This window comes from Haemorhous mexicanus, chromosome 18 (genome assembly GCF_027477595.1).
Source record: "Haemorhous mexicanus isolate bHaeMex1 chromosome 18, bHaeMex1.pri, whole genome shotgun sequence".
Taxonomy (NCBI): domain Eukaryota; kingdom Metazoa; phylum Chordata; class Aves; order Passeriformes; family Fringillidae; genus Haemorhous; species Haemorhous mexicanus.
The window spans coordinates 9737511-9806351 of NC_082358.1; the positions used below are offsets into that span (position 1 = coordinate 9737511).

General features: G+C 48.9%; 4 protein-coding genes across 5 annotated transcripts in view; 3 read left to right on the plus strand and 1 right to left on the minus strand.

The window, feature by feature from the left end:
* PCMTD2 (protein-L-isoaspartate (D-aspartate) O-methyltransferase domain containing 2) overlaps positions 1-3629 on the plus strand; it is a 12168-nt gene extending 8539 nt beyond the window's left edge. Inside the window, exon 6 of the mRNA XM_059863030.1 lies at positions 105-3629. Coding sequence (XP_059719013.1) covers positions 105-490 — 386 coding nt within the window. The 3' untranslated portion in view covers positions 491-3629. The remainder of the gene's footprint in view (positions 1-104) is intronic.
* Positions 3630-6831: 3202 nt separating this feature from the next.
* LOC132335861 (peroxidasin homolog) lies at positions 6832-49228 on the plus strand. Its single transcript, XM_059862791.1, has 23 exons — positions 6832-7166; positions 15530-15601; positions 22973-23044; positions 23288-23359; positions 25701-25772; positions 27265-27336; positions 28914-29083; positions 31164-31281; positions 32795-32964; positions 33411-33683; positions 33849-33965; positions 36083-36241; positions 36635-36747; positions 38036-38192; positions 39744-39852; positions 40607-40764; positions 42036-43539; positions 44004-44138; positions 44689-44897; positions 45669-45783; positions 46093-46198; positions 46441-46553; positions 47850-49228. The coding sequence occupies exons 1-22, from the start codon at positions 7003-7005 to the stop codon at positions 46534-46536; spliced, it is 4233 nt and encodes a 1410-aa protein (XP_059718774.1). The 5' UTR covers positions 6832-7002; the 3' UTR covers positions 46537-46553; positions 47850-49228.
* A 2190-nt stretch (positions 49229-51418) lies between these two features.
* LOC132335775 (tyrosine-protein kinase Srms-like) lies at positions 51419-59553 on the plus strand. Of its 2 annotated transcripts, XM_059862643.1 has the most exons (9): positions 51440-51662; positions 51761-51926; positions 54514-54635; positions 55492-55658; positions 56570-56708; positions 57075-57233; positions 58116-58297; positions 58445-58601; positions 58959-59553. In XM_059862643.1, the coding sequence occupies exons 2-9, from the start codon at positions 51865-51867 to the stop codon at positions 59150-59152; spliced, it is 1182 nt and encodes a 393-aa protein (XP_059718626.1). In that variant the 5' UTR covers positions 51440-51662; positions 51761-51864; the 3' UTR covers positions 59153-59553. The 2 variants fall into 2 exon arrangements, with proteins under 2 accessions (XP_059718625.1, XP_059718626.1); XM_059862642.1 differs by having other exon boundaries at positions 51419-51926.
* A 5025-nt stretch (positions 59554-64578) lies between these two features.
* On the minus strand, positions 64579-67236 carry PPDPF (pancreatic progenitor cell differentiation and proliferation factor). The gene is made up of 5 exons (XM_059862650.1): positions 67079-67236; positions 66194-66282; positions 65340-65414; positions 65128-65224; positions 64579-64935 (listed from the first exon to the last, which is right to left on the minus strand). The coding sequence occupies exons 2-5, from the start codon at positions 66246-66248 to the stop codon at positions 64824-64826; spliced, it is 339 nt and encodes a 112-aa protein (XP_059718633.1). The 5' UTR covers positions 66249-66282; positions 67079-67236; the 3' UTR covers positions 64579-64823.
* Between the last annotated feature and the right edge of the window lie 1605 nt (positions 67237-68841).

Here is a 68841-nt window from a genome sequence, read left to right on the forward strand (position 1 = left end):
GGAATTCAAATGGCCTGGTTTAATCTGAGCAAACAGAACTTTTCCTAGGAGTACCTCTGGGGGAAGTTTCTCCCTCTGCGCTCACAGGTTTTGTTCGCTTGCAGCTCCTGTGGCCGTTCGCAGCCTGCAGGACCTGGCTCGCATCGCCATCCGAGGCACCATCAAGAAGATCATCCACCAGGAGGCCCTGGGCAGGGCTGGGGACGGCCTCAAGAGCCCACCCAGGTTCAAGAGGAGGCGGCTGCGGCGCCGGCGCATGGAGACCATCGTGTTCCTGGACAAGGAGGTGTTCGCCAGCCGCATCTCCAGCCCCTCCGACGACAACAACAACTGCGAGGACATGGAGGAGGAGAGGCTGGAGGAGGAGGAGGAATCCAAACCCTCTGAACTAAAGCCAGACCCTCCTGTAAACTTTTTGAGAGAAAAGGTCTTGAGCCTGCCGTTGCCCGATCCCTTGAAGTATTACTTGCTTTATTACAGGGAAAAGTAGTTTTTCTTCTTTTAGGAAGTGGGAAGTAGGCAGAGAATAAAGTATTCCTTAGGGCTTGATAAACATGTCCCACTTGCTTGCCTGCCATTGTGACACCCGAGGCAGTAGGCTGGCTGGGGAATGTGGCTGCTGTAAACTTTGACATTATAGCTTTTTTGAGTTCTTTCTTTCTTCTCAGTTGTGTGCTATAGTTTTATTCTACAGCAGGGATTCCTTAGGAAGCAAGTTGGTGAAATGCTCAGCTGCTTATTTAAAGGAGGATTTAATTCCCTCAAAACTAACTGACGGAGATATTCCTAAAAATCTCATGGCTGCTGTACCGAATATCAGTTGGGAAAAACTCCTGAGCAGCTCCCCAAAGACCTTTCCTGTCTGTGCTCTCTCCCACTAAACCTGCCATGTATTTGCCATGGTGTGTGTTTAATGGAGGATGAAGATTATTAGTTAAAACCTGACCTGGCAGATCATGTTTCTTCCAGTAATCTGAAAAGCACAACCTTTACAGAAAGGAAAGAATTTTTGGCATTACCCTTGTGGCATCCAGGTTTTGAATGAGAAGGAAGGTATCAGCTCCCCTTTGGTTGGTCTGCTTTGCTTATAAATGATATATAATTTTTCAGTAAAAAGTGTTTTACAAAATACTGTTTTTTAAATGGAAAACCCCTGTTCTAGAGAACAAGTTGTTAGGTTTTTGTGGTTCTTTCAAAGCGACGGAGGCAAGTGAGGAATTGCAAAGCTTTTTAACTTTGACAGGATGCAAGGTAGGGTTGGGACTGCTGTCTCTGAAAATGTTTACAGAGTAATTCTGAGTGGGGAAAAGGGTAGAGAAGAGCTGCAGAGCAGTGAGTTTGTGCAAGCTGAAAGCAGTATCTGTGGGTTTTGCTGTCATGTGAAATAGATCATCTGGGCTGAGCAGAGTGAGGTGCAGAGCACCAGTCTGAGCAATAAATCAGCCAGAGTTTTGTGGAGGGTCTGCAGAACCTGAGAGCAGCCTAGAGAGCCAAACTGATGCAGTTCTCAGGTGTTCTGTGTGTGTGCCCCTGCTGTGGCAAGGTGGCCAGAATGCAACTTGTTCACAAGTGTTCCACAGTGGAGTGGAGCTGCTCATCTGGGTAGGTGATTTTATTCCTGCAGCAATGAAGTAGAAATTTTAACAGGTTCATATGGAAAGACTCATCACTCTGCAGTTCTGTAGATGTGAGCTGTAATTTTTATTCCCAAAACTCTCTGTCATGGTGATGGAAGGGATGCCATGGAATCATAGGATCACAGAATGGTTTGGGTTGGAAGGGACCTTAAAGATAGTCTTATTCCAGCCCCTGCCATATCCAGGGACACCTTCCTCTAGGCCAGGTTGCTCCCAGCCCCATCCAGCCTGGCCTTGGGCAGTTCCAGGAATGGGGAGTCCACAATGTCTGTGGATGATAAAATGGATGATAAAATACTGTGTTTAGAAGAGGTTTACTTGGTTCAGCCTGTTTGGGAAATGTACCTGAACTGGTAAAGGCTGGAAAGAAAGCCTGGAGTCTGTGTTGGTGTGAAATAGTCCTAAAGCTGGGGGGCATGAAAAGCTCTCTCTCAGCAGGTAATGAAGCTGTGTTAAGGCATTGCCCCATCGGAAGCACTTAAGTTGGTATCACTTTGATATCTTTTGGTTTTTTTATGTCTGCTGTCTCCTCATTTTCTGAGGAGGAATGAGTGAAGACTGTATTGCCAAATGGTCCTGAGTTGCACAACTTGCTTAATGAAAAATAGTTTCAAAGTTCTGTGTGGCTTTGAAAATAAATGAGTAACATATATGTGTAAGCCTGAAGTGGAGAACTTTCCTTCCTTAAGAGGATTTTTGTGTCTCTTTGGGAATATTGTCTGATAATCCTGTATCATGTGGCTGCTGGCATGTAACACAGTCATAGGCTGGGTTTTGTCTCTGGTTTCCTGTCTCCACTTCTGATCTCAATGGTACCCCAAGTTATCTTGCTCCTCTGGATTTTGATTTCTTTATTTGCAGTGGGGCAGTTCTGTGGTCACTGAGCTGATGTTTCCTGTAAAGGTGCACGTCCCCATCATTGAATTCTGGCAACTCCCATGAATTTCTTTCTACAGATGCAAATCCTGAATGTGGTGGTAAATAGAGGGTTAATAGAATCTGTGTGTAATTATTCTCAGTGCTTCCCTACAGGCTGTGGCCTCTTATTTGTTGGAAAAGTCTGTTTCATGGGTGTCATGGCAGGTATGTGCCTTTCTGGATTGTGGCACAATTTCCACACCCCTCCATAGTGCCAGGTCCCTCCTGCTTTTGGCTACCAGGTCATCCTTCAGTTTAATCATAACACTTTTAAAGAAGTCCCTTTAAAATTGACATTAAACTTCAGGTTCCTGTTAGTAAGCCTTGAAGAGCTTCTGTTAAAGCTGACCAGTTGAGGGAGGATCATCTTTCGTTTATCCCTAGTTTGGTTTTTATCCCCATCCCAGCCCCAGTTGTAAAAGGTATTTTATCAGATTTTTTCACCAGATTTGCCTTTTTTATTACATTTGCTAGATTTTTGTAGCTTTCTATAAGATGCATAAATACTGCTATTTTTTCCTGGATAAGGTTGAATAAATAAATATATATATATATATATATACAGGAAATGTATGTTCTAGGTTGTCAAATTGTCCTCTTGTCCAAAAAATCCCCACAGATCTAAACAGATAGTAGAAATTCTATGTATTATATAACTGTGAAATAGTTTTGCTTATAGCCTGTAAATAAAGGGGAATTGTAAATACATTTTCCCTGTGCACAAGCACTTGCACTGTAGTTTTGTAGGCATTTCTAGCAGAGGGATGGAGGCAGAGCTGGGTTTGTGTGGATCTGTGACCTGTCCAGGAATTGTACCTGCTTTGTTTCCTTTTGTGTTCTCAGTAGTTGTCACTTTTCTTTTGTATGTCATTCCTTTTAGGTTTTAATCCTGCAGCAATTTTGCAAAGAGAACTGAACTTCAAGCTGCTTTAGTCATGAGTGTGTAAGCTGAAAATCTGTATAGAAACTAGAGTTCAGTTGGCCTGAGGCATGCAGAAGTGTTATGCAATTTAAACTTTATTATTAAGTGTTTCTGTATCAATAAATTCAGTAAAAACGTTTTAGCCTTCTTAACATGGCTTTGCATTATGTTGTGATTAGAATACTTTGTAGGTGAGTGCTTATTTCTGTGTTGGAGGTCAAGACACAAAAACAGCAGAAAAAATGCTTAACAATATGGTGCAGGTGCATAGTTTTAGATGAACTCCTCAAAATGTGTTCTCTCAAACCTGACCAGATGAAGAATTCCAAACCTTGAGGTAATGCAGCTGTGCAGGATGAATTTTGGGATCAGCACACACAGCACTGATGTAGATTTAATGTGTCAGAGTGGTTAAAAAGTGGACTTAGTTCCCTGGCTGTTTGACCTGCAAGCAACAGATATCAAAAGGTGATTTCATCCATTTCTGTACTTCAAGGAGTTGCCTAAGCCAAAGGAGTCAGGAGTTTGTTCTGTGCATTCTGAACTGCAGCTCCCCTCTTGTCCCCTGGGCTCTGAGTGTTTAATTAACGTCAATTTTTAAGAGTGGGTGTTCAAGGCTTTCATTTCTCCAGTATTGAGAACAATATTTTGGTTTCAGCTGTGCTAGGAATCTGATCATAATAGCAAATACAGCTGCTGCTAATTAAATGAATCTGTTAACCTTTATTCCATAGGATAATTGCCTGTCTGTGTGTTTCTTCCTGTCATCTGTGTGTATGATAAATGTCCTTTTCCCAGCTATAACAGGAGATTAGTCCAACGTTAATGTTTTCCTTCACGTGATGCGTGCTGAAAGAAAATCCTTTTCTGCTTTTCAAAGCCATGGATGTGTCATACAAGTGGTATTGAGGAAATTAAATTTGTCAGATGATGTTTATGTTCACTTCATTGTAAAACATAGAACATCACAGTTCCCTGGGGTGTAGAGAGGGGACAGGTCCCCTGAGGGAAATCTTTCTGCTGAAGAAATAGAGACAGAAGGGAGAGTTAAAAATAAAAATTACAAAGGATGAAGGGGAAAAAAGCCCACCTGAGGGAACACCCCCAACTTTCTTGATTTCTACAGGTGTGAAAAGCCTGTGTAGCAGAAGCTGGAAATGCTGGAGCATGGGACACAAGGGTTGATATCATTCCTGCTGTTCAGGAGACAAGTTTTGGTTCTTGCTCAGAGATGCTCACTCCTTTTTGAGGAATTTGTCGCATTGATGGAAAATAAGACAAATTAATTTGTGATTAAGGGGCCTGGGATTGCTGGTGTTCCTTAACCCTCACCAACATCCCATTTATCACGAGGGAAGATGAGCAAGGCAGGAGAGAAGTAAAGATCTGCAGCTCAGAAAATGTGTGGGTTGCACAACTTGCCTTGCACTGAAACGATTCCCCATGTTCTGTTAACTCTGCTGGCTTGGCTCAAGATCCCATTCCTACAAAGCAGTGGGCAAATGCCCCTCAATCCATCCCAAAGCTGCTCTCCCACAGCACAGGCAGTCTTTGAAATGCAATTCCACAGACAGGACTCATCCTACAGAAATGGGACTGAGCCCTGGCCCAGCTCTCCTCTTTGCAATACAAATCAAAAGAGATTTTTTTGTTGTTGTTGTTGCAGAGGGTTAGTTTAGAACTCAGAGTTTATGCACCACAGAGGCAGAAAGCAAAAGCCTTGTATTTGCAAAGGGGCCAGATGTGCAAGGGGAAAGGATGGCTCCAAAGTAACTGACATGAGGTTTGGAGAGAGCGTTTTTGTTCATCCTCCCAGCTTTGCAGAACAGCTCCTACCAGCTGTGCTACCCTGTCCTAGCAGAGTCCAGTGGGCTTTGGAAGGAGTTGATGTGGGGAGCAGTGAGGCTGGAAGGACAGAGACCTTCAGTCAGGAGGATTTTCACATAACACGTGGTGCCTGATGCTCATGGAGGATGTGCTTTTAAAGCACTCAATGCCTCCGGAATTAAAAGCTGTTCCATTCACCAGAGCAGTTTTTTTTCAGCTGCCAGTTGTTGTATGAAGGCTGAAGATAATTTGGTTTTTTATCACCTGGGGGTTTTTCGTGAGCAGGGTTGGCCTGGGTTGGGTTGGGTGGCCGCTAGAGGACACTCTGCCCAAAACCATGAGTTCAGTGAACTCGGTTAGATTTCCAAGTGATGGCAGGACAAACAAACAGCCCGAGGGCTAAGTGCAGAATGCCTGCAGGATAATTCTCTTTTATAGCTGGACAAACCAATACATGTTTTACCTTCCATGGCATGAAATTTTAGGTGAAACCCCAAACCCAATGCCCTCCCCAAATGCTCAACTGACAGAGAATCTTAACCAGGAAGGTTTAAATGTCACTCTTGTTTTCTTTGCCACATTAATTATTTTGTAGTGTACAATACAAAGCAGATGGGAAGCTTTCATTTGACCTGCCAGGTTATGTGGGATGGTGCTGTGTTGGAAATTCCTCAATAAAAATCCTAATGTATGTTAATGCCTCCCTTGTGCTCAACCCATATATTTAGGATATTGTGTAGTAATAGCTTGAAACCTAAAGATTAGCTGTTTTTACTGTAGCTTCTTCATAAAGGTGATTAATTTAACTGGAAACAACTCCTGCCTTTTGCATCTCAATTTTATCTTCCAGTGGGGAGAAACACATGGAAGACTGCATTCCCTACAGTTCAAACTCAGCTGATTTCATATATTTTATCCCTCTTCACCCCTCAGTTGCCTTGAATTTCTCAAAAACATCTTTTCAAATGGCATCCTTTTTGAAAGAAATTTTACTTGGTCAAAGACATTTGAAATGAATCAGCTTTTACTCTGCCTGAGAATCTTTACAGATTCCAGGATGGGCTTTTGTCTTTATTTGCAGGTTATTTATCTCTGTTAGTGATCTCCCTTTTAAAATGCCTTATCTGTTACATCCCATGCCCACACAATGGTTGGAGGCGTATTTTTGCTGTATCTTGTAACTACATGTAACAGGAGACAGCCTCTATCCTGAAAGTCTTACAGCACCATACATTTGACAGGCTGTTAGATAAGACTCTCGTTTGCAGACTGTGCTAGGGGGAAAAAAAAAAACATTGACATAAAAACTTTGGCCCTGGATCTTTTGCATCCCAGCTCAGCCCTGGACCACGAGGTTATTTTTTGGTTGCTGTCCATGGAGGTGCACTGTGCTTTCAGACAGATGCCTGAGGAGAAGGTGAGGAGTTAACTTGCTGTTTAAAAGAAGCAACAAGGCGAAAATAGATCCAAAGGAAGAGTTTGTATTTCAGCGCCACAATCAGAGAGGGGTGGGGACAGTGCGATCTCCGGTGATGTGCAGAATGGCAGAGAGGGTGGGCGGTTGGACTGTCTAACTGCCTTAATTTAATTGCAAACACATGCTGATGAGTCCCCTCCTCCTGGACCTCAGGGCTGGGAAACTTTTTTTGTCAGCTCCCTGCAGCTCAGAATTGAGGCAAATACGCTCCAGCAAACACCATGCTGATCAAACCTTCAGTTCTTGGAGGCTTTTTGTATTTTCTCCTCCTGCCTGGTTTCTCCTGCTCCTGCCCCAGCCGCTGCCTATGCTTCAGGACTACAGTGAGATGCATGCATCTGATGTTGGAAACCATCCCCGAGATCCCTCCCCAGACAAACATTCTGTGAGTAACCACTTCATTTTCCTGCCTTTCTTACCTGCATGGTCTTTAAAGAAAAAAAAAAAAAAAAAGGCAAGGCCAAAGGCATACTTTTTGTCTTCTTCTCCCCCCTGCAGAATTATCAGCCTTAAGAACTGTTTTGTCCTTTTAAAACACAAAACAGAAACTGCTGCTTCTGGCATCAGTTAATTGCTCATGGGACAATCAAGGGAATTGAAAAATTTAATGAGAGTAATTCCAAGCAAGCGCTGGAAGACAGTTTTGGAGAATCAAAGGTCAAAAATGTTAAACTGAGCTTATGGAAAGGAACACAGTTTGCATGTTAGAAGGCTTTGTGTATGGGTGTAGGGGAGAGAGGAAATAGAGCAGCTCAGGCTTTTGTCTCCAGTGACATGAACACTTCCCTTATATATACAACACCATTTCAGTACTGAATTTCTAAGTACTGGTTTTCCACTTTCTACTTGAACTGTTCAAATCAAAGCTGAGGCTTATTTGGAAAGTAAAAGCTGTGGTAACTCACAGATTACTTGAGAAATAATATGAGGGAGCTGGTGGCTGAATCCATTCAAACGGGGAAGGTGGAGGAAAAGGACACTGAATTCTTGGAGGCTCCTAAAGAGCTCTTACTGATAGGTGCAGAAGAGCACTTCCCTGCGATTCTAAACTAATCCTAAATTTAAAAGTGGCTTTAAGATGCAGTGACACGTGACAAAATCCTTCCCTTCGTGCTACTCTTATCTGATCCCTTGTCTTGGATGACCTTTTTTTTGTAAGTAGTTGGAAAGACTTGTCAAAAATGAATCTTCATGCTCATCCTCCTTAAACTGCTGCCTGCTGCAATACTTTTCCAGCATGAGTTTGAGCAGCTTTTCCCTTTGCTTATAACAAGCTCACTTTTATCTCAGCTGGCACATCCATACCAGCATTTCTCCCATGAACATCTCACTGATATTGCTAATGCACTTTCTCTGCTGGCAGCCAGAGGAGCCTGCTGTGGGCAGGATGCTGGCATTGGACAGCTGCCATCCAGGTCTGCCGTGCTGGGTGGAGACCACAGAGGTTCTTGCATTGGTGGCCCACAGGATGAGCTCCACGTTTGCTACAGCTGCCAAAGCTTTCTCACTGCCTGGGCTGGTGCTGGAAAGATTATTTACAGTGTGACCCTGCTCAGTACTTGCTCACTGGGCAGTGCTTATGTGCTCTTACAGTGACTTGCAGCATCTGACTCTTCACACTCTTACCAGCCTTTTTCTCCCCCTTATTCCCCTGCATCTTGAAATATTAAAATATTTAAAGTACCCCGACACTGATTTTATCAAAGTAACTTGTTCCTCCTAGTTTAAACCTAGATTTTATTGAGGGAAAGGTTTGTTCCATTGGCTGAACTGAGGTATTTCTGAGATCACTGAAGCTTAATTCCTGTTCTCTCTTTGCAATGAGGCAACGTTTGCTGTCACACTGGAGCCTGAGTTTCTGCTAGAGATCCTTGGAGAGCAGAGGGAAGGAAGTTTATTGTGTCACCAACTCTTTCCTAGTTCTGGAACGGTGTGCTCCCTCTGGCATCAGCACACTTCATTGTCTGCACCACCTTGAATGGGAAACTGGCTTTTAAAACATTAAAGAAATAGTATGGGTGTGAGATATAAAAAATGCAGTATTGCAAATGAAGATGACTCTTAATGAACCAGTATTTTTTAAGGTGATTTATCCATTTTATCCTCTTTTACTACTCTCTGCATAATTATAAGCAAACAACATATTGGTGATCAGAGATCCTCATAGACATAAAGAGAGATGAGCCTGGTGAGTGCTCTCTGTTGGCAGATCATGGGCCTTTGAGTGGCAAGAAAAAATCCTGACTGTCTGGCTATCTTGAAGATCTAATGCATGCAAATGCATTTCCCAGCCAGCATCCCATTTGTATCTGTTATAAATAGCATTTGAGTAATTAAAGGTTTTTAAATTGTGGAAGATTAAGGAATGCTTCTTAACCAAGCCCTGACTCCTCCAGCTTTTTGGTACGTTAGTGTTTCTCCTGGGAGAACCCTTGTGTCAGACTGAACATTTGGAATTATAGCAAGAATAGTCTTGATCACGGAATTATTCTGAGCAGAAAATGTGGGATTGGGATATTTTCCACAGTTAATCTTTGGTGTGAACAGGGCTGAGTCTGTGACTGCAGCTCCAAACACCCATCCCAGGCTCCAGCTCGGTTCCCTCGAAGAACAGCTGCAGTTTCCAGATGGAGTTTGCTTTGAAGTTGGGAGTTTGGGACTTTCTGACCTCCGTGACTCTGTGCCACCCTCTCTAAGAATCCTGGAAGAGTGGGGAAGTCTCCTAGCTGGCACAGGCTGTGCTTCACCATTGGCAGATGGCCCCTGGGGCTGCAGCCAGCTGGCGGCACTCGGCGCCGCCCATCGCCTTCCCTGAGCGGTGCTGGGGTTGGCATGGAACCAGCTCCAGGATTGATGAGCTGTTACTGGCTCCTCTTGGGTCGCCATTTCCCTCCTCCCTTCCCAATCCCAGCTGGGTACAGCTGAGGATCTGGCCCAAAGTCTGGTTTTAGCAGTAGACTATTTATCTTTGGTGATGGAGACTGCTCGCTTTATCCCGAGCAGAGAATGGGTGGCAGGAACAACTACACGTGTACAGATAAGCCATAAAAATTCATGGTGAAGAACTGCAAACGTATTTTGGCTGGTGTCTGTTCAATTGGAACACGATTATCCAGATGTGATCTGCTGGTTACTGCTGGGATTCAGGCAATTCTTCTAGCCAGCAGCCCAAGGAAGAGAACAGCTGCGGAACATACACTCTGAAAATTTCAATAGGTCTTTAACCTTAGCAGCCATTTGTTCTGCAGTGTGACATTTAAAACAATAAACTTTGAAATGTGTGGACATGAGTAGAAGAAATCCATGGAAAGAAGTTCCCCTCTGGCTGGCAGCTAATGGATTGCAATCCAATTATCCATGGGTTATTCTTCTTTCTGCATTATGCAGGGCACATAATGAATGAGTACTGCTGGAGAAACATAGCTGAGGGCACAGGGCAGGATCTGGGATCTGAACACATGGCTGGCATGAACTGGAGGTGACCCAGTTGTTCACAGACCTGCTTGCTAATTGGGCAGTGTAAGCATGGCCAGCTGGACAAGTTTTCTTTCCCTTCCTCATTGTGCTGCTTTTGGTGCCTGCTCGGCTCCTCTCTTCCTCCTGCAGGAGGAAGGCTGGAGTAGGACAGGGTGTAGCTCTCTTAGTCTATTAATAAGCACATTTTGAGAAGGAATTTTATACATTTGTTGGGGAAAGTTTTACTGAGCAAATGGGTTCTTGGAAATGCTGCTCAGTTTGTGGTCTCTGTCGTGTGTTTTGGGTTGAAGAAGGGATTACTCATTTCCTCTGTGTGTGATAATATATACAGCCATTAAATGCACACCCACACATTCTGCATGTGCCAGGTAGAACCTCTTTCTGACTTCTTTCACTGTAGTATTTAGTCCTTGTTAAACCTTCTAGAGGTGACCAATAACTTTATGTTCTATTTTCAGAAGTCTCTTCATTGGCAGGAAAATGGGAAGGGGAGGTATTTCAAATATATTTTCCTTCTAGAAACGTTCCAGCATCTTTTGATGGAAGCATCCTAAGTCTTGTGATTGTAGCTACCTTAAGTGTTTAAAATTCAGATTTACTGAACTTCCCAATGCTTCAGCATCTGGTTCCCACTTGAGTATTTGTATTTTTGTTGCACTCACCACATCCCTCTCCCTGTAGGGATACCAGGACTCTTTCCTGTTCTCTTTAAGAAGAAGTCAGTATTTTTTTGGTGAAAGAATGTGTATTCTGGGTAAGAACTTTAATGATCATGCTCATAAAAAAGTGGAAGACTGACACTTAAGCTACATGAGACTCAATATTAAAGTGTTTCTTTTACTTCCTTTGAATCAGGGTCAGAACACACTTCAGGAGGAGGAAAGTTTTCTTCCTTTGATGTATCTTGGATAAATGGTGCAAAGGAATTATGCGCTAGGTGAAGAGAGTCATGCTGCCATGAATGCCCAAGAATAGACTCAGCTGCTTTGGGTGGGATCAGACCCTACTCTTCATCCCACTGCTAATAAATAATAGCTCAAATTATCTAACATTGATGAATTCAGCATCTTTTTACGTAATATGCTACTTGAACACATGTTCAGGACCAAAACTATGTTTTGGAGGTAATCCTTGGCCCTACCCTTCCTGGAAAGAGCTAAAGGGATGCCAGGTGGTATTTGAAATGATCCCACCAGGAATGAGGCACCAGCAACAGATCTCTCCAGTCCCAGATCCTGGGACTGCCTTTCAGGCATGGCATTCCCAGCAGCTTACATGGACAGAAAAAGTGAGATCAAACCAGCTTGGTACACTGGCTGCTGGATTATGGTCAAGTTCCTGCCCCAGCTGACACAGAGGGAGCCCTTTACAAAACCTGACTGCTGTTTGTGGGAGCTGAAATCTTAAAAAGCTGGGTTCAGGAATGCCTGTGGTAATTTTCTTAATCAAAACCTAGTGTTTCTGAATCTTCAAAATAAGTGGTGTGGCAGTGCAGCAGGGAACCACAGCCTGTTCTGCAGAGTGAGGCTCCCTGCAGCTGCTCACTCTCCACTGTTTCAGCCATGATCCCATCATTTCATTTCCTTGTATCTCCATGCTCAACATATTTTCCTTCCTCTTCACTCTTTGAACAGCCAGATCCTGATGTCTTAAGCTGGTAAGGCCCAAAATAGCCAGGACTTGGAAAATCCCCAGCCCTGAGCCTCCCCATGGTCTCCTCATCTGCTTCTCAGGGCTGGCAGGGCTCAGCTGTCCATGTAAGGGGTTCTGGGATGAAGGCTGTCATTTATTAAAGCCATTTGGGGACTCGTGTGGGACAGGGACATTCCTGAGTTGGGGAGCTGATGACAGTGAGTCTGGAAGACTTCATTTCCATCTCAGCAAGGCAGTTTTCCCTTCCTGCCAGGACTGGAGTGGTTTGGCAGGACCTGGGAACCTGCAGAGCTGACTCTGATGTTGTGCAGATAAATGTGAGGAACGAGCATCTTTCTGGTAAATGTCCTGGCTCTTCCTGTATGGTGGAAACTTGTCTTATAGGATATTTTTATAAGATGTCTTTCACACCCTCCCTTCCTCTGGAAACACTGGGAGGAACATCAACATCTAATCTCTGTAAAAGCACCTTTACTCTCTGTGTCATTGTTGGTGGTGATTGTGTGGCTGCCACTTTCCAACCAGTTCTGGGCAGAGCTGTCAGCATCACTGCCGTGCACAGCATCGGGAGCACAAAGGATTCCTCAATGACACACACCCAGTAATTTCCACAGAACTGCAGTAAAACGCCTCTTGTAGCTAATTATCTGCTTAGTTAACATAGTAATGCATGAGTCTGTGAAAGCCTAAATAGATTAAACAGAAGTGGAAGTTTCTTGTAAAAGCCATTGATTGCTTTATGTGCTAATCACTGATAATTATTTAACAGAAGGCTTGCAGGGATGATTGTTCTGATAGCAGCTGAGAGGCTCAGACTATGTAATTCTGTAAAGATCCATTTCCCCATCCATGTGAAAATCCTGGCATTCTTTGTAGTCTCTGTCAATAATTCCCAAATTCAGAAAAGGTGAGTGATTTCTACAGCAGATCCTGGGTTATCCACATATTCCAGGTCACTTTCCTGTCAGAGCATGAGGGCTCGGTGGGATTTTAAGCTGAGCCAGTCAAACTGGTGTTGTCCAGAGGGATCTGTGCTGGGTGTTGCTGCTGTCCCAGCCTCCTCTCTGTGTGAAGGCAGAAGAGGATCCAGAATCCTTTAGCAGCAGCTGTTCCTTGTGGGAAGGTAATTTGTAATCCCAGACTGCCATCCTTGAAATCATGAGGGAGAGTTAAATCATGAGGGATTATTTTTCGCCCCCATTTTTCAAATTCCCAGGTGGAAAGGAGTGGGCAGGAGGGAGGGAGCCCAGCTGCTGTGGCGTGGGGCAGCTGGGAGCAGCTGCCCTGGGAGAGGCTCCTTGGTGAGTCTCTGCAAAAAGCACATTTGTTCCTGAGCAGAAACGTGAATTTCCAGAGTGAGTGCCCTGGGAATAGAGAGGAACAAGTGTTTCTGCGGGAGAGGAGACAAACTCTGTGGGCAATGCTCTCAATCAAACACAGGCAAGCCAGGGATTCCCAGTGCAGCCCTTCACTGCCGGCGAGGCTTTAGGCTGAGGCAAGGTCTGGAGTGAAAACACCAAGGATGAGCCAAAATACTGGGGTTTTTACATGGTAAAGAGGAATATGCAGGTTCCTCTGCATGCCCAGGGACATTCTTTGCTGTGCAGGGACATCAGCACTGGTATCTTTTAATGCTGTCTGGGGTACAGGGGGCAGAATAGCCTGGTCTATGCTCCAGGGCAGGATCCACTTGCCTAAACCATGTGTGGCTAATGCCTGTCTCACCTGGAGTGCACTGGGTGTTTTATGAGCCTTGCTAATCGAGATACTTAAAAAAAAACCCTGAATCTGCAGTTTCTGTCAGTGACTATTTGCCCTGTCTATTTGTAGCAATTTCCTGTTATAGTTATTTTATCTATGGTTAAATAAGGAATTTCAGTTCTTTTCATTGTCATGTTTTCTAGACTTCATATCATTCCCATTGCTTTATTTTGGGTTCTCTCCAGTTATTTCACATCATTCCTTGAAATGAAGTGCTCAGAGAAGGGATGCAGTGTTTCTATTCCATTTTTGTCTGTGGGGAAAGCTGTTCCCCTTGTGATGGAGAGCAAACCAAAAAGAACTTTCCAAAGGACTGAAAGATAGCTGAGGTACAGAGAATCATCTAAAGGCCTCACCTGGAACAGAAAAACAGAAGAAAAATTAAAATATTTCATTAAAACAATGAGCTAAGCTTTATTACATGCTCCTTGGGGGTAGTGTAGTTTAAAAAGAACTCTAGTTCTGCGTGGTTTAAAGGACTGCAGTTGTCTCCATTCATTAAAACACTCAGAGCTTTTTGTCCCCACCTGCAGCCTGTGACCCGAAGTTGGATTTTCCATTTCACTGCTTGCTGCCCTCTCTGACCCCTGTGTGCTCCTCCCATGTATTTGCAATGATCCCTATTACCTGCAGCCAGCTGCCTGCACTAATTACAGGGCCCTTTACACCCCCCAGGGCAGCAGGGTTGGTGTTTGTGCATTGCAGGCTGCAAATCAAGTTTGCATTTCTTCACCTTTTCTCCTGGTCTGGTCTTTCCTCGTTTCCTTTTAACGAGGCCATGGAGAAGAGGCAGCACACTGTGCTGTCACTGCTGCCAGGGTTTAATTGTGTTTGGCTTCGTGGTGGCAGCCATTGCCTGGAAAAATCCATAAAGATACCCTCAAATTCACATTGTCAGGGAAGGAAGATATAGAACTCCCTCTTAGAAAATGCACATTTGAAGCAATGCAAGTTAAGCCCAACATTTTCTGCTAAAAAGTAAGAAAATTTATTAATAATTTTTTAGCATAGAATGACTACATTTTGCAAACTGCTTTTTTCCTCTTAAAGAAAATGCCCTTAAAAGGCTGCCTTAACATGAAAAAATAGCTGTGTATTCCCTAATTGTGATAGATCAAGCAGTGCAGGAGGAAAAAAATCCACTTCAGTGTGTGCTTTGGACAGAAACTTGCAGCAATCCCCATTTGTCAGCTTTTGTGATTTGTTATAATACACTGGGCCCTGCAAGGTGCCAAATCTATGCACCACATTCCCTATAGATGTGTTTATCCTTGGTTAACCAGGTTAAACCACTTAGCTCTTATTTCATTATCCCATTAGCTCTCCAAACCCCATGGTTTTGGGTTCCAAGCTGATGCAGTTCCATGGGCAGCCCTTGAAATTTGCCAGAATCCCCTGGACTCCAGTAATTCTAATTGCAGTTGGCAGAGATCTGAAATGCAGGCAGAGATAAGCTGTTGTAAGTCTTGGAGCATTGCAGAGCAAAATGGGAAATTCTTATTATATGAGGTTATTTGAGCAGATTTAACCATTGTAGGGCAAAGATAGTTTTAGCAGGGAGCTAAATTATGGATCCATGTGATGATGCGTGTTCCTCTACAAATCAGGGGGAGATGCAAGAGTAATTGCATGTGAACTCAGGGTGTTTTGCTGCAGACTCTTTTCTGGTGCTCATGGGAATGATCCCTTGAGTCCTTTCAGTGTCTGGTTTTCTGTGGAATTAAAGAATTTTATCACTATAGGCTTGTCCCAGCTTTTGCCTGACATTGCAGACAAGAGCAGACCCCAACCACTGTCCCCACTCCTTCTCCACTCCCTTCCCTGGTCCAATGACTTGTTCATATCCTCTGCTTTTAGAGATTTACGCTTCAACCACATCAAGGAGATACAGCCTGGAGCCTTCAGAAGACTGAAGAACCTCAACACACTGTGAGTTGCACTCCAAGGAGATCCATTTATTACTTATGTTAGCACTGTTCCCTAAAATGGCTTAAAAGTGGCCTTGGGCTTTTATTTATTTCAGTCAAATTGTGCATATTCATACAAAGTTTTAAAATTCCATCTGTTCCACTCTGTGCCATGTTACTTTTTTTGAAAAATGTGGTGTTTAATAACTTTCATTTTTCACAATTAACCTCTCTGCTTAAAAATAACATATGATGTGCTCTAGCACTGACTGAAGATGTTTGAGCAGGTATGGCCTTAGAGTAGCCCATAAAGGAAGTTCTCATCTGGGATCAAGACAGTGGAGGGGTGGAGGGGTGGATTAAAATCATCTTCCTTTCCATGGTCTCCTCTAACTCGTGAACCGCATCAGTTGCTCTGTGTGAGTTCCACTGAGCATCCTTCAAATGCCATCTTTCCCTTGGCCCTAGGAGAGGTGCCTACATCTACCCTACTCCAGGTAGGAATGGGGGTGGAAAGCTGCCCCTCCAGCCTTGTATCACACTCTCACATCTCTGCACACATTGCTGCACTAACCAGCTGCTCACTCTTCCCAAAGGAAATCCTGGGATTCTCTGCTCCTTCTGGCTGCTGCAGGGCTGAGGGCTTGGAGATAGATCTGAGTGCATCTGCACCCTGTAGCCAAGGAGCTGCAAGCACACCAGCTCCCAAATCAGAACCAGCAGCTGTGTCAGCACAGCACTGTGCTGGATGCAGTTGGGATGTTGGGACTCAGATCTAATTACTCGAGCTCTGACATGGTGCTAACAGCCATAGGATTTCCAGGTCCAAGCTGAAATTCCTCAGTGAGGCAGAGCAGCTCCTTTGGGAACCTGACAGATGTTTGTACATCCATGATCCCAAATGGTAACAGAAATTCAGGTTGCTTTTTCTCTCTGGCCTCGAGCGATCTGAAGTCCCTGATCCTGTGAAGGTGGCAGAGCTGAAGGAAGGCAAACCTGGGAAATAAGGAATTCAGTCAACACTAAGTAGCTATAGGAAAAGTGGGATTACAGCTGGACTTTACTACTGAGACCTGCTGAAGTGTTATCTTTGAAAAATCAGCCTTTGCCAAAGATCCTTGCACTGTGTGTGTGGGCTGAGTGGCCAAGCCATGAGTGCAGGATGCTCAGGGTACCCTGGCTCTGGCCAGGACAGGTGCTCATCAAGTGGGCTGATCAAAAACTTCACTGCCACTGGTGCTGTTCATCCAGAACAGCCCAGGCTGGTCTCTCAAACAGCACTGTGTGGTACTTAGTTGCCAAAAATAATAGGGAACAAAGGATGCTTTGGATGGATTTCTGTAATTTGAGATAGTGAAAAATGAGAGAACACTATCTAGAGAGATAATAGAGTCCAAATCTGTAGGGTTTTGTCTTATCACCAAGCTCTGCTGAGGCCTCTTGATCTCCAGCCGTGCTCTTCCTTCCCTGGAGCTCTCCTGAGTGAGGGAACAAAGGGTTCCAGATGATGTCATCTCAGGGTGCTGCAGGCAGATGTTTGGCTGCAGCTCCCAGGACCACCGGCGAGTTTCACAGAGCCCTGGGGAAAAGGAGGATGCTGGCAGGGCTTCACTGGGACAGAGGCTCCACCCAACCTGCTGAGCTTTGTAAGGGTCCCATTTCCTGCCCTGCCAGCTCCTTGGGCTGGGCAGGTCTCTGAGCCCTGCAGGATTTTGCTTCTGTCTTCTGACTCCTCCACTCTGTGCAGATAGATACAGATAGAGCCTGGCTGAGGGGAAGGACCTGTCTCTCTCTAGCACCTGTTTGTGCTCCACGAATGTCTCCAGTTCTTTTTCCTTTCTGTCTCCACACCTTCCTGGACAGAGACCTCCAGGACAGCAAGTCCATGAACAGATGCTAGAGGGAATAGGCAGGAATGCCCCCCTGGCATCCCTGAGCTCATGATTTGGGGTGCCAGGGCAGAAAGAGCAGTGTATTTTCACAGATGGTGGGCAGACACTCCTGTTTTCCCTAAACAGTGTCCTGTGGCCATTGTCAGAGCTGGAATACTGGACCAGGTGAAACACTGCTCTAAAAAAATACTGCTTTTTAATATTTGGATTCTGAAAATCAACCTGATTTGCCAAGGCAACCTTTCCATTTAGAGAGTACTTCTTATGCTTAGTTGTATTTCCTGGTCTGGCCAGCAGACTGGAACACTCAGTCATTCTCACACTTGTAGTAAACTCCCACAGCTGAAGAGTTTGATAACTGACTGAGAGAACATTGGACCTCACACTCCTGAAGGAAATTTCTCTCCAGGAACTTTGGTTTGTCCAATTCCCACATCAAAACTGACAAGAGCTGAAGAATTTGCTGGTGTTTCTTAGATGGTAAATTTTGCCTGAGGACTTAGATAGCTCTTCAAGTGATAAAGAGAATAAATCCTTTAAAATCCCCAAGAGACTTCCTGGGAAAATTTGTCCAGAAAATTTGAAGTGAGAGGTTTGGAGGATAAAATAGCTCAGGTTCCACTTGCAGAGCTCTGAGCTTGCAGCTTTCTGCCATTGAATTTACATAAATCTTCCATAAGCAAATAAATGTTTTTAAAAGAGCTTTTCCCACTAATGGCAGAGGAAGAGCAACAGATTCTGGTGAAGCTTCTGTTCTCCATCTCCTTTAGGGCAGGGTGGCTGTTCTGTGTCCAAGTTTGACAGTTTATAAACCACCCTGAAAAGGAAACCTTTGTGCCTGTGTTGGATGCAGGAAAATGGGCTGAGAGCCTCACAGGAGAGGAGCCTGTGGATGTCCAGTGGGGCTGTTCAACAGTTCAGACCCTCCCCTCTGCTTTCCTCTGGTGTGGGAGATTTGATCAATCACAGAGCACTACTTTAGCACTAAAAACAGGAGCTTTGTTTGTGGAAGAGTCACAGTCACTGTTTGCTTCCAGCTGGGCACTCCTGGTGCAGCACCACAGGTAATGAGCAGGTATCCCAAATCCTGCACCACGGGGAGCTTCCTGTGTGCAGGTGGAGAAGTTCTCTTGGGCTGAACATCTCAGAGAGTTGTAAGATTTCCTTGTCCCCTCCTTCTGGCTCTGCCCTGTTCCCATCTGTGCAGATGGTGCTGGGTATTTTTAAACTTTTAACATTTCCCCTTGGTACAAAAAAATGATGAAGTAGCAGGGAGAGTGAGGCAAACCCCCTCTTGTATGCCATCCCCAGCTGCAGTTTGCCATCACTTGCTGCATGGCTGAAGCCAACATTAGCTCAGAGCAGGTGCTGGGCTGTGGGAGAGAGAGGAAACGCTGTGAGCCCATGGTGAGGCACAGCCTCTCCTGCTTTCCAGTTTTTCTCCTTTAGGTCATTTCTGGGTGGGGATGGATGATGACACCCCTGTGATTCCCACAGGAGTCACTGCCCTGTCAACCCCTTTGGTTCACTGCTGTATTTTCAAACCACAGCCAAAGGGCTGCTGCTCCCTGGGTCTCTCCAGCACCACCCACAGAAATGTCCAAGCCAGGGACCAAAGTTTCTTTACATCCCCAGTGTGCATTTTGGCGTTCCTGAGGCAAGAGCACCCTGGAGAACAGGGACTCTGTGGAGACCACATTGCTTGTGCCTCTGCCTGGCCCTCTGCCCTGTCACTGCTCACATCATGTTCCTCTTTCTGCTCAGGTGGGAGCAAAACCCTTCTGGTGAGTCCTGCAGCTCTGCTTTAGGTGCTGCTGGTGAAGGGCCTCAGAGTGAACAGAGCAGCAATGTGGAGTTTCTGCCTTTTACTCTCTAGTAACTCCTGAGAGAATGTGTTCCTGCCAGCAAGGAGGGGATGTCAGAGCCTGCTTGGATCTCAGAATAAAAGTTTCTCCCTTAAATGTGGGAAATAACTTTTCCAGATCATTCTGTCAAGAAGGGGGAATGTGTGGTTGAACATAAAACTCAATTTTTCTCCCCCTCTAAATACACTGTGTGATTTCTATAAATGGTGTGAGGGAAAAAAATAGCTGTTTTGTCACAATGACTGCAGCATGTGGATTGTCAAATGAAAGGAGGAAAGAGAACATGGTTTGAGTCTGAATTCTGTCCTGTCACATCATTTAATACATTCTTCAAAACAGAAAACCACTCATTTCATGGAACTTAAGCCTGTGCCTGGAAACCTAGAGAGAGGGTGGGGAAGGAGAAAGGAGAGGCAGTCAGCACATAAAACCTAGAGGAAAGAGAATATAAAATGTTCTCTTGGTGAATCTGTGCCAAATCTCATGGTGCTTGTATATCTCAAACATCCCAGAAGAGTTTGGCAAGAATAAAACCTGTGTGATTGAGTTCTCCTACTTATGTGGAGTCCAGTTCCTGGGGCATGAAGGGGAATGCCCCATCCTATTGACAGGAAACGTGCTTCTGAAACTTTTAATTTAGCCTGTTTTGCTACAGGGCGTGGTTAAGATAATGAGAGAGATAATGATCTTCCCAGCCTCTGTCTGCCAGAGCATTTATTCCCAGCAGATCTGGGTCCCAGCTTTCAGCCCTCTAAGGGTAGCAGGGATTTGGGCATTTTTGCTATGGATGGCAGCTGGGACCAGCAGCCAGGCCATGCCAGGATCTGGCACACTTCTCTGCCTGGGTGAATTGCACAGGAGTCAGGGAGCAGGCAGCTGTGCAGGAGCCATCCAGACTCTTTCCAGGAGCCAGCTGTGCTGCCCTGTCCGTGGTTTTCTCTGAAAGCAGCATTTTGGAACAAGTGGGCTATTATGGACTTCAGCATTATCTCACTTTCCAGTGTTTTCCAGGACTTATCCTTCCATTACAATGGGGAATCCTGAGACAGGAAGCAGAGATGGCTTCTTCCATGCACTTTTTATTCTTAAATCAGGCAATGAACAAATTTTTAAGTATCAGACGATGAGATAAGAGCCCTGTGTGCTGCTTGCCATCTGAACTTCCAGGATTCATCTTATTTGGCTGGGTCAGTGATTACACTCCCTTGGACTGTACAAAATAGCCAAGACAACAAAACAGACTGGGATAATGCTTTTAAATAGCCCCAAAACACAGCCAGACAACAGAATGGAATTTGAAATCCCAGTGGAGATCAGTCCTGGTCTGAACTCAGAGCATTAAAGATAGCAATCAGAAAAGAGCTCCAGACTGTGCTGCTGCATGGGGCTGCTCAGGCTCTTGGTGTGACCCTGCTCACCTGGTCACTGCCACCTGTCCCCTGGGAGGCAAATGGCCAATGCCAGGTGTGTGCCAGGTGCTCACATCCATGGAATGAGGCTCAGAAGTGGGGCCAAGGCTCAGATATCAGAGCAGGAGCTGCCTTGTCCTGCTCTGGCCAGAGATGAAAGCTGATGGGGCAAGGAGGGAAGCAGGGCTGGTGCCTGGGTTGTCTTTGTCCTGTGGGCAAATAGACAAAAGCCCTCTCCCACACTGCCCTCGGGCAGTCATTTCCAGCCCTTGGGTGTTCAATCATCAAATAAGCTTTTGGGTTGATGCTCAGGGACTGTATTTCCACTCAGCATAGCTGGCTGTCAAAGTGGGATCATGTCTTCCAAGGACTTGACATCATTTTTGCATCCTTAAGAGTGAGCCCGGGCTGTTTGACCTCAGCTGTGTGTGTGGAGCCATTGCTTGCAGCTGTGCAGGAGCTTTCCAGCCTTCTCTGCCTTCACCTCTTCAGGCTGCCTGTGCCCAGCCCTGGGGTGTGCAGCCTGCCATTGGCACCCTCACCTGGGGTGTCAGGGCAGCCAGTCCAGGGAGGATGGGCAAATCCAGGGTAATGAGGTTTTTAACAACCCCTCATTGCCTGACTTACAAAGTTGTTTGCTCTTGAGTTTCTCACACGCTTTTTCTGACCCTCAGTGTCATTCTCCACCTGAGAAAAAGCTGGTGGAAAGCTGGTGTGGCTCAGCTGCCTGGAGAGAGCTTGTGAAGCTGCCATCACATGTGTGTGTGCTTCTGACATCTTCTATCTCTTCTGTCATCCTGGAGGTGTTTGATTTCACCTTCATCTTCTTTTCCCACAAGTTTTTTACCCCTTCTCCCCATCTCTTTTTCTTTTCTCTCCATCCTTTACCTGCACAAACTGTTTTTGGCCAGGAAAACCTTGGCTTGTAATGACAGAGGCTTGGCTGCTCTTTTTTGTCCAGAAAAGTGGGGCAAAGATTGGGTTTTGCTGCAGGGAAAGTGCTGAACTGCCTTCTCACCTGCTGCCTGGTGGCAGATTGTTCCTGAGGAGCAGAGCTATGGCAAAAATCAACTTGTAAAATGTACATCCAGTACATGTATTTAATGTGACCCAACATAGTAGGGTCTGGCTGCTTGCACAGAAATTGCTATTTTTCCTACAGCACCTGAAAAAGAAATCTTTGCAGTACAGAGTCACAGATTCCTTCTCTGCCCACAGCTCCATTTAGGAATTTTAAAAATGAGTGGTGCCTGGTGAAATCCTTGCTCTGGGCTATTCAGCTCCACCAGCTCTGATCTTTGCCAGACCTGAACCTCAGTGGGAGCCACAGCGAGAGCCCCTGGGAGTGTGGCTGGGCAGCCACGAGGAGCAGCTCAACTCTGTGTGTTAGGGAGCTATTTATAAGTGATTTATTGTGCTTTCTCCGTGTTGGGCTTGGCAGGGGCTGCAGCAGAGCTCTGCAGGGCTCAGCTCTGTGGTTACACTGCTGCACAGCGTGGCTCCTGCAGAGCTGGGCTGTTTGTGGCCACTGGCACCAGCCATGAGTTGCACACACAGCCATGGCAACTGCACACACCAGTGTCACACACTCTCCAGTGCCACGTGGCCCAGAGGCTTTGGATTAAAATCTGGCACAAAGCTCCTGAGATCAAAAGAGGTTGTCTCTGAGCAGCCTCAGGAGTCAGAGTTGAATTTATTTCTTTCTCATTTGTGGGTATCAGTTACAAAGTGATTAGAGCAAAGCTATTAGCATTTTGTGGCTCTTAAAACTCCACTGGGAACTGGTGTTTCAAACTCCATTTGTACTTCTGCACTCCACTGCTCACTTGTTGAACATGACCTGGCACCTCCAAAACCCATCGTGGTTGGACAAGAGGGGCAGCAATGATTTAATATCTTACTCCCCACTGCTTCTTTCTGCCTGCCTCCCATCCCCTCATCCCTTTCCTGGATGAAATTGTCAGTTTGGGATGAAAACTGTGGAAAAAGGTAAGGAAAATACTTTGAACACTGCAATATTGGAAGTACTTGGCCCCTCTGGGTGAGAAACCTTCTCACTGCCTTGGATGGTCTGAGGACCCAAACTTTGACTTGCTAACCCCATTAAATCCTAAATTCTGAGACACCTGGCCTCAGAATTTTTCAGTGGACATCCAAGAACAGAAATGCCACAAATCTCACACCTGCTGACTTCACCAGCTGTGTTTTTCTTTCTTGATTTCAACAGGCTGCTGAACAATAATCAGATAAAACAAATTGTGAGAAGATCCTTTGAAGATCTGGAGAACCTGAAATACCTGTGAGTTGGTAGCTCAGTAATTTCTTGACCTCTTCAAAATCTAACAGCCCACTTTTAATATTTGCCAGTCAAGGATGTACTGTGTGTGTTTGGAGTTGAGTGTCAGGGGTATGAAACACTGCCCTTGAACCCAGGCAGCAAGTTCTGCTTTGGGTTGAGGGTCATTGCTGTTTCCTGTGACTTTTTAGAACACAACTGCTGATCAGTTCCCCTAATGCTGTTTCCTTTCTCTCCTTTTGAAAGCTACCTTTATAAAAATGAAATCCAGAGCATCCAGCAACATGCCTTCCACGGGCTCCATTCCCTGGAGCAGCTGTAAGTACAGATGAGCCTTGTTTGCATGCTGTGCTCCCAGCCTTGGGGAGCAGCAGGCACTTAGCAAGGGGTAGGATGAAGCTTCTGCTCTTTTCTCATCCAGATTTGCCAGACTACACTGGGTTCATTTCAGAACAGCTGTTCTGAGTATTGGTTTTGGTTAGTCAGTGCTGAGGTCTCTTCCTGCTGGTGTTCCATATGTTTCCTCCTGCCCCCAAACCTCTGGAGCATAGGAAGAACCCAGCTGTGCTCCTGATGGCCTTTATTTCCAAGGACCTTATGAGGGAGGAGAGAGGGGTCTGCAGGAGGGCTGGGAGCAGAAGGCTCTGCTGGGTTTGTGTCTGGGGATTCCTCTTTCCTTAAACTGAGGGTGCTGGTTGATTTTCTGTCTCATCCAAAGCTCTGCTGGAAATGAATGGATGCAGTACAAGCTGAGAGTTGGGGCAGCCAAGTATTCCTGGGAGCTACCAGGGTGGTGGTGCTCCCATGCTGCAAAGCATCTGGAAATTGCAGTGGGGGAAGATGATGGATCCAAACAAACACAGTCATGACCTTCCCTCGAGCTGCGTGGCACTCTGAGCTGCATCTGGGCTGGAGGGAGCCTCGTGTGCTTTCCTGGCAGCTGGAGTCCATCACTCCAATAGTCCCCATTTGCTCCCCTTCTGTGTGGGGCAAAACTCTGCTGTTTATTCAAAGAATGCTTGGGTTTTGACTCTTAGTGCACCACTCTCGAGGTGAGATGGGCAGACTGAGGTCTGACTCTTCTGAAGTGCCTTCCTAAACCGGGACTGCATTTTTCTTCCTTGGGACTGGTAGAGAGAGTGTGAGTTTGGATATTTGAATCACAGATACGTTGAATGGTTTGGCTTGGAAGGGATCTCAGAGCTCATTTCATTCCAAAGCCCTGCCATGGGCAGGGACACCTTCCCCCATCCCAGGTTGCTCCCAGCCCCATCCAACCCCTTGGACACTTCCAGGGATGGAGCAGCCACAGCTTTTCTGGGCACCCTGGGCCAGGACCCCTCCACCCTCACAGGGAACAATTCCTTCCTATGGATTTATTCTTCCTAAATAATTTAAATATAGGAATTGTATCATTGGAGAGCAGGGACCAAAGGTGAAACTGGTCTAATTCCTGAATTATTCCCAGCTGCAGCATTTATAGGGCTGGAATGTGACCAAGGACTTTGCTGTAAAAGGAATAGGATCCAGCTTGTTCTCCAGGTTGACAACACAAGAGGACAGAGCATAACTGGAAGTTTCAGGCAATCCCAACAATAGGTGTGCCACCAAGCCTGTGTACAATGTGGTTTTTCATCAGCCAACTCAGCAAGGATGCCTGGGAGAAAATTTAGGAAGCTGGAACTGGCTCTAAGCTGAGCTTAGAGAGCTGATGCTGCCCACAGGGATATTTCAGCAGTGAGTGTTCCAGACTTGATGTAATGAATAAAAGAAAAAAACCAAAACCAACAAACCCTCAAAACCAACAAACAACCCGCTGAAAGTCCCATCTGTTTTCAATCCCAGGCAGGCTTAACTCCAGAAGAAATAGCTTTGCTCAAATCCTACCCCGTTTTCCTGTCCCCACAAGCCAGCTTTTCAAGAAAAAGAATAACCCAAGTGATGGACAGGATCAGATGCTTTCCTCAAGGTCCAAAGCAATCTCAGCAGGCATCTGAGAGTGATTGGAGCATGTCCCTGTCTTCCCCACTGTGACCCTCCAGTGCAGAATCTGAGTCACCCTCTCTGATACTGGACCATTTATCATGAATCCTTCCATTACAAATCAAGCAGCCATGTGGAGGCTTAGGCAATTATTTCTCAGTGCAGTCAGCTACAATAGCAGAATGAGTATTTGTAGATCTGTGATTAATCTGAGTCTGCTGTGAAATTTATGCCTGTGTAAAATAAAGTGGAATCGTTTAGGCAATTTGGGGACTGTAAAAAATCCATCTAAAGATCAGGACTGTGTCAGCTGTGCTGGTGAATGTCATAGCTCATGGCAACAGGGAGGCTCAGGTATTGTGGTGAGCTGCTCTGCAGGCACCACATTTCTTTTCTTGATGGCAAGAGGTGACCTGGGGCAGGCTGGAGGTCCCCTTGGCCTCTGGAGTGGCAGGTCACACTTTGGATTTTAGTGGAACTAAAAATATTAGTCTGTTTTAGCAGAAAAGCCAAGTTGGCTACTGTGTTTGCCTGTGGAAACTGGGGACACTAACATGGATTCTGGCTTCTTCACAGCTGCCTTGAGATGAGTGGTGACACCAGGGGGGCACTGGTGGGTTGATCTGGAAAGATCTTCTGTCTCTTAAATTCAATCTGTGTGTGATTTCTGTCACAGGTACCTGCACTTCAACAACCTGGAAAGTCTGGAGCTGGAGACTTTTAGTGACCTGCCTAAACTTGAAAGGCTGTGAGTAAAAATAGGATATTTCTTAGGACTAAGAGGGTGAGGAGAAGGGGGAAAACCCCTTTATTTAGTGTAGCAGTTTTGCTAGCATGGACTGTGATACCCAAAATGCAAAAAGAAACTTCTTTAAAGGAAGAGATTTTACATAATTGCCGAGGGGGAGGGTGACTGAGGATGTGAAGGGAATTTCCCATTTTATGTTCAGGTTTCCATCTAAATGGGAATAAATCTGCAAAAAGTCCTACAGCTGGTCAAGCCAAGTGAAATTTTACTCTGAGCATAAGGTCAGCAACGTTAGTCACTGTTGGGCAGAGTGAGCTAAAAAAGGGGGGTGGAAAAGGGATAAAGTCAGAATAAAGTCTAACAAGAAAAAAACACATCTTCTTGAAAGCAGTAAGGAAATGGAGTCTCCTGCTCCCCAGGATTGCTTCTAGCAGTAATGGAGCCCCCAGCACAACAGTCCATGTGTGGTTCCCACTCCATGGAGAAACCAGCAGACTTTTCAGGGCTCAGTGGAAATGTGCCTTATATCCATACATGCCAAAGAAATAAAACTGTGGGATCCCACACCCTTAGGAAAATTCAGACCTGGATCAGTACATGGCTGATCTCAGTCACTGTACTAGATCCAACAAAAATTCTGGATTTAAATTTTAAAGGAAGATTTTTCAGCCTCCGGGCTGGGCAACCAGGCTGGACTCTGGTGCACACGTGTGTGCACTCGAGCTGTGCTGCTTTTGTGTTCTCTCCTGTTCCACCACCTTCTAAAATTGCTTCATCTCTTTTATCAATGGTCTCTTATGAGTTTTAGATGTAACCAACACAAGTAAATTCCCCCACCATTATGGGAATGGGGAGTTAATGATCCCCTCTTGGTCCCCACTAATATTGTGCATTTTAGCACAATCAGGGTTTCTCCCGAAGAGCTGGAGAGTTTTGTGTGTGTGTTAAGACTCTGGAAGTGAGAATTTGCCTCAGTTTTGCTCAGAGATGAGCCCAGTTTAGGTGGCTGTTGTCTGAATTAGATTTGCTCATGGATTTGGGTTAATAACTACATGGAGTCTAAGGCAGGAGTTGTCTAACACCAATGGCAGCCCTTGTGGAATTGTCACGTCATCTGCACAGGGGGAAGAAAAGATCCCTTCTAAACTGGAGCTGACCCAGACCCAAAAAACAGAGGGTGGGTCCAGTCTGAAGGGATTTTGTGCCCTTTCTCCTCCCTGTGCAGAGAAACTGGAAGGGTCCAGTTCAAACCTGTTCCATCCCATCCTGAGTCACCGTTTCCAGCCCACACCTGCTCTCGCCTTTGGCATGTTACCTCACACCCACCAAGGGATGAAATCCCTCCAGCTCAGGGAAGCAAGCATGGAATTTAAACACTGAGCTCCATTTTGATGAGTGCCCTTTGCATTTAAACTGAGTTGTGACCTGGGGTGTTATCATCCTCACAGTGCAAATACTGAATAATGTTTTGGCATGGCTTCTCCCACTGCAGCTTCTTGCACAACAACAAGATTTCCAGGATTCATCCAGGGACATTCTCTCAACTGGAATCCCTCAAACGGCTGTAAGTAAAAAATATTGCCTGCAAAGAGGACTTGTTTATCTTCAATCAGATGGGCAGGGCCTGAGGAAGAATGTGCCTAGTTGGCAAAGCTTTTAGTTGTTGCACTTCTAAGGCCACTGCTAAGTTTATAAAACAGTTTTGATTGGACCTGAAAGCTTATTTAAGCAGTTAGAAGTTTCTTTATGCTAGTGTCTAATTATAATCAGCTTACAGCTTAATAATGCCTCAGGAATGAACGTTCCTGGAAAGTCTTCACAAGGGTTTGAACCCATAAAACATCCTTGAAAAATGTAGAAAGTCCAGGTCACGGATATGACCTTGAACATGTCTGTAGATCAGTATCTAACGTGGTTAGAAAAATCATAGTCATAAAAGAAAGGGCTTGTTTTCTAGATTGAAATTAGTCAGAGGAGTGCCAGGGGGCATGATTCCCTTTCCATGCAGGAATTCCCCAAGGTGCCATTCCCACATAACCTGTCTGTCTCTTCAGCTTACTTCTTTCCTGCTTTGGTTTTATGATCTCTGGAAATAAGTTCTATGATGTGTTTGGGAGGAAAAAAAATGCAAAAGGTAAAGAATTTTGGTGTTCTGCCATGATTTTCAAGTACAATAAAGTAATGTATTTCTCGCTGCTGCCCTCGGTGATTTCTGCAAGCAGGTAAAATGCTTCATTTCTCTTTAAGAAGGAATATCTTGTGAAATGCTGTCTGTAGGTGCCAGAGAAAAAGATGGGTTGTCTATAAAGTACTCCATCATGGCCCTGTGTGAAATCTCACATTCTCAAATATGTGACCCTGAAAGTGTTAGATTTTTCTTCCTTTTTTGCTTGTTTGTTTGTTTGTTTGTCTGTTTAGGTTTTTGTTTTTTTGTTTTTTGGATGGCAGTGCTGGTTTTGAAAACCATGACAATGGCCCAGGCCCATCGACTGTAAAACTGTCAGTGGGAAAGGAGGCACAAACTAATCCCCCTGCAGTCCTCATTTATCCTCATGGATAGCACTGCTTGTAGGAATGAGGTCAGTGCAGGGAAGAGGCTGGGGGCACTGAGAGGTCACTGGAGCTCCATTTGCTCTGGTTCAGGCTTGTGCTGCAGTAATAAAAGTTCTTCCAGTTGTGCAGAAATACTGCAACCCCTCACAGCTGGTTACAGGAAGGGTCTGATCCCATCCACAAATAAATAAAGGGGAAGGTTTTTTTGGAGCCAAAAGCGAAAAGCTGTAACAGAGGCAGTTCTTACAGAATTCAGTAAAGGTGGAAATCTCCATCCCAGGGTAAAAACCAACATTTCAGTGTCTCAAGTAGCCCAAAACTGCATAATCCAGTTTCACTGAATCATTTCTATTTGAAACTGGAACAGTTTATGGTCGTTTTTCAATTAAATCTTTCTAATTGGTCAGGCATCCTAGCTAACCATCGTGGCAATGAAATATCTCAGATTTTCACCTGGGATATAATCAAATGCAGGGCAAAGCACCCAGGTGACCCTTCCCTCTGGAGGGCTGTGCTCCCTGCAGAAGGAGGCAGCCCAGCAGCTGGAGCCTGGGCACTCAGCTAGCTGCCTTTTGCTGGCTGTTGCAGGCGGCTGGACTCCAACTCCCTGGTGTGTGACTGTGACCTGCTGTGGCTGGCAGAGCTGCTGAAGCAGCACTCAGAGCAGGGCAGCATCCAGAGCGCCGCCACCTGCGAGGCTCCGCGGGACCTGCACGGCCGCTCCATCGCCACCCTGACCGCCCAGGAGTTCAACTGTGGTGAGCCAGCCCCTCCATCGGCCCCCTCAGCCCCTGCAGCTGGGCTGTGGGCTGGGGATTGATCCCTCCAGCCCTTTTCCTCCCTCTTCCCTCTGCTGGCATCCTGGTTTCTCCCTCCTTCACTGCTGAAATGGGAAAATCCCAGTGGGGCTGCAGGAGGAAGCTGATATCCCCAGGGGTGTTGGAGGCAGCTCTGTTTTGGCTGGTGGGTGTTGTCTTGGCTTTTTGCACAGAGGTACAGCAGATCCTTTACCATCAGTAAAGGATCTGCTGCACCAGTGGCTAAACCAGGAACCAGAGGAAATATCCCACATGAGGCTGAACAGAAGGGGAACACTGGGAGAGCTGCAGTGGCAGGAAACACAACTGGAAACCTGAGGGAGAGCATTGTAGATATGGAGCTGAATGCTGTGTTTGACTGTGGTGTAACTGATGGATTTTTTTAGGCTGTTATTCTTTAAACTTAGAGTTTTAAATTGGGTTTTGTTCTGAAAAGATCTTAAAATTAGTTATTTCATATAGAAAAAGACAAATCTCCGACTTTTAAGTGGAGGTAAGAGAGATCTCTGATTTTTAAATGGAGGTTGGCACAAACATTGGCTGCAGTTTCATGGTGCTTTGCTGCTGGTAGAGTCAGTTTGGGAAATTCCCACCCACGTGGGCTGGCTGTTAGCATCCCCCCTGCATATGCCAGTCCAGCTGTGCATGGCCCTCCTGTGAGCCAAATGTGTGAGCTCAGCTGGATTTTGGAGAGCTTTTCTCTTTTTGAATTCAGCTTTTCTCCTATGATTTCATTATTTAAAAAAAAAAAAATGACCATTTCACAGATTAATTTAGGGCACAGCCATGCAAAGAGTTGAGTTGGCACAAACAGGTCTGTTACCTCAAGGGAGGGGGGATAGGAAGGGCCTAGGGAAAGCAGCTGGGGACACATGGAGTGGCTGTGCCACACAGCAAGCTGTCCCCAACACACTCCCAGTGCCACAGTACAGCTGTTCGTGCAAATTTGTTCTGGTTCAGGCATGGAAACACAGTGGGGTGTCTTGTCAAATTACCAGAGCACCTGGTGGGAAGATTTTGCTGGCATTTGGCTTTCACCCTGGTGGTGTGCCAGCTGGGAAGACAAATGATAGAGAGTTCAGCACAGAGCTCTACCCGTGCAGGTGGCTGATATTTGAGTCAGTCTGAAAGCTGCTGGTACCATTAACCCATGGCTTTGAGCAGCTGTGAGCCACAGGGGCAAATCTGCCCTGGGTCAGTGTTTTGTACTGAGGGGCTGTGCTGGGTTTGGGCTGTGCTGGGTTTGCCTTTGGGGATTTTTTATGAGCCATTAATTTGTGGTCTGAGGAGTGAAGACTCTGACCTTCCATTGGAAGAGGTGACAGGTTCTTAATTTTAGGAATAATCCAGCTGGTTTTACTGGATCACTGGTGAGCATGGAGATTGTGAAATGGGTAATCTTTTTGAATCAAGATCAAGCACTCCAAGCTTGTCTATAAATTCCTCCCTGTTTTAGCACATCCTTTCAATGTTTAACTTGCTTGGTGCTTGAGTACATTCAAAGTGAAGAACACAGTGAAAGGCTTGGCTGGATAGGGACAGGATGATGAATTAGGGCCATAATGAATGAAATCCTGTTGGGAAGGAAGTGGTGTGGTTTGCAGGGAGCTGGCTCTGTGTTCAGGTGGAGCAGAAAGCTGCAGGCTGCCAAGGGCAGAGAAACAACCCAAGTGAGGATGCTACTGACTTCTTTGCTTCTTTGGGGGGAGACAGGGACCAGCTCTTTAATGAACCCCTGTACAGTCAGGTCTGTGGGAACTGATCCACTGCCCAGCTACTGGGAAGAGGAACAGCAGCAATCCCCCAGGGCCTTTTCAGGTGAATGATGCTATTCCTTCAGGATATTTGCAGGTGTCAGTGAGTTTTGGGGTGGCTCTGAGCGGATGCTGCTGTGCCTGGGGCTGTGCCTGTTCCTTGGGGCATTGCAGGATGGGTGTTGTGTGCCCCACCATACCCCAGCTGGGCTGCAGGGGGTTTTGTGCTGCTTTGGACTGGGTTGTGTTCAAATGGTGTTTTGCAGAGAGGCCTCGAATAACCTCAGAGCCCCAGGACGTCGATGTGCTCCTGGGAAACACAGTTTATTTCACCTGCAGGGCAGAAGGCAACCCAAAGCCTGCCATCATTTGGCTGCACAACAAGTAAGTCACAGGCAAGGAGCCCTGGGGTGGCAAAGGTTTTCAAGCACCGAGCTCTTCAGTGCCTGCCTGTAATTACAAAAGTTGTTTCACACAACGTTAAAAAAAAAAAAAAAAGAAGAATAAAGAATTGGTTATTTCATGGGTTATATTTACCTTCCTTTTAACAGCATTCTCTGGTGACCATGTAATCCAAGTGGTGTTTTCATCTGAATTTGAAATATTTCATCTGTGTTTGTAATGAATTCCAAGAGCTTATAACTTTCCTATAAACATACTCTGCAGGCTGAAAGCAGTTGTCTTTTGATCAGGAAAAAAATAAAATTAGAGTTTCATGTTGCTCTCAGCCACCATGCTTGCCATTTGTTAACTGCTGAGACACTTCTCACTAAAGGCTGATCATGGTAGGTATAAGGTTTCTTTCCAAGGGGAAAAATTGCTGTGCTCCACTGAAGGACAGAATTTGCAAATTCTTGTGTAGGTTATGTACTAGATGCCAGAGTGTTCTGGGAAATGCTGCACCATAAAATATTCTGTGCCCACTGTGGAAGTGAAGCTGCCTTGCTGCTTTATGAGCTTCTTGTCTGGTGAAGCCTGAGCAGGGCTTGGTTATTAATAAAAATGATCAATGTGTGCTTCTTCAGCAAACCCCCCTCCAGGCAGAGTTTCAGCCCAGAGCAAAAGTTTATGGCTGAGTTAAGTCCCTTTGGAAGGAAGGTTTTGTTAGGGAAATGCTGGCAGGCTCCCAAAGACAGCATTGTAAGAAGGATAACGATAATAAATGCTCAGCAAACGAGATATGGCTGGAGAGAGGAGACACCAGGGGAGTTAAATTAGTGCCCAGCAAGCAGATTAGATTGCATAGTGGGTTCAGCCTTTGTCCTAGGGGGAGAGAGGTCCCTTCTTCCCTTTCCATCATCTGCAGCCATCCAAGATTCCTTCGTGCTGGGACAAATGGGATGCAGCACTGGGACCTTCTGCCACGGGCTGGGATCCAGGAGTCACAGGTCACTGCAGAGAAAAGGAAGATGTTTCACAGCTCTAGGGCTGGGTTGGAGTCCAAGCTGTGTTGGGGTCCCATGGTGACTTCTCAGAGCTTTTTGCTCCTCTCAGGCCTTTGAGTCTGGAGTTTGAATAGCAATGGCTGCACACAAGAACATTATGAATTCATTGTTAAATTTGCACTTAGTGAGTAAGAGGAACAGGCTTTCTGGGCCAGGAGGCCCTGACAATGGCAGCGATGCTGTGACACGGGAACAGAGTGCTCTCCTGATGGGCTGTAAATGTCCTCTGTAATCAGTGGGGAGAGAAAAAGCAGCTCACCCAGGGAGCAAATCAGAGCTGGAGCTGCACTTCAGTGCTGTGAGTCAGAACTCTTGCTGCAAATTTCATGAAGTCTCAGAATAGCTCCAGGAAACACCAACTTACTGCAACGCTAAAGCCCCCACATTCCCCCGGGGGGGACCACCAGTCCTTATTCCTTTCAGATTTTTCCTGTTTGTGGCTGTTTTTTCAGTAATAAGATTGACATGAAAGATGACAACCGCCTGAACCTCTTGCAAGATGGTACCTTGATGATCCAGAACACCAAGGAGTCGGATAAAGGCGTCTACCAGTGCATGGCCAAGAACATTGCTGGGGAGGTCAAGACACAGGAGGTCGTGCTGCGCTATTTTGGCACCCCATGTAATTGGCTTTGCACCCCTTTGCAAGTTGGGGGTGGGAATGGAGCTAAATCAGAGTCAGTCCCAGCTTTGTATGTGCCAAGGTGTTCTTGGTGTGCTGGGGGGGAGAGTGGAGGCAGGCAAGCAAGGCCTGAGCTTCAGGGGTTCCCACTGGAGTGGGAAAAGGGGTACTTAGGGGTTGAAGGTAATTTGGGAGGGAGTTTGAAGTCTGGGATGAATTCTGAATTCTTCCCCAGGGTGAAGGGACATGGGTGTGGGGATGCTCCAGCGCTGGGCAGTGGCTGTGAGGAGGTGGTAGGAAGATGCTGAGGGCATTGCTCACAGCGAGGGTTTGGATGTCAGGGAAGAACCAGGGTGGGTTGCTGGGTTGCAGAGGAGTCCAAACAGCTTCTGCCCATCAGTGAGCAGGCAGCAGAGCTGGCTCCTAAAGCTCTCCTTTCCTTCCAGCCAAGCCCACTTTTGTGATCCAGCCACAGAACACTGAAGTACTGGTTGGGGAAAGTGTCACCCTGGAGTGTGGGGTCTCTGGGCACCCCCACCCTCGCATCAGCTGGACCCTTGGCACGGGCTCTCCTCTGCCACAGGATTCCCGTTTCACCATCACCAGCTCTGGAGGACTCTTCATCCAGAACGTCACCTTCTCAGAGCAGGGGCAGTACAACTGCAATGCCAGCAACTCTGAGGGATCCATCCAGGCCACAGCAAGGATCATAGTGCAAGGTCAGGGCTCCCAGGCTGATCCTGGGAGGGTTCTGGGACATTTCTGGGACACAGTGCTTGGTCAGTGGGGTGTATTTGGGTCTTGTGGCTGGTTCTGCTCCCATGAACTCCCTGGATTTGCTGCCCGAGTGTTTCCTGCTGCTCAGCCATTGCTTTCCCTTCCAGATTCTCCCAGGTTTCTCATCATTCCCACGGATCAGACAGTAACTGAGGGACAAAGTGTGGATTTCCCCTGCTCTGCTGAGGGTCACCCTCCCCCAGTGATTACCTGGACTAGGGCAGGTACTGCCTTACTTCATTTGTGGCTTCTGTCTCCCATGCCATCATCCACGGGGTGTGGGTGGGAGCACCTGAGCTGCTGGGCCAAGGTGGTGGCCCAGGACAAATTGTGACCAGCACAGACCCAGTCCCATGAGGAGGTGTGTTGTAGATCACCAAGGGTGGTGTTAAGCACTGAGGAAGGAGCATCTTGGGTCTCTGTCACAAGGAAGGAGTGTGATGGTTTTCATCAGCATGAAACCCATGGAAAGCAGTGCCTTCCCACCTCCTCTGAAAAGGCAAGCCCTGGACACTCCAAATCAATGGATGTCAATCAGAGAATTGTTTGATTGGGAAAAGACCTCTAAGATCATGAATTCCAGCCTAAACCCAGCACTGCCATGTTCACCACTAACCCGTGTTCCTAAATGCCAAATCTACACTTTTTTTTTAACACTCTGGGGATGATTCCCCCACTTGTTTTGCAGTACCACCATGGGCCAGCTCTGTGTCATTGTCCTTGATTTGCTGCCCTTGTGGAGCACATTGCAGAAGGGTGCCTTTCACTGGCACACCTCAGAGTTTTCTCATAGCTTAGGAAAAAAGATTTTGGGACAACAGGTGGTGGTGAACTTTTAAAGTCTCAAATAATTGTTAGTGCTGGCTCCACTGAAGTGATCTCATCCAACACTTTCTGGGACAGAAGCCAATAATGCTTGGCCCAGAGGTCCTCCAACTTTTCCTTATGCTTCACAAGCCATAATTAATGGTTTAGGGCTGTGGAGATTTTGTGGGTATTGTGTTCCAGCTTCCACAGCAATGGCCCTGACGCCGAGTTAAGAAGGGCCAGCTGAAATTCTGCTCTGCCAGCATGTTCTCCATCTCCTTTAACCTGTTTTCCTCCACTTCCCAGAGAATATATCTTATGCACATGGAAAGGAGAACAAGTGACAAGAAGTGAGGCTCATAACTGCTTTGTAACCAGGTTTGCACTCAGCACTCCATAAATAAAAAACCAATAAAAGTTTACAGTGCTTTCACATACTGAAAGCAAGACAAGAGGAGGGGAGCATTGAGATGAGCATTGCTCATCTCAAAGCCACTTTCGAGAGCATAGGGGGTTTTGGTATTTGGTATGAATAAATCGAGGATGAATAAATGGAGGAAAATGGAGTACATAAAAAAAAAGTTGCTAGCCTGACAAATTTTGATAATTTTATTTGGGTTTGTTAAATTGTTTTAGCTTTCAGCTTTTTTCCTGAAATAGAGAAAATATTGAAACAACTGTTTCCAAACCAAAAAGTCAGACCAGGAAATTTAGAAAGACAATGCCAAATGTTCCCATTTATTTGATGAAACAGAAAGTTTGGATAATTGAAGAGTGATTTGCTATCCATCAAGGGTCAAAAAAATCTGCAGGTTGCACAAAGAAAATACTTAGGAGGAAAGAAAAAGGGTTCCAGCTCTTCCCAGCTGATCAGACAAGACAACTCAGTGTGTAAAGGTGGTACTTCAGGGCAATTGATGCTGGGAAGGAAATGAAATGTGTGGCTATCACACAAACTCCTCCAGTGATGGTTATGCCTTCAAAATTTAGAAACTACACAAAACACTTTTGTGACAATATTAATATAGGAAGTAATATAAAAGCAGGTCTTTACCTGGGGGTGTCCAGGTGCAAATAGGGCAAATTGCATGCTGAAAATGTTCTGAAAATGCACACGTGTCAAAGCACATGTGACATAGGGCAAGTACAGTTTTATAAGTTCAGCAAATTCTCATAATTGACAAGAATCCCCAGTTAGAAACACAGGTAATGAATGGTAATGAACAGGTAATGAAGTCATTCCCCCTCTTGGTTCAACCCCTTCTGAAATCTCCTTCCTTGCTAGTTGTTCATGTCTAATACACGAGGAAGTGTCTTGGGAAGGTGTCTTGTCCTTGATTCCCACAAGAAGCAAGATCAGAACCGGCCCTCGGGAATTTGTTCGTCTGACAGGAAAAGCGCCAGCGTCAGGAAACTTTATAACAATCCAACAACAGCCTCCAGAGCCAGGATAGACACAAACAACACACCAAAGCAAAAAAATCATCCTGGCCTGGATGGGATGAGGGAACTAACGAGCTGCTTGATCCCCCAGGTGGGCCCCTGCCGAGCGACCGGCGGCACAGCGTGCTGGCCACGGGCACGCTGCGCGTGGGGCGGGTGGCCCTGCACGACCACGGGCAGTACGAGTGCCACGCCGTCAGCGCCATCGGCGGCGCCAGCGTCCCCGTGCAGCTCTCCGTCACCCCCCGAGGTGAGCCCGGCCGGCAGAGCCGGGGCGCTAGTTCTGTGGTAAATGGTTGGAAACCTGGATGCTGAGAATTTGAAACTGTGTCAGCAGGAGCATCTTTTCTAAAAAAGCTTTGAATTAGGGATTTTAAATGGTGCAGCACATTTCTGTGTGGTTGCCCCGGGTAGAGATGCAGAGGAGCAGAAAATAATGAACATAAGTTACATAAATTAATGAACAGAGAGCTTGGTAATAAGACAGAGAGCCCAGGGTGAGCTGCTGCTGCCCCTCTGCAGAGCCCTTGCAAGAGCAGCCTCTCTGCTTTCCCCATGCTGAGATGTTTCTTTACACACAGATTTCTCTGTTTTCCTTGGTGCATTTTTCACCCCAGTGGCTTTTTTCCCCTGTGTTGCACAGTGATCCCAGTGTTCCTTCATCCCCCCCAAGACCTGGTGGCAGAGACAGGCCAGGACGTTTCCATTTCCTGCGCTGCCCAGGGAGACCCAAGGCCCACCATCACCTGGGTCAAGGTACGTGGTGATTTCACATCACTGGGGAGAGGGACAGCTCCTCTGCGGGAGAATTGAACACTCTCCCCTTCAACACCTCTCCCAGTTTCATTAGTTTTGCAGTACACATGAATAAGGACCAACATTTCCACTGAGCTGGGGTTTTTAAGAGAGCTTTGCAGTTTCTCAGGCTCAAAGCCTTGCAGCAAGTATTGTCCTGTTCTTCCTTCCAAAAGAGTTACTTGAAGCCAGTGTCATTCCAGGATGATAGAAATACTTGATTGACCATCCCTGGAAAAAAAAAAAAAAAAACCATAAAAGCCCCCCTAAAAGAAACCCAATCCTGGAGATTGTTTTTTTTTTTTTTTTTTTTCTGAGTAGTTTGTCCTTATATCCAGGATTCCTGCTGATGGTATTGGATGATGCTTGTTGGCTCCAGCTGAGGGATCATGGGGCAAAGCCATGATCCCTCAAAATCACACAGCAGCCTGGCTGCTCTTTCAAAAAGTTCATTAGATTAAGTTCTTCTGACCTTTTTCCTGCTATTCTGTGGTACAACACTTGGGACCTTACTTGTTACCTGCCCTGCCTTTGAGCACAGTCAGGCACAGAAAATTCTTGAGCTACACTTACCACACAAAAGTCTGGTGGGGGCTGAACCACCTTTCTTTCTTTGCAGCTTTCTGTGGGCTCAACCAGCAGTGGAAGCAGAAGGAAAGGGCCTGAGAGGGCAGAGAGCAAGCTTTAGGTTGTGGCAGGGCAGCAGAAAGATGTTAAGAAGCAGGATAATAAAAAAAGTCAAACCTAAAGTCACATCTGCCACCAGCCAGGCTGAGAGGTTGGGTTTGAGTGATGCTGTCAGAGCCAGCAAAAGCTGGGATTTGCAGGTCAAGGCCAGCAAAAATCCATCAGTTTCAGGTTGTTCTAAAACTGAAAATATTTCAACTTAATTCTGTGCCATGAAACTTCTGTGGGGGCGTCAGGGCCTGGGAATAGTTCCAGCCAGCCTGTCTGTGTGGGGTGTCTGTGTGGGGTGTCTGTGTGGGGTGTCTGCGTGGGGTGTCTGTGTGGGGTGTCCTCTGGGGACAACCTGGGGAAGGAGCTGTTCAGGGACCTTCTCACCGTGGGTCCCATCAGGAACAGGTGTCCTTGGACTTCTCTCTGGTTTCTCTGGAAGAGCAATGCTAACATCTGGTGGCCACATTTGTTCATCACATCCATCCCTGGGTTTGCTGAGCAGGCTGAAGGCTGGGCTGGTGGGAAGCTTCCTGTGCTCTGACACAGCTTCTGTGTTTTGATGGTGCAACAGGAGGGCATCCAGATCACAGAGAGTGGCAAGTTCCACATCAGCCAGGATGGGACCCTCTCCATTCAGGACCTGGGTGTGGCTGACCAGGGCAGATACGAGTGCATAGCAAGGAACCCCTTTGGCTTCACCTCGAGTGCCATGCAGCTCACCATCACCGGTACTGTATCTCCCCCGAGCCTTCTCTGGCTCCCCTGTAAGGACCTGCTGGGTTCTGTTCACAGCTACACTTTGAGCAGATAATTATGTAAGAAATTATTTCTTCAGTTTCTTTGCAGACAGGTCCTTTTGGATCGGAGTCACCTGGCTGGGAAAGCCCACGCACCTCCCAGCTGCCCCTCGCTGTTTGCTCAGCTGAGCTGCAGTTGCTCCCTGCAAAGCCAAAGGTGTTGTCTTAAACCTCCTCCTGCAAGCCCAGCTGTCAGTGTCCATGTAGTTATTGCCTCTGCTGGGAGGGAGAAACTTATTAAAATGTGCCAATGTGCTCACAAATCATCATCTGACCAAAACCTTGCATGGCAGGGAAGGGAGGAACAGAACAACGCTGTCATTGCAAAGGCAGGGGTGTAAAAGTCTGCTCAGCCATAGAATCAAAGATTCACAGAATCAGTAAGGCTGGAAAAGGCCTTCAGGATCATCAAGTCCAACCTTAGACTGTGCACCACTCTTGGGAACGGGAACTAGGTCTGGTTTTCAGTCTCCTGCTCTGTGAGTTAGGGAAGCTGTAATGAACAAGGAGGAGTAGCTCTCCTCTGCTGGTCAAACCAGTGGTCAGGAGTGGAAATTGTTCCTCTTAGAGGGTAAGAAAACTGGCAAAGGAAAAAAGAAATCAAAGGCTAGCAAAAAAGTTTTAAATATAAGTAAAGAGCTGTTTCACCAATAGCCACAGTGGCTAGTAAGTGACTTATTAGATGAATTTAGTAACATTTTCCATTCAGGGGCTATAAGCAAGGAGCTGAAAATGGTCAGAAGTGTCTTTGTTGTTTGAAATAATTCCTGAGATAATTTCTGTGGTTTATTCTTGATTGGTACCTCATTCACCAGCTGGCTGTAGCATAACCAGTAGCTAACTGGGAACTGGTTTGTTCAGCTCTGACAAAGGCCCTGGCTTTAAAATGCATCCTGTAGTAATTTTAAAGAAGTGATGTCTTTACTTCTGAAGGTATTCCAACAACAACTTTGGTATTTTTATCTAAAATGATGTAGCAAATGTGTTAACACTAAGTTTGAACTATTATTATTATAAAAAAATCTATTAAATACTGCCAATAATTAATAAGTAAAGTCTTCCTCAAACAGAAAATTAATATATGAGCAATATACTTATATTAATTTTATTAATTTGAGAAGTACCTTTGTGGGAAGCAAATATATTCTTTTGGATTATCTCACTGTGATTTTTACGTTGTCTTTTTGCAGTTTACCCACTAACCAAAACAGACATTTTTTTTGCAAAGCTGTACAGGAGAAAACTCTGAATGCGTGCCCACAGACATCTCCTGAAAAAATTCACCCTCTCTTTCAGGCAGTTCACATTCATCAGAATAAATAAAATGAATTTATGGTGTTTATATTACAAACAGAAATGCTGTTTGTTCTGCAGCGAGGTCACTGGAGCTGGAGCTGCTGCACAGATTTTCATGAGCTGGGAGGGCCCATGAATATGGAAGCAAATTGAGGGTGTTTTGTGGTTTCTTTGTGCTTTGGGCAGCCACGGACGTGGGTCGCAGCGGGGACACGTTTGTGGCCACGTCGCTGCGCGAGGCCATCAGCAGCGTGGACCACGCCATCAACTCCACACGAACCGAGCTCTTCAGCAAGTAAGTGTGGCAAGGGCCTGGAGCTGGGGCCTGAGGCAGAAAAGTGATAAAAACCCACAAGAAATGAAGCATTCTCAAAGCTCATTTTAGCACTGGCTGCCCGCAAAGGAAAGCTGTGGGATTGTTCGAGAGCTGGAGTTTGAAGCTGCACCATGTAGGATGTGATAGAGCTTCCCAACAGATTTGGGATTCTGGAAAAGTGAGATACACGAGCAGCATCTCTTATGTCACTTCTATCTGCGTTTTGGCAGCTGGAGTTGGTTGTGGAGATAGTGAATAAAAAGGAAAATAATCAAAGTAGTCATTTTATGAATGCAACTGACTTTGTGGAGGGTGTACAGAAATAATAATATAAAAATTCCAACCATTTCCTCAATAAAAAATAAATTCTCAAGTGAATATGATTCAATCCTTTTCTACCCCAATATATGTTTTTATTGGAAGGATGGATAGCTTGTATTAAGCCAGAAACCCTCTGGGTTTCAGCTGTTGAAAAGTGAAAAAATAAATTGCTATCACAGAAAGCACCCAGAGAAACTGAGGGAATTAAATATGTGCATTTTCCTGGGGAAAAATATCCTTTCTTTAATCATCTGAAATGTGCAGGCAAGCCACGTTGGTCTCATGCACTAATTTGGGGGCCAAACACGAGACCAGCTTAGAGCCTGACTCTTGCTGCTTGTAGGGTCTCACTGCCCTGGGCAGAGTTGATTCATTTTAATGTTCCTGCATCACTTTTAATTTCTGGAAACAGGCGCCCCAAGACTCCCAATGACCTCCTGGCTCTGTTCCGCTACCCGAGGGACCCCTACACCATCGAGACAGCCAGGGCAGGGGAGATCTTTGAAAGGACCCTGCAGCTGATTCAGGAGCACGTGCAGCAAGGGCTGATTGTGGACATGAATGTCACAGGTAGGAGAGATTGCATTTCCCTTCTTAATATTGTGTGCAGGATGAAATGAAAACAATGATGCATAGACATCCAGGGAATTTAAACTGTGCAGTGGTATATCAAAAATCCAGATAAATATTGGGTATATCAAGAAATGTGTTGTCTGGGTGGCAATTCTTTCTATATCTCATGTTTTTTTAACAGCTGAAGGGCTGGTTTTATGTTCACTTAACCAATTTGATACCCAGGAAAATGTTTTAATTCCCTGTTTTGGTAAAGGTTTCTTGGATGGCTATAAAAGCTCTATTCCTTAAAAAAATATTAGCCATCTAACTGATAAAGGAGTATCCTTGTGGGTCTGAAGTTCAGACCCTCAAGAGATGATCTGAGATTTTTCCTGCCCTCCAAATGGCAATGAGAGCAGTGCTGTGAACTCCAAGGTATTTGGCTCCTGTTACAGAGGAGGTGGGATATCCCTTTTCTGTCTCTATTACTTTGACCTCTTAGCTACAAATTCAGGAAAGTCCCAGCAACTCAGGTTCCTTCTATCGAGGTAAGACAGCAAAAAAAGCAGTGTAACACCAAAATTACCTAATGAAGTCCAATCATGCAGCAGCTGGACCCCAAAAATTCCTACCTGGCACTTCTGTGATATACAACAAACATTCCTGTACACTGTGTGCTTCTACCTGTACGTGTGATTCATCATGTAGCAGGCCTGTGTGTTTGGGGCCTGTAAATATTTTTTCCTGCCTGGATGTATTCCAGGGTGCAAGGAATGTCTCTCCAGGCAGCAGGTCTGGTCTGGGCTGGTTGGACTGCCAGCCTCTCCTCCTCATTGCCCTGTCAGCATCCACACAATGCAGCATCATTCAGCGCTTTCACACGGCCCAGCAGTGCCCTGGCAGTCACCCACGGCTTCCTGCTGCTCGTCACGTAGAGCTTGGGTGGGTGACAGAGCTCATGGTGGCAGCAATAACCCAGGGAGCCATAAAATAAACCTAGAATAGGGACCAAGACCACCCCCACAGTTTGCTCTGCCAGTCACAATATTTCTGGTTTCCAGCTCTGTGCAGTTAAACTCTTTTCCCTTTCTTTTTTGCTTTGTGGGTCAGATGTGATCCTGTGCTTCCTTTGCTTCCCACAAATTCCACAGCAACACCACGCTCAGGACCCGGCTGTCCCATGCCTATCCTGACAGGGGTTTTCACACAGAGCTGTTCCATGGGACAGTGGGAATCAGGAGGCCGCAGGTGATGCCTGACCTGGTGCTCTGCCCTTCCCTCTGCAGGCTATCGCTACAATGACCTGGTGTCCCCTCACTACCTGACCATGATCGCCAACCTGTCGGGCTGCTCCGCGCACCGCCGCACGCCCAACTGCTCCGACATCTGCTTCCACAAGAAGTACAGGACCCACGACGGCTCTTGTAACAACCTCCAGCACCCCATGTGGGGTGCATCCCTCACAGCCTTCCAGAGGCTCCTCAAACCTGCCTACCAGAATGGATTTAACCTGCCACGAGGGTTTTCCTTGGCAGAAGACGCCAGGGATCTGCCCCTTCCTCTACCTCGCCTTGTCTCCACCGCCATGATCGGGACCGAGACCATCACCCCCGATGACCAGTTCACGCACATGCTCATGCAGTGGGGCCAGTTCCTGGACCACGACATGGACCAGACGGTGGCAGCCATCAGCATGTCCCGTTTCTCAGACGGAGCCCCTTGCAGCGAGGTGTGCACTAACGACCCTCCCTGCTTCTCCATCACTGTCCCTGCCAACGACCCCCGCGTGCGGAACGGGCGCTGCATGTTCTTTGTGCGCTCGAGCCCCGTGTGTGGCAGCGGCATGACCTCTCTGCTGATGAACTCTGTCTATGCCAGGGAGCAGATCAACCACCTGACATCCTACATCGACGCCTCCAACGTTTACGGCAGCACGGAGCAGGAATCGCGGGAGCTGCGGGATCTGAGCGGCCAGAAAGGGCTGCTGAAGCGAGGGCAAGTTGTGCCCAGCTCGGGGAAGCACCTCCTTCCCTTTGCCGTGGGGCCACCCACGGAGTGCATGAGGGACGAGAATGAGAGCCCCGTGCCGTGCTTCCTGGCGGGAGACCACCGTGCCAACGAGCAGCTGGGGCTCACAGCCATGCACACGCTGTGGTTCAGGGAGCACAACCGCGTTGCCGCCGAGCTGGCCGCCCTCAACCCGCACTGGGACGGGGACCTCCTGTACCACGAGGCAAGGAAAATCGTGGGCGCCCAGATGCAGCACATCACCTATGCCCAGTGGCTGCCCAAGATCCTCGGGGAGGCTGGGATGAAGATGCTGGGTGAGTACAAAGGCTACAACCCCAACGTCAACGCGGGGATTCTCAACGCCTTTGCCACGGCTGCTTTCCGCTTTGGGCACACCTTGATCAACCCCATCCTGTACCGGCTGAACGAGACCTTCCAGCCCATCCCACAAGGCCACATCCCCCTGCACAAGGCCTTCTTCTCCCCTTTCAGGATCATGCAGGAAGGGGGGATCGACCCCCTCCTCCGTGGACTGTTTGGGGTTCCTGGGAAAATGCGGGTGCCCTCTGAACTCCTCAACATGGAGCTGACAGAGAAACTCTTCTCCATGGCACACTCGGTGTCACTGGACTTGGCTGCTATCAACATCCAGAGAGGGCGAGACCACGGCATCCCACCCTACAACGACTTCAGAGTCTTCTGCAACCTCTCCTCTGCGCAGGAGTTTGAGGACCTACGAAATGAGATAAAGAACTTGGAGATCAGAGAAAAGCTCAGGAGGTACTGTAGCCTGGATGTGGAAGGATCAAAATTACTGGAGATCAGTCAGTGAAAAGTTCCTGCTTCTTCCAGTACACCCATGGATTAACCTTCCCAGATATTGCCCCCCACAAATGTTAAGATAGGGTAATAACTGTGGTTTAACAATGAGATTAGACAAATGAAGTTTCTCCAAGTGATCAGTCTGGTTTTGGGTGGAATGTTGTCAGGCCCTGCTGTGGTGTAGTTTGGGAGCAGATTGAGCCTTGGAGCTATTTTCCAGTCAGATTAAACTGTGTCCTATCTGCCCTGTCTGCCTCTTCCAAGGCAGGTCTTTATCCTATTGTCTTTTCGATAAAACCATTAAAAATATTGTCCAGATGAGTTCCTGACATACAAATTTCTATGTTGGTATCAGATTTATATTATCACCACTCTTTGAGAGCCTCTTAACTTTTTTTTTTTTTAATATCTGTTACCTGCAGTTTATATGGAACTACCAAAAATATTGACCTGTTTCCAGCACTTATGGTGGAGGATCTTGTGCCTGGGACCAGAGTGGGACCAACACTGATGTGCCTGTTAACGACTCAGTTCAGAAGGCTGAGGGATGGAGACAGGTATTGCCATTGGAATCATCCCAAATCCTTTGGTATTCTCTTTGGGAGGTTTTTTGCCTTACAGGAAGAAGCTGAATCTGCAATTTTTTCTTATTTATTGTCTTATGATATGAGGAACAGTGTTCTCTGTCCAGTGTATTTGCAAGAACACTTGTCACAGTTACTGTCAAGGTGTCCTTTCTTGATTTAATGGTTCTCATTTCACTGCAGAACACTGGGAATCCTTGAGGATGTTCCCAATATCTCATGAAAATCCTAGAAAATGTCCACAGGAGCTTCTTTCTAATTCCTCTGTACTGCTTGTGTGAACGAGACCCCTTTGCCTGGTGATGCACTTAGGGCAGGAGCACAGGGTTTGTCGGTCCAGAAAAAGCCATCTGTGTTTGCAGCCACCTGACACCAGAGCAGACACTCATTTTGAGGGTTGTGGGTGCTGCCACACAGATGAGGGAGCTCATCTTCCTCTCCCAGCCTCACTCACTCACTCACTCACTCACTCACTCCCTCCTCTCCCACTCCTGAGTCATGCTGTGATTGCACCCCACTGCAGATTTTGGTATGAGAACCCCGGAGTGTTCACACCAGCACAGCTGACTCAGATCAGACAGGCGTCCCTGGCTCGTGTCATCTGTGACAACAGTGACCACATCCAGCAGCTGCAGAGAGACGTGTTCCAGGTGGCATCATACCTGCAGGGCATGGTCAGCTGTGAGGAGATCCCTGCCGTGGACCTCCGCCTGTGGCAGGACTGTTGTGAGGGTAAGGAGGGGGATGCTCTGGCACTGACTGGTGTGGGCATCACTCTGGGTGGCATTTGTCACATGCCACAGCAGCTTTTATGGAATTGTAGCTGATTTCTGGCTGTACCATGAGACCCCTGTGTCAGCAAATGGGTGCAAAGAGAGCTGAAAATAGAATAGGTGAATAGAATAGAATAGAATAGAATAGAATAGAATAGAATAGAATAGAATATTTCAGCTGTAAACGACCTACAGCAATCATCCTGTCCAATGTCCTGACCAATTCAGGGCTGATCAAAAATTAAAGTGTATTATTAATTATGTCTTAATTATTATTATATCCAAATGCTTCTTCTAAACCCCTAGAGGTTTTGGACATTGGCCACCTCTCTAGGAAGCCTGTTAACTCTGTTAGCTTCATTTAATCTCTCTGAAAGTCCACCTCACTGAGGGCTTTGGTCTCTGGCTGAGGAAGAGACTGAAACAGGACATAATTCCCACCACATGTCACTTCACAGATTCATTTGGGAGCCTAAATCTCTGCCATTAAACCTCAGATCCTGCCATGGTCCCCTTGGGCTGCATTCTGGTTCAGATGTCCATTTGAGACATGGTAATCCACGAGTGATGCACACCCCTTTCCACACCTTGGTTGCCTCCTTCCCTCTGGCCCAAGAGATGTGTCCAGGGTGGATGGTTCAGGAGGGCACTGCTGCCTTGTGCTGCTGCAGCTCACACAGTCCTGCTTCAAACACCAGTGCTCACTGCAGACTTTCCCTTCCTTCCCAAGACTGCAGGACACGAGGGCAATTCAGGGCTCTTTCGCAGCGGTTCCGAAGCAAGAGATCTCCTGGCTTCAGCTACCCAGAGGAAAACCCTGCAAAGCACAAGCCTGCCTTGCCCAGGTGCAGTATCACCCCTTCTACCTCCAGTTTATGAAACAGAAGTTTCAATATCTCAGTCCATTCAGGCCTCTGAATCTGGTGCTTTGCAGAGATCTGGGGTTGGCGTGGATCAGTAGAGAGGTGCTGAGCTCAGTCAGCCCTCCACACTTGAGTGTGAGCCCAGCTCTGATGTGTAAATACCTGGGCTGAGGGGCTCTTTGGCAGTTGGGCCCTTCCCTTTGATGCTCACTTGGAGGCTGGTGTTGGAGAAGGCAAAATGATTCCCTCACCTAGGAAGCTGCAGCTCGCATAACCCCTTTCACTTTTTAGCCCTGACCCCAGAGATGAGGCACCCTCACCAAGCTCTTCCTCCAGAGAGAATCTTGAGTCCCTTGTGGCTGAACTGGAGAAGACAGTCACTTCCCTACGGAAACAGGTAAAACTTTCATGGAGTCATGAACCTCAGCAAAGAAAAGTTGAGCCAGCATATTATTCTTTATTCTTATTCTTATTCTTATTCTTATTCTTATTCTTATTCTTATTCTTGTTCTTTCTGTATTTGGGGCAGGTTAAAAATTACCTGTGCAGTGGTGCAGACTCCCTGCATTTGGGACAGGTTAAAGATTACCTGTGCAGTGGTGCAGACTCCTCTCAGAGCTGCTGCTTTCTCCCCCCCAGGTGAATGCACTAGAGAGCCAGCTGAGGTGGCACCACAGGAACACCAGCACACGTGGACAGGGCAAGAGGATTGGGGACAAATGGAGAAAGAGATGACCATGTTGCCTCCTTGTGTAAGATCAGGGTGTTTGTTCTGGGCTGGGGCCCCACAGGGTCAGTGTGGGGGGACACCTCAGCAGTGTTCCCATGCAGGGAGGATGGAGCAATGAGGTGATGAATAGGACATGAGGTAATGACTTAAATGCAGCAGGTTAGACACTTGTTTCTGCTGGCAATGATTAGTGACTCACTGGAATGGGCTGTCTGGGGACGTGGTGGCGTATCCATTCCTGGAGGTCCTTTGAGAACTGGTTTGGCAAAGATGGGGAAAGACATAAGTATAGGATGGACCAGGTGGTTTGGGTGAGGTCTCCTGGGCCTATTCTCCTGGGACTCTGGGTGGGTTTATTCTAACAACATTTAATGTCATAACCCCAAATCCAAGAGCCTCGGAAGGACCTTTGTGGGGAGGGATATCACAAAGCTCAGTGATGGAGTGGATGGACTGGTTCTTTCCCAGGGGAACAAGGACATCTGGGCAGATGGAGCAATCCATCATTTGCTTACAAACTGGCAGAGATTTCCCCCTGCCCATCTGAGTCACCGTGCTCCTCACTCCTGAAGGCACCAGTCCTCTGTTTGTTGAGAACAAGCCAGGGCAGCGCAGCTGTGAGGTGCCTGTGTAAAGTCCCTGTGTCAGCCCCTGCCATCCTGGGGGCTCCCTCTGCTTCTCAGCAGTGACACAGTCCTGGCCAGAACTCCAGTCCAGGTGCTCATGGGCATGGGGAACACAGCCTGAGCTCCCTTCTTCTGCTTCCCATGGAGATCCCTGCAGCCTTGACAGAGAGGCTGAACAGCTCCCTGGTACCTGCCAATCTGGGGAAGGTGGTGAATGGGTTTTATGTGTTGCAAATGATTACTTCAGGGACAGGAGCAGAGGAGTTTTGAGAAGTGCAGTTCTGCCAGGCAGTCAGTGCTAGGAGGAGCATTCATTCTCTGAAGTTAGATTACAGGATGGGGCAAGGAAAGGCTGGTCTATGCTGATAAACACAGGAAAAAGCAGAAAGGGAAAGCCTGGAGGCTGGCCAGGCTGTTTATCAGCATGATTTGGTGTTTTGGTCTTTACAGATTTTCCACTCAAACAGGGACTCTGCTTCAGAAATGTGACAGAGTGCAGTGTGATGTATGAATTGGCTTTTCCTTGCCATTGTTTCAGATCCTTGATGAGGCCTGGCTATACAGGGTCCCTGAAAAGTATTACTGTGGGTTTAAAGGTTTTCCTGCCCCAGACCTGCCAGGCACTCTACAAACAGCTCACTCTGCCTCCAGCTGCTCCTACAGAACTTTTCTGCTTTCGTGTGCCATTTCAGGTGCCCTGTGACCTGCACTCCTGCTCTCCACCAGCCAGTCCAACCCACCCCTACAGGGCTCAGAGAGCCACCACGAGACCCCCTGGTGCTGTGCCTGCTCTCACACCCCCTGTCCCAGGACCACTGTACTTTTGCCTGTATTGAACCCTCTGCACTGACTGTCTACGAGCCCCTCAGCCCCTGGACCCTTCCTGCCCTTGTCAGCCTCCCAGGGATGGGCTCTGCCCTCGATGGTGACAGCCCAGAGTCTGCCAAGGTGCCTCTTTCTTCCACAGCCCCAGGAAATAGAGACAAATTGAAGCTGCTTGAATGCTACTGTTCTACTCCACTCCTCTTCCCATGCACTGCTGTCACCACCCACCAGCCCTTGTGTGAACTGTCCCTTGGACACCCATCCAAAACAATTCATTAAGGGGCTAAACCTTCCTCAAGTGCACTGTGGTGCCAGGAAACATCTGGAGAAATCACTAAAAAAAAAAAAAAAAAAGACAAAGAAACATGAAGCCCAGAAGAAACCCCAGCCATCTTCTGATGTCACCAAAAAGACCAAGAGGAACCTCAGGGTTGGGTATTTCAGGATGGGATGCCAGGTACAGTGTGGCCACCCTGGATCTCCAGCTAGGCTTTGCCAGTTGTTGGTGACAAGTGGCACATCCCATGGCCCCAGAATCACCTGCCATTCCTCAAAGCCATTTTCCTCAGCATGACCTGCATTCTCCAACTTTCTTCCCGTTTAGGGCCTTAATTGGAATTATGCTCCTCCTCCTTTTTTTCCCTCCAAGAAGGCTCTTTGCTGGAAGATGTATTTTGAGTGTAAACGTAACAGGACCTGGAACAGAACCTCAGCTAATTAGGTGTAATTGGTGCTCTCATTAGTGGAGGGGAGCTGCTGGTTTCTGTCAATTAGGCTGAGAGGCCACGCTGTGGTGTTTAACACGCGGGTGGATGCAAAATGCTGTTTGTGTTTCTGGCTCCCTGGTGCTCTGCAGCCAAACCAGGGCTGTGCAGGCAGCTCTGCTGGTTTGAGTGCTCTTTGGAGGTGCTCCTTAGTGGTGCTAGAACTGAAGTCCCTGTGTACCCACCACAACCCCAAATCTGTGGACAGATTGGTTTTTAATACATCTTTGTAAGCTGATCACGGGGACTGAAGAGGAAATACTTGATCCATCAGATTTCTGTGCCTTCCTTATCTTTATCACTTTTACTGCATCCTCCCACATTCTTTTCCACAGCACAAGGACCAGAAACTTCTATGAACATGCTTTTTCTTCTTTATTTTGTTTTTTAGGTGTTTTATAGTACTAAAAGGGATTCAAAGCAGCAGGGATGCTCCAGGAACTTAACAGGAAAATAATAATAAAAAAAAGATACTAGAAAAAGGTTGTGATTTATCATCTCTTTCCTGGCATGGGGCTGAGCTGTGCATGTGTGTCCTGTGCAGACAGAGGTTTGCAGGGATGAGTGTGTGCTCTGCATGTCTGGTAGGCTCAGCTCAGAGGCAGTATTTAGTCCTCAGGGGTGTTTGTCATTTGAAAGTACTCTTTCATTTAGGTGCAAATCAAGATCCAAAGCCTTGCATGTTAGAAATCAGCTGCACTCATCTATCACTGGTACCACTGCAGGATCTAATCTGGCAAAGGTCAGTAAAGGTAAATCAGCTCACAGTCTCCTTTTGCACACCAGAAGTTCAGGGACAACTCATTTGAAACAGTGAGGCACAAGCTCTCTGTGCTGTGTCTGATCAGATTTTTTTTCAGGGCATAACCATCCTCCTGGTGGAGTGTGACGTGAGGAGCACACTTGTCACAAGGGCTGCAGAAGGACAGCACAGGGGGTGTCCCTTCCCTTTGGTCTGCAAACCCTTCTGTGCTCCATCCTCAGTTCCCCTCCTCATGCTGAAGTGAGAAAAATGCACGGAGACATTACACAGTGGGGAAATTCATGGAGACATTACACAGTGGGGAAATGCACAGAGACATTACACAGTGGGGAAATGCACAGAGACATTACACAGTGGAGAAATGCACAGAGACATTACACAGTGGAGAAATGCACAGAGACATTAGACAGTAGGGAAAATTCACAGAGGCTTTGCACATCCCTGTGTGGCACTGGGGGCGAGGCTGTGAGCTGGGTAGGGGGCAGACCTTGGGGGTCTCACCCACATATTCAGGTGCTATTTGGGTAAGAGAGAGCAGAATATTTTATTAAAGACTCCCTTTCTTCCCAGTTCTCATCAGTTCAGGAATGCACAGGTCATGCTGAGGAGCACTCTGTACTCCTGCCCTCTGCCCTGGGCATCTCTGCCTGGGAGAGGATGAGGAAATTGCTGAGTCCAAAACCCAGACAAGGAAATCCTTTTGCAATTTTTTTGGCTATCATGGGACACTTAGGATGCAGGACACAGCATGTCTAGAGCTGTTGACCCAAGGGTGGGTCCAGCTTGTTCCTCATACCCCACATGGTTACAGTTGGCAGCCCAGACTCCTACAATTAATTTTTCATATTTCTTTTTCAGTAGCCTCTTTCAAATACCAACTACATACCCAAAACGAGCTACACAGACCAACTGCAAGCAGAGGAGAATCAAAATAATGGGCTCAAGGCCAGGAGTGGGGTTGCCAGGCACAAAACTCCCACTAATTAGTTGGAACAGTTAAATGACAAAGTCCAGGTGGGGGCTGGGGGGTTGGAGTTGGGATTTCTCACCAGAGCAATCTTCAGGTGGCTTAAAGTGCACATGGAAGAAGTGAGGGGGTAATCTCTGTCTTCTGGGTGATGGCTGTGGGTGGTAGGATTTGGGAGGGGCTTTGGATCAAGTCAGTGTCCAAGAGTGACCAGGGCAGGGGAAGTGTGGCTGTGCTGACACCGTGAGAGCTGGGGGTGCATTCCAGGGCTTGGCTGTGGATGCCATGCAAGCACCTGAGGCTGATTCAGACCCTGCATCAGGCAAAGATCTCCTGATTCTGAGGGGGACCCTTCTCTGGTGGAAGCTGAGTGAGCACCAGATCCTGGTGGATCTGGGATGGGAATTCCCAAGCAATCCTCTGCAAAAGGGAATTAGTGTGAGGAGGCAAATGCTTTAGTGGGATATCTCTGGGAGGTCATTGTAGACTGAAGGAAGAAAGGATCTTGTGTTATAAGCCCCCCAATATCCAACCAGGAAATATCCAAACACTTCAGATCTCTTCTAAGGTTATTTCCTTAATTCTGTTTTAACTCTCCCACATTTGTGGATGCAATTATTGTCCTATGGAAAAAAAAATATCCTCCCACACGAGTGAGATGAAGACTATTAACTGGAGTCAGCCACTTGTGACAAGAGCTGCTTGAAGAACAGAGAGCTGTGTTTATGGTGCTCTGGTAAGAAGCAAAGAGCACACTTTAAAAGAATGATTAAATAAAACAACAGCCGTTCTCCTTCTTCTTCGAGAGCAGCAAGCCCGGCTCCAGCTGTGCCTGTCTCCCAGATGTGCCCGTGGGTCTGAGCGTGGGACTCCCGCCTGCAGACTCGTCCCGCCGGCAGACTCGTCCCACCAGACGAACCAGTTTCACTTTCAGAAATAGGAAGTTCGCCGGGAAGGGCCGGCGAGCGCCCAGACGCGTGCGGGTAGCGCGGGCCGGCAGGATGAGCTTCCCGGCCGGCGGCAGGAGCCCCGCATCCCGCCTTGCCTCGGCCTCCCGGTGGGCTTAGCCCACCGCATCCAGCGCACCGCCGGGCATGGAGCAGTTCGTCAGGAAGCGCCTGACCTTCCTGACATCCTTCTGGAACAAGCTCCGTCCCCGCTCCGTGACGGAGAGCTGCTCGCTGGGGTATCTTGGCTCTGATTCCGTTTCGCTGAACTCGGAGGCGACTTCCATTTCCTTCATCCCCAAGTCCTCTCTCTGTATCGCTTTGTACGCTTTCACAGCCCGCAGCGCCGAGGAGCTGAGCATAAGCGCAGGGGACAAACTGCGTGTCCTCAGAGAGGAGGGCGAGTATGTCTTAGCCCGGCGGCTGCTGGGGGAGCCGGCCATGGGCTACGTCCCTGCTGCCTACGTGGCCAACCTCAGCCAGGGCACCTCCGCTCACCGCCCGTAAGTATCCCCTGCTCTGGATGCACAGGGGGATGGATGGAGGCTGGGCTCGGGCGGCACATCCCGCGCAGGGAAAGGCAGCGCGCACCCTCCACAGCGGGGCGAGCACCAGATCCGCGTCCCCCGCTTTGGCCATCAGCGCGCTGGGACTGAGCGGGGACCTGCCCTCCCCTGGGCACCCCTGCAGCCCCTGCAGCTCCTGCAGCCCCTGCAACTCCTGCAGCCCCTGCAGCTCTTGGCAGCGGGGTGGAGGTGTTAGGCAAAGAAAGCGAGATTTGGGGATGCGCCAGAGATGCCGGTGCCCCTTCCTGGCTGCATCACCTTCGCACGGGGTGGGCTGGCTCTGGGCTGGGTGCGGGGTGATGCTGGGCAGGGTTGCAAAGGATCCTGCTTGTTCCGCCTGCTTTCCTTCTTCTTAAAGGGGACCCAGCAGGAAGAGAGGGAGCTGGGGAACTTGTACCTGAGCTCTGCCAGCTCCAAAGGGAGCACGGGAAGAAGCATTTTGGGTTGGTACCTGCCAGGAAGCCCAGAGCTCTGCAGGGCCAGCTGTTGCAGCCGCTGCCATCCTGCGTAGCCAGAGCTGGGGGCTTCCTCCCGGTGGGTGCCTCTCCCAGCCGGCAGGGAGCTCGGGGCTTGTCTCAGCCCTCTGGCAGCCGAGGAAAGCCCAGACTCCTCGTTGCATAAGGCAGCCTGGTCCCGACACGTCGGTCGAAGCGCCCCGAGACACAGCTGTTCCCTCTGTGCCCTGAGTCACCGAGCGCGGGCAGCGCGGGGCTGCGGCGGGCGCGGCACCCTGGGGATCCCCCGCGCTCGCCCTGTGCTGAGTGGGGTAGAGGAGAGGAGCGGGGGAAGCCCGGAAAGAGTCCCCGATGTGCGGGTGGGGTGGGAGAGACCATCCCTGCGTGTGCTTTGAGGAAGGCAAATCCATCCGGTTGGGCTGCGCTGTGACCATACCGGTGTGGACCGTGGGGTCGGCTCCCTGCCTTATTCCCATGGCGTGGGACAGTTGGACAGGCTACAGGGGAGCGTGTAGCACACACAGATGTGTGCACTTGTGTGTGTACCTATGTGTGTGTGTGTACGTGTGTGTGTGTGTGTGTGTGTGTGTGTGTGTGTGTACATCTGTGTGTGTGTACCTGTGTGTGTGTGTGTACATGTGTGTGTGTGTACCATGTGTGTACCTCTGTGTGTGTGTGTACCTGTGTGTACCTCTGTGTGTGTGCATGTGTGTATGTGTGTACATGTGTGTGTGCACTGGTATGTGTGTGCACTGGTGTGTGTGTGTGTACATGTGTGTTTGTGTGTACCTGTGTGTGTGCACTGGGGAGTGTGTGTGTGTGTGTGTGTGTGTGTGTGTGTGTGTGTATTTGTGTGTATGTACCCGTGAGTGTGTGCACCTGTGTGTGTGTACCTGTGTGTGTACCTGTGTGAGCAGCAGCCGTGAGCAGCTGCTGCCCAGCCCCATCCCGCGGACAGGGGCAAGGGCGATGCCAGGGCGTGGGAGGGCGGACGGCCGGACCGTGCGCGGCTTCCCCGCCGGAGCGAGCCGTGAGCACGCAGACTCCGCGGAGCCAAGGCTCGGAGCTGGGTGCTAATTTGTTCGCCCCATCACATATAATTTCCTGCGCGGCTTCTCAGACGCTGGCGATCCCAGCTAATGAAACTTTTGGCTTCTCACGTCCTGGCTGCCTTAGGCTGATGGAGCTGCGTCTTCCTGTGTATCCCCCTGTGTCGGGAGCCAGCCAGCCAACGTGCCTTTTCCTTACGGGAATTCAGTGAAGAATCTCAGTGATATGACACAAAAAAGGGGTTTGGCTGGGTCCTCCCCCCGCTTGTTGCTGTGAAGTCCCCAGCCAGCACTGCCACGGCTGGAGCAGCAAAAGGCAATTGCCAGAGATGTTTCCATTGGTGCCATTTGCTCAGGGGATCAGAGCTGGTTCTGCCCATGAGCTGCAGGTCGAGAAGTGCAAAGGGATCCTGTGCCTGCAGATGTTGCTGTCATGACAGGACACAGGGACAACCTCTCCAGAGCATCTTCCTCACAGGGCCAGGTGCTTGGTGCTTTATTTATCACAGGCTGTCAGCCCAAGAGTATAAATCTCACCTCAGGCTTTGGGATGGAGCTGAGACTTGGACAGCAGTGTCCAGAGACTGGTGGAGGAAATGCCCCATCCCTGGCAGTGTTCAATACCAGGCTGGAAGGGGCTTTGTGCAGCCTGGGCTAGTGGAAGCTGTCCCTGCCCATGGCAGGAGGGGTTGAATGAGATGAGTTTTAGGGTTCCTCTCAACCCAAACCATTCTGGGATTCTCTGGGTCTGCAGGCAGTGAGCTGCAATAGACTGCAGCAAGTGCCTGTAAAGCCCACCCAATGGAACAGCTTTGGTGCAGGCAGCCACAGCTACAGGTTTTAGACACAGACTTGCCACTGTGCCACTTGCTTGGTGGCTGTAGGAATGAGGAAATAGTGGGATCCCAGCAGCTGCTCCCCCTCGCCAGCTCAGAGGGTGCAGACTCCCCTGAAATGGATGCAGACCCATCTGTGCAGCACCCCCCTGCCCTGCTGTGACCCTTCTGCTCTGCTCCCCAGCTGGTACTTCAGCAAGATCAGCCGAAACGAAGCGGAGCAGCTCCTCCTCTCGCCTCCCAACCAGCACGGCTCCTTCCTCGTCCGGGACAGCGAGAGCAGCAAGGGCGAATACTCTCTCTCAGGTGACCTTGTGGCAATCATCCAGATAAAATTAGCACAGGGAAAGGAAGCAGGCTCCTCCTTAGGAACAGCTCCTGGCTTGGGGTGAAAACAAGAATAAGTTTAAAGCACTTTTCAGCACCTTGTTGAAGGGAATGGGCTGCTTTCTGAGAGCGAGGGGAAAGTTTACAGAGCAGGGATGGATTGTTGAATCACTGTGGCAAAGGAAAGTGCATGGCTCCTGTCTGGGGTATGAAAGCTATAAACATTTCACTGCAGCTTGATGATGGTTTTGTGGCACCAACTCCCAGGATTTCATTCCAGCAGCTTTTGTCATCTGAGGGTTGTTTAAAAATATGCTGCCACTCCAGATTACCTGGGCCTTGGCTGCTCCCACATACTGAAATCTGAATTCAGGGGGTTTTGGACCAGGCAGTGGCATTACGATCTGTTTTAATCCCCATAAAAGTAATCTTAGGAAAATTCATGGCAAACTCCAGATCCCACCATCAGTCCCTGAGCTGTGGGAGTCACAGCCACTCCTGGTTTGTTCTCTTTGAGCAGCTCTGATGTTCTCTGAGCAGTCCATGGTGGAATTATGCCTGGCAATAAAGCTTATTAATTATCCCTGGTAATAGAGCATCACCTCTGTGTTCCAAAGGAGCCTGACTCACAATGGCCAGCAGTCCTCTGGGCCAGGAGGTGGGAGCAGAAGGGAGATGGGGAGTGGGATGAAGCAGTCCAGGGGAGAGCTGAGTCGCTTTAACTTTATTAGAAGACTTGGAATCTTTAAAGGAGAGAGGGTGGAGCCAGCAGGGAGGTGGGGAGGGACTGATCTCTGCATGAGCTGAGTTTTCCCCAACCTGGGCTTCCCCACAGTGCGCAACCACACCAAGGTCAGCCACTTCCGAATCTGCAAGAGCCCCAGGGGCAGCCTCTACATCCAGAAGGGACACCCCTTTCCCAACATGGAGGAGCTCCTCGCCTTCTACACGGAGCACTGGAAGGTCATCCAGAGCCCCCTGCTGCAGCCCTGCAGCCCTGCGGTGCGTACGGGCACAGATCAGCCCGCTCCCCGCCCTCCCCGGGGTGGGGAAAGGGAAGGGAAACGAGGGAAACTAGAAAGAATTAGCCTGTCCCTCTGGGTTTTGAGTTCATTAAACTAAATTTAAAGCCCACCCTTAGTACAGCTGCCAGCATCACCTTTGATTAGCCACATCAAGGCTGGGCATGGCTTTTATTTGTATTTTTGACCAAGCCAAAATGCACAGAATTTTCTGAAATGTGTTGTCCATCTCAAAGACTGGAAACCAAGTTGTTACAATCCCATTCAGTACGAATTCTGGAAAAACGTGCACTTCCAATTCTTTTCCTGAGAATATAAGACAAAACACATGGCTTTTATAAAGTTTTCATACCAATTAGTGCAGTGCTCATAAGTCTAATTACAGTATTAATCTGAAATTGCCAGCTCATTTCCTGATTAGAGTTCCATCCACTGATTATGACTTGGAAATAGCAATTAACCATGTGAATAATCCAAGAGTGAAATTGAAAGGTGTGGGAAAAAATAAATGCTCTACGAACTGAAGTCTAAATCAGCCATAATATGCAATAATATTAATTCATGCATTTTTATTTATTGGTGGAGATGGAGAAAAGCCACTTTTGAGGTCTGATGAGGAGTGAATTATGACTTGAACTCCTGGTATTTCATGTAGTCTCCAAACTCTCCCCCTTGCACACCTGGGGTCCCAGCAGGGCTCATGCAGAGGATGCCCCATGTGTTCTGTGCCTGCAGTGAACACAGAGGGAAGGGCAATGCTCAGGCTCAGCCCCTGGCTGGTGCAGCACCACGTCCTGCTCCTCTGTGGGCACCAAGGGCTGCTGCAGGCTCCAGCAGCAGGTCCTGGCTGTCTGGCTGGTCCGAGTGTGCCATTCCATGTCCATCTGACAGACTCCTCCCGAGAGGGACGGCTGGGAGCGCCCGCGCTGGGAGTTCACCCTGCGGAGGAAGCTGGGAGAGGGCTACTTTGGAGAGGTGTGGGAAGGGCTGTGGAGGAACACGGTGCCAGTGGCCATCAAGATCATTAAAGGTACGTGGAGAATCAGATGTTAACAGCAGCCAACTGAGTCTCTTGTTCATTGCCATTATCATCGACCCTCCTTTACTTCTTCATCCTCTTGGCCACTGTGACTGTTTTATCATGCAAACTGCAGTAGGACCTGGTGAGGAACCACTGGAATATTTCTGTGCACAAACCTAAGTTTGGGCTGCATCCCCAAAACCCATGGAAAACATCTCTTTGGCTCTGAAACACAGGTTGTGCAGACCTGAGCTTTGAGAGCAGGGATGGGCTGTGAGGAGGTAAAAAAGGTCCTCATCCCAACTGGAGGCACTGAGGTCCCAATGTCTACCTGAGAAACTGGCTCACACAGGCTGTGTTGGCTTTGTCCCACAGCTGACATGAAAGCAGAAGACTTCACCAAGGAGATTCAGAACCTGAAGCGCCTGAGGCATGAGAAGCTGATCCAGCTGCACGCCGTGTGCTCCCTGGAGGAGCCCGTGTACATCATCACCGAGCTCATGCGCAAGGGCAACCTCCACAGCTACCTCAACAGTGAGTGCTGTGCTGGCCCACGGGATGGGGGTCCTGGGTCACTGCTTTCTGTGCCTCAGAGTGGCCCTATGAATCTGAATGGGGACACTAAGAGAGTGCCAGCCTGGTTTCTGCCCTGTTTGATCAGTGGTAACACAGAGCAATCCGTGGGCAGTTGGTGGAGATGGTCTTGGGATCACAAATTCTGCCATGATCCTTTGGGTGTCCATTTGGGTTGGGTCTGTATCAGCCCCTGGGAGCCCAAGCCCATTGGTAGGGACCTTCACCCCTCCTCCACCTACCCATGGTCTGCCAGCTCCCACCAGAGCATAGAATCTCACTGTGTTTGGGCAGCTCCACCCCCTTTAGAAATGAAACAGCCAAACCTCCCCGTGGGTCTGTGCGTGTGCAGAGCTCATAAAATGCTGTGGACCACTCATCACCCAGTTTAATTTTCTTGGCCTTTCTTTTCCTGACCCAGCACAATCAAACAAACCACTCCCACCAAGACCTGTTTTTCTACAGGGTACTTCCCCTCCCACCCGCACTGACCTTGTTTCTGACTGGGGCTCCAGCAGCAGAGCTGGAGCTCACAGGTACAACAGGCTGAGAGGCCTGCAGGGAGATTTGCATGGCAGAAGGTGACCTTTGGCTTTGAACAAGCCATGGATATCTGTGACCTTGGTGCTCTTCAGAGCCCACCCCTGTCCCATGCCAGAGCAGCATGTGGCTGTGCTGGACTTCCCACAAATCACAACAAGGACAGTTAGACAGGAGCACAAATTTGAGGTTTTACATCATCCTCACATTCCACACTGCCAGCACAGGATCTCCTTCCAAACCAAAACACCAAAAAAGGTGTTGGTAGATTGCCCCCAATGCTTGGATTGTCTGGATTAACAGGTCCTGAAGGGAAGTCCCTGGGCACCTCCCACCTGCTCAACATCGCCTGCCAAGTGGCAGATGGGATGAGGTACCTGGAGGAGAAGCACATTGTCCACCGGGATCTGGCAGCCAGAAACGTCCTGGTTGGAGAGGAACTCACCTGCAAAATTGCTGATTTTGGACTTGCCCGGCTCCTCAAGGTCAGCTCTGGGGATGCTGTGGTCCCTCCCTGCCACCACTCAAGCTCACAGAGCTGTCCCATGATGGAGGCAATCCCTGCCATCCCCAAAACCCGTGTCTGTGTTGTTCACCCCATCCCTCATGTCCTGTCTGCCATTGCTTTTCAGGATGACATTTATTCCACCAGCAGCAGCACTAAAATCCCAGTGAAGTGGACGGCCCCGGAGGCAGCCAACTACCGCACCTACTCCCTCAAGTCCGACGTCTGGTCCTACGGGATTCTGCTCTACGAGGTCTTCACGTATGGACAGATCCCCTATGAAGGTAGGGCTGCTGCCCCTCTCCATCCACCTGCTGGGCAGCTTGCCCATGGTCCCCAAAGCCAGAGGGTCATGAATTGTTATACTGTCCCTTCCCTAAGGGATATGGGAGCAGCTCCTGGAGCATGAGCAGGTTATTGTCCATTCAGGGATGGCTTAGAGGGATATTCAGTGGTTGCAGAGTGGGTGCAGGAGCTGGGGGCAGGAATTTGGTCTGGATATCCCAGATCCTCTTTTCTACCACCCCTCTGGCACAGAGACACTGTTTCACAGCACCACCAGTGACATCTTGGCCACCACATGGGCACCTTCAGGGCATCCTTTGGGGACATCAGACTCAGGGGCATCTCCTTCCTTGCAGGAATGACAAACCAAGAAACCGTACGGCAAATCACCAGGGGCTACCGCCTCCCCCGGCCCAGCCCCTGCCCTCCCGAGATCTACAGCATCATGCTGGAGTGCTGGAGTGGCAACACAGAGGAGCGTCCCACCTTCCTGGCCCTGAGGGAGAAGCTGGGCTTCATCTACAGGCGGCTGCTCAGCTCCCTCTCCTGAGGGACCCCTTCCCACCATCCTTCCTGCACAAGCCCCTCCAGGCCAGCTCTTGCCAAGAAGTTCCTTCCTTCTGGTTTGCTCTCTGACAGGGCTACAAGGAAAGCACATTCCCCCAGAAAACAGCCCGTGGTCCCTCACAGCCAGGGTGCAGGGAGGTGGCCAAGGGAGAAAGCAACAAGTTGTGCAGAACTCGTTGCCAGCACTCGGCTGTGTAACAGTTTGGAGAAGCCCCATGGAGGCATCACTCAAAGTTTACATCTTCATTCACTCAGTAGGGTGGGAGGCCCCTGCTGCTCCCCACACAAACGTGAAGGTTTGCAGTTCATGTTCAGTTGTGGCTCTGCTTGATTTATCTTGTAGTGTGTGTTCAGTGTATTTATCAATAAATGTGTGCACATCCACCCACAGGAGTCTTTGCAGGGCATTGCTGGATGCTCCTCCCTCAGCACACTGCTCAAACCCTCCCAGGAATCATGGGATGGCTTGGGTTGGAAGGGCCCTAACCTCATTCCACCCACCCTGGCATGGACAGGGACACCTTCCACTAGAGCAGGTTGCTCCAAGCCCTGTCCAACCTGGATGTGAACACTTCCAGGGATGGGTTCAAGGAGCCCACCAAGGAGAGGTTCAAGGGAGCACTGATTTGCAACCAGCCCCACTCTTGCAACACAGATAAAACCATTCTCATGTCTCTTTGGACTCTATTCACCCACTCAAGTACCCCTGTGTGCCTCTGCCACCCCTTTCCTGGCAGCAGCCCCACATGCCCTGAGGACTCTGCAGAGTCAGCTCCTGACTGGGCTGCTCTGCTCTGGATCCTTTTCTCACTCACCATCCTGTGGTTATTCCAAGAAAAATGAATGTCTGTGTCCTAATATTGAATTCCTCCTTATCCCAGGTGCAGGCAGCAAAGGTAAAACCCTGCATCACCCTCTTGGCTCTTTATTCCACCCATGGGGCAAGCCAAGAGATGCTCCCACCACCCCCAGCTCCTCCCTAATCCCAGGATCTGGCATTGCAGGGGGATCTTGAGCCTCTGGTCCCCCCCTAGCCATGGCAGAGTGTGTTGCACCAAGTCCCTGTTGCCCCCTGCCCATGCACACTCCCAGAGGCTGATCTGTCCCTGGCAGCAGTGGAAGGACCCATGGAAAAGCAGGAATTGGAGCAATGTCAAGGCTCCAGGCTGGTTCAGGCAGGGGCAGCCTGAGTGGGGCTGTTAGAGCCCTAACACAATTGTGGCACTGGTGGCAGGAGCAGACTGGCTGTGGGTGAAAGGCAACTGGCAGAAGTTTAGAATTCCTCCTGACAAGCCCATCCTGCCCCTTTGCAGGTGACCAGGGGGACTGAGCCAACAGCAACGTTGGAATTTATAAAGTTAATAAAGTTTATGTAACATTCCCCACGCCTGGGCAGTGTCCATGCTGTGCAGAGCAGCAGAAACAAGTCTGGCTGTTGGCTGAGCAAGTCTCCAAGCACGAGGGGCCTGGAGAGGGGAGGCAGGAATGTAGTTTAGGGGTGGGATGAATCCTGCTCTGTTCCTGTCCACAGAGCTGCAGCCCTGTCCTGGGAAGGCAGCAGCTCCTGGTTAGAGTATTCCCAGACAGAAAAAGCAACAGGCTGTGTTTGGACATGGTTGCAAGAGGAAATCCTCTCCTTGCACAAACATTTTGCAGCCTGATCAAACACCTGAGCAGAGAGCTCAGCTATGTGCAGCCCAGGCCCTCCCCTGCAGGAAAGTAAAGACTGAATGCACATCCAGCAGGTGAAGGCTTGTGGCACACTAAGGAAGGACAGGGACAGGGTGGGGGGCTGCTGCACCTCAGAATTACTGAATGGTTTGGCTTGGAAGGGACCTTCAAGATCACCTTGTTCCAGATCGGCCCCTGCCACGGGCAGGGACACTTTCAGGGACACTAGACAAGGCTGCTCAAACGGCACTAAAGACGGTAAATCTGCAGGTCTGGCTGCCACCAGATGGAGCTCAAAAGTAAGCCGGAGGAGAAGGGTGTGCGTGGGGTGAAGGGGCTGGTGCGGGGCACGGCCATCCATGGTGAGGTACCCGGAGGTGCCGGGGGGCACCAGCCCGTCACACACATGGCCCAAAACCAGCTCGCTCCGCAGTCACTGTGACCTCTTGGGGATGTGGAGGGGAATATGGGGATGTGATGACACGGTGCTGCTGCCCACAGCAGTTTTCCTTCCTCCTCCTCTTCCTCTGCTGCATGAAAAGCCAATCCACAGCCTGGGTTTGCCCTCCAGCGCGGCCGGCTGGGTTTGGGCATTTCTCAGAGTCATTACTTGTTTTCTAAAAGTAGATTAAATTGGTGGGGGAATGAACCCAAATTTTTCTATCTGCTCCCAGGATCTCAGCCTGAGCTCGGCACTGCAGCCCTCCCCCCAAAACCGGACCAGGCTTTTCCTTAATTCCAAGGCAGGAATGCTGGGGTCCCAGTCCCTCCAGCACCGCTCCGGAGTGGGCTCTGCAGATCCTGCTGTTAGAGGGCACTGCAAATCCTGTTGTTACAGGTACCTCCTGCTCCATCTGCAGCCTGGCATGTGCCCGTGTGAGGATTCAAGGATGGGAGCCTTGACCCAGTGGCATTTGGAAGCAGCCTCAGGCTAATGCGATGTATTTCAGCTGCACAGCTCATTTCTATTTTTAAGGACCCACATCAGCGTTTGAAGGGTGAGGGGGAAGCAAAGCTGCTGGAGGGAAATAAACCAAACCAAAACAGCCCCCAGCAGCAAGAGGCGGGGAATGGAAAGAAATTCTTCTCACTGGAGGCGGCGGGGTGGCACGAGGGCTGCTGCAAAGGACGAGCGAGCAGAAAACAGCAGCGAGTTTTTAGCAAATATGTGCATTAATCAGCAGTTAAAACACCATCAAGGGAGCAGAGGGGGGGCATAATAGACCCTGTAGAGTTGATGCCAAGAGGGGTGGGTGCTTCCCCCTCCCTACAGGAAGAAGGGGATTGATTGGGGAGGTGTGCAGTGTATGGGGAACCCCTTTCATTACCTGGCTTCTACTGCACAATGTTTCCCTTGCTATCCCACCACAGCAGCAACATGAGGACACAGGAAATCAGCTGGAATCAGAGAATCACTTAGGCTGGAAAAGCCCTCTAAGATCATTGAGTTCAATCATTTCCCCCAGCACTGCCAGGCCCACCACTAACCCATGTGCCCAAGTGCCCCATGCACAGCGCTTTTAATCCCCTCCAGGGATGGGGACTCCCATGCTTGGGAACTCTTTCAATGTGGAAATTTGTCCTGATATCCAGCCTAAACTTCTCCTGCCACAATTTGAGGCTGTTCCATAGAATTATGAAATGAGAGTTTTCTCTCATCACTTGTTACTTGAGAAGAGAGACACCCACAGCAGTGGAGACAGAAACGGAACAAAAATAAATGTGCTTGGCTGTCAGATGCTTTTCCAAAATGTCTGCAGGCTGTGAAAGGGTAGGAAAGGCCCTAAAAGCCTTTCAATCCCAAGAAAAAAAGGCAATGCCAAGGGCTTTGCTCTCAGAAATGCCATGCAGCTGCCCAGGAGCACATTTGTGGGGATCTGGACTCCCTCTGTATCTTCACTCCCAGCAGAGAAAGAGTCTGAGTCTGTGACACTTCACAGACATTCAGAAAAACAGCCTTTAATTCAGCAGGGTTTCTCCAGGCAGTTTTGCTTCACTGGACAGGGAACCACGGGCAGAAGGGCAGCCTCTGACAGGTGTTGCAGTCCCTGCTGTAAATCCAACCCACCTTGCAGCAGAGTGGGAATGAACTTAACCTTCATCCACCATCCAAACTCTGGATAGGGGAGCACCCATGTGCTCATGGCACCATTAGAGCTGGATCAGGCTGGGGAACATGCCCAGATAAAAGCCAGGAATGTGGGATTGGTGCCTTTGCTCTGTCACTGCCTCCCCTGGGTGCCAGTTCCTGGGTTTGTTCCTCCATGATCACAAGACCAAGAAGCAAATACAGTAATATTGACTTTACCTTTGTGTGTCCACACTGATTTCCAGGCTTGGAAAAAAATATTTGTCTGTCTGTGGCTTTTGCTGGCAACCAGCAGCAGAGGAGATCCCTGAGGCACCTGGGGTTGAGCAACACCCAAAGAGCTTTGCTGGGCCCTGGGAAGAGCCTGGAGCCACATGTCCCAGCCAGCCAGCCCACCTTGCCTTGTCTTACTCAGAAAGGGTTTATTTTATCTTGATTTTCCTGTGCTTCATGAAGTTTAAAGGCAGCCCCACAACAACAACAGCAGTATGCTGCCTGACTGGAAGTCACATCAGATCAGTTGCTGCCACGGACGACGGGGTCACCTTCAGGGTGCTGGCAGTGCCCAGACTGCTGGAACAGCCCTGAAGCCATCCCCCTTGGATGCACACACTGACACAGGGGGAGCAGAGGTGCCAGTGCTGCCCTGGCCCCTTGGAGGGACAGGGGACACAGACACTCTGCCCTGACAAGGACCAGCGCCTGGGGAAGCAGAGCTCAGTGAAAAACTTACTCAACACTTTCCACTGTAAAAACAACAGAACTGGAAGTGACCCTAGATGCCTCTGCAGAGCAGCCACAAAGCAGAGCAGCCACTTGGCCCCAGCTGCTCCCTGCCCTTTGTCCTGCCAGCATGGGACATCAGGAGGCAAAGCCACAGCTCAGGGGTCCCATGGCCTCAGCTGTCATCGGGGCTGCAGCCCCCAGAGCCCACAGGGACAGCCCCACACCTCATGCTGTGGCTGGGAGCAGAGCAGGAAGATTTGGCACCTTCAAATGAACTTCTGCAAGGTTCTTTCTGCCTCTGGCAGGAACAAAGGCACTCCTTTCATGCAGGCTCTTGTTTTCCCAGCTATTGGGCTGGTCACAGAAGGATCAAACAGCCAAACTGAATAATTGAAGGCAAAAATCAAGCAAAACAGCACTTGGGGCAGTTGGGATCCAGGGATGCAAACCCAGTGCAGTCTCTGAGCTGCCATCCACACCATGGGCTCCAGCCCGATATCCAGGTCCATAAAATGCACGTCTTGAGAAAGTTTAATCTCTCTCCTCATTATGGGGGTCACTGTGCACCCAAATCCTTCCCCAGCCCCAGCCACACCTGCTCAGGCCCTGGCACTCACTCTTACCCCTCGAGCTACCAGAGCAGTGCAGAGCAGCCGTGTGCTCAGGGAACAAAACAAGTTCAGTGCCAGCAGGGACAGGCTGTGTAGCCAAGTAAGGAGAGAAGAGGGTGAGGGAAGGTGTTTGCAACACCACCACAGCCCAGCCAGATCCTGCTCATGTGCAAAACACACAGGGCCCGGTGAGTCAGGCTGGCACGTGATACTGGCACCACCACATCCTGCTGCTGTGTCTGGTCCAGCCCCATCAACACCTCCAGCACCGCTCTGCTCTCCCCTCCACGGACAAAAACAATCCACAACGTCTTAAAAGGCTGCTCAAGTTTATTCATTGCCATTGTGAGTTTAGGGTAATAAAAACGTGTTTCCGTATGTGCTTCGAGAGGGCTTAGTTACACCGGGAGAGAGTAAAAAAGGCTGGAGTGGAATCGTCGGGGTTGCTGCGGGTTTCCATCAGAAAGCAGCACCTTTTGCTCGGAGCAGCCGGCTATTCTACGGGGGAGGGGCTGTGCCCGCCGGGTGGGAGGGAGCAGCCGCGATGCTCGCTCGCATCACACCGCGGGCCCCGCGCTGGACTCGCTGGCGTGGCGCCTCCGTCCTGCGCCCGGGGCTGCCACCAGCCCGCAGGCTATCGGTCCTGTGGCCACCCGCAGGGCTCCCAGGCTGTAACACACAGCAGAGAGACAGTCAGCCGTCGTGCCAGCCCCCAGATGTGGCACTACTGCCCTGCGTTTATTCCTGCAGCAAAGGCAGAGGAGCCCTGGGCACGGACGTGGTCCATGGGGTCAGGATGCGCCCTGGGGGATGCAGCAGGGACAGCCCCTGGTGCTCCCCGTGTCACCTCAAAGCACTCACCTCTCCTGGGACTCTGACACCGTTGTCATGGCTGGGTGAGCTGTCTTCCCAAAGAAGAAGCTGGCCCACCACTGGCCGGGGTCAGACTTGGGCAGGTCTGAGGAACAGTGCACGGCAGGGAGAGTCCAGGTCAGTGCAACCTGGGCACCCCACAGGAGAGGCTGGGCCACCTCCTGGAAGAGTTCCCATGAGCCAGGACAGGTGACACTTACCTGGGCCATGGGGGATGACCTCCCCAGAGTACTCTGAGCTGCAGGAGCTGGTGCTGGATGTGGAGCTCAGGCGCCCTGTGGAAAAATCACGGCCATCAGAACCACTGCTGACCCGTGGTCATGCCATGAGAAGGAAAACAGAGCCTTGGTGAGGCTGTGCCTGGGTGATACAGCTCAGCCTCATCACTGACTCACTCCACTACTTGCCCAGTTTAGTGCCAGGCCAGTAAAAACCACTAGGAAGGGAATACTGGGGAGATTCCAACTGCAGAGAGCAGAAAAACACCTGAACACCTCTGTAGGAAAAAGCCTGCAACCCTAAGGACAAAATTAATGGCTTTGAGAGGCCTCTGCAGATGACTTGAGGCCAAGAGGATGCAAATTCCTGTGTATAATCCATGTGCTTTTCGTACAACAGCTACAAGCCTGCTGCTTGTTTCATCTCGGGGGAATCCTTTAATTCCCTCTGGTTTAAGCAATCCATTAAACCAGAAACTCTCTCCCAGATGAGGAACCAGGAGCAACCATTGCCCAGACTGGCTTTGGAGCTCATTTCTGAAGCAACAGTGCAAGGTGAAACCATCCACCCCATCCCCTTCAATCTCAGTAACAAGTGAAGAGATTTGAGCCCCCTCACCAGCTGGTACAGACGGGATGGGGGCCCCAAGGAGGAGCAGCAGGGACACTGCTGGCTGCCCTCATTCCTCACCAAACACTCACATGGGGCTGCAGCTGAAAGCACAGACCTGAGCTCAGCTCCATCTCTGCTGGAGCCACATCCCCCCAGAGCTGGCAGAGACCCCCGTGTGCTCACCCAGCACCCCAAGCCCCCCCAGCCCCCAGCCTGCCCTTACTTCTGCGATAGTTGTGCGTGGCCATGAGCGAGCCGCTGGATGGGATGGATGCCATGGTTCCTGACCTTGGTTCTTGTGCAGATCTAAACCTGGGAACACAGAGGCAGCTGTCAGCATCCACCCTGATCCAGCCCTGCGCCCCCAAAAGCTGCAGGGGTGTAAATGGAACCAGTGTGAGTGCTGGCCATGCAGCCCTGCACTGGGAACGGCGGCTGGTGCTCACTGCCCACAGATTAAATCCACAGGGCTCCAAGAGCTACGTGCAAAGCCAGAATAATTCCGTCATACACAACTGCCTGCGCAGAGCACAGCCTGGCACAGCCCTTTCTCGACCCCCTAGCCCCACCCCGGGTGTTTTTCTTGAAGGAATCCAGCTCCCCTCCTTGGATCAACATCTGGAGTTACAAAATCCCGGCCGGATGTTGCATAAGAAGCAAAGAAACGTTGAGCTGGGGCACACACACTTGTAGGTGTTCCTACAAGAAGTTCCAGCCCCAGCCTGTCCCCAGCAAGCTCCCCATCAGCCCCAGCTGGGACAAACCTGCCCGCCCTTCACCTTTGATGTAGCCCAGCCCCAGTTCTGAACTGGAGAAGTTCTTTCCCTCTCCCGGGTACAAAACACCTTCCTGTCAGCAGCTGACACTTCCCTCAGACTCCTTATTCTCTGTCCGACCCCTTATTCTCCAAGAAAGCTCTAAAAACCGCTGAGGGGGTCACACGCGCCAGCTGCCAACAGCTGGCGGACACCCAGCGCCACCTGAGAGAATCAACCTGTCCTTAGCGGGGAAACTGAGGCACGGCGAAGTTCCGCCCGACAGCGACCCCAGCGCAGCCCCCTCCCAAAGCAAAGGCTCGGGGCCGCCCCGTTCCCCCCCGGCAGCGCACCTGGGCCGTGTGCGGGGTCCGGCGGGCTCCGGAGGGGCCCGGCAGGGCAGGGCAGGGGGTCCGGCGCGGGGCCGCGGATCGCTCGCACCGCCCGGCCTGAGCCGCGGCGCTGCCGAGCCGCCCCCGCCGCCAGCGCGGCTTTATCCGCTCCGGGCACGCCCGGCCGCCGCTCCGCCAATGGCAGCGGGGGCGGCCCCGACACGCCCCTGCCATCCGTCGGTCGCGATTGTCGCGGGCGGGAGAGGGGACACCCGCCGGGGGCTCGCGGGACGGCGCGACAACGCCCGGAGCGCGGAGAGAGGGGGTTCCTCCCAAAAATCCTTCTCCTCTGAGGTGGTTCAGCGCCAGTTCCGAGCTGGAGAAGTTTCTTTCTCCTTTCAAGCAATGCTGCGCTTAAAATGAGGGTAAACATGAAAAATAAATAAATACGGATTCGAGGGATTCTGAGCTGGCTGGGCTTTATCAGTTTTGGAAAAGAACCCTTTATTTCGGAGGTAAAGCTTGCAGCAAGGCCAAAGTACAACACACAGCACAGAGCAGCTCCTCCGTGTTTGGGTACCAGGGTAGCATCCTGTACAGGTGCTGCTCCATAAACCACTGGTTTTGTGGGATGTGAGGCTGGGAGAGCCAAGGCAGTGGATGTGTGTACGAGGAAGCAGATCTGTTGAAGAGGAACAGAAAATTCACAGACAATTTCTTTCTGTTTGGAATGGAAATGGGGTTGAGAACAAAACACTCAAAGAGATGCCAGAACCTTAAGGCATCTACACGAATGCAGTTTGGTACTTGGTATGCCTAAAATATTGCTCATTTTCTCTCCCCTAAATTTCAGTAATGCTCCAGAGCAGAGCTTTGCAACCCAGATCACTGAGGGCTGCAGCACAACCTTCTAGTTTGGGTGCAGCTGTGGGAAAGAACACTTTTGAGGGGGTGATGCTTTAACCATTTTAGGGATTGAAGGCAGAAGGGAGCCCACATCCCAGCCTGGGGTGGTTCTGTCACAAATTCCTCATGCAACAAGCTTCATTCCTCCCCAGTCTGGTTTTTTCCTTAATCTGAAGTGATTCTTTGATCATCAGGATGAGGAACCTGTGCCAGGGGAGGCTGCCCTGGGTTGCTCCAGGACATCAACCTCCCTGCACAGCTCATGGGGCAGCAAAAGGGCTGAGCTGTCCTCAGGGGTGTGCTTCTCAGTGGGGTATGACCACCCTAGCATGGGGACACTCCATGTGAGCCATGTCCCCAGCTGACCCAAGAAGAAGGCCACACTGACCACTGCCATGGCCACTGGCATGGCCACTGCATGCACCCTCCGAGGAAAGCAGCCAGCACAGCTTTCAGGGAAAGCCTTGGCAGTAAATAAATAGATAAAGCAAATAAAGTCTGTAAATAAATAGATTATTTACAAAATTTACCCCAGAGGTTAAAGGGCCAACACAAGCACATGTGTGGTCCAGCTGGGGACCAGGTTCCTCCAGCCGTGCCTCAGTTTCCCCACTGATAATACTGACTCAGCCCTTTCCAGGGAAGGGTTTGGCTAAAGGTTGAGATGGACTTTGAATACACAAATTCCAACAGGCAGTTTAAACAGCCACGTGGTTGTTCTCATGCCCAGCATAAGGCTTTGCTTTTGTGCTGCGTGACTGGGTTTGATCACTGGTTGGATTTCAGGGTCCTGACACTCCCAACCCATTTGCTCCCAGCCCTTCCTGGCTACACAGCATGGAGAGTTCCAGGGCACAGGCTTGGGAGATTTTCCTGGC

Excerpts from the sequence above, each read along its gene's own strand:
- LOC132335775 (XM_059862642.1), top strand. The coding sequence starts at position 51,571 with ATGGAGCAGTTCGTCAGGAAGCGCCTGACCTTCCTGACATCCTTCTGG. Across the intron at positions 57,234-58,115 it reads CCTCCACAGCTACCTCAACA|GTCCTGAAGGGAAGTCCCTG; the intron begins GTGAGTGCTGTG and ends CTGGATTAACAG. Across the intron at positions 58,602-58,958 it reads TGGACAGATCCCCTATGAAG|GAATGACAAACCAAGAAACC; the intron begins GTAGGGCTGCTG and ends CCTTCCTTGCAG.
- LOC132335861 (XM_059862791.1), top strand. The coding sequence starts at position 7,003 with ATGCTGATCAAACCTTCAGTTCTTGGAGGCTTTTTGTATTTTCTCCTC. Across the intron at positions 7,167-15,529 it reads CCTCCCCAGACAAACATTCT|AGATTTACGCTTCAACCACA; the intron begins GTGAGTAACCAC and ends CTCTGCTTTTAG. Across the intron at positions 25,773-27,264 it reads CTGCCTAAACTTGAAAGGCT|CTTCTTGCACAACAACAAGA; the intron begins GTGAGTAAAAAT and ends CTCCCACTGCAG.
- PPDPF (XM_059862650.1), bottom strand. The coding sequence starts at position 66,248 with ATGGCATCCATCCCATCCAGCGGCTCGCTCATGGCCACGCACAACTAT. Across the intron at positions 65,225-65,339 it reads GGTCATCCCCCATGGCCCAG|ACCTGCCCAAGTCTGACCCC; the intron begins GTAAGTGTCACC and ends ACTGTTCCTCAG. Across the intron at positions 64,936-65,127 it reads GTGTCAGAGTCCCAGGAGAG|CCTGGGAGCCCTGCGGGTGG; the intron begins GTGAGTGCTTTG and ends TGTGTGTTACAG.